We start from the raw sequence: 72,089 nt of genomic DNA on the forward strand, positions 1-72,089 counted from the left end.
GGGTACAGTATCCTGACACCTCAGATATGGGTGCAATTATGGCGTGTAAGATGCAAGAGGACGATGATACCCTTGCTTACATTCAAAATATCCAGGAACGGTGATCCCTTGAAACACGGGAACCATGGGGAAAGACAGTGGCAGTATTTTACCACATTTTATGTTAGGAATTGCCAGAGCAAGTACAAAGACAGCTCAAAAAATGTATGGGAATGGAAGCAAAACCTAGGGCGGAGATACAGCCGACCATAGTGCATTACTGTTGGCTATTGCCAGGTGGCTTTTAGAATATGCAGAATGCTAATCAAAATATTAAAGGAGGATTTAATGAAGGAGGACAAGTTAGAAGAGCTCTTCTTATATGTTGGACATGTGGAATAACAGGGACCATTGCATGCATGTGTGGGAGCCAAGGCTATGTACAGAATGGGCAATTCTCATGAGGGAGCCAGCTTATCGTCTAGAACATAGCCCACATGGTATGAATGGGTTTTTCAAACATCAGACGGTGTATCAAGTACAAGCACAGCAAATGCAACAGGGACAGCAGCCACATCAAGCATCATTGAATCCACTGCAAGGGCAGTCACAGAATGCACCCAGGTAGATACAGAAGAATGCAAACACAGGACAGTTATTGACACCTAGAATAGGGTCTGTAACTGTGGTGGGAGGAAGTCCTTTCACAAGTATGTGCATGAGCATATATCCACAATAGGACAGTTCAAAGGGCGACTTGATGTGTTCAGTGCTATCAGTAACGCCAGATCCCCAAGAGGAACCAAGGGTTGATGTAACGATAGGAGGCAAATCTTTTTCTTTTTTAGTAGACACTGGGGCTACTCCTTCATGTATACGAGAGAGAAACTATCCTATGACAGGAAATGCCATGAATGTGGAAGGTTTATCTGGAGCTACAAGTAGAGCTCCTTTTACTGACGAATTACCAGTCTCTGTAGGAGAGTGTGATATGTCTGTTCCATTATTATATTCACGGTAGACAGCAGTTAATATTCTGAGGCGAGAGTTATTGATGAATCTTAATATGACGATTTCTTTCACTGATGAAGACATAGAGCCTCATTCCGAGTGCAGCGGTAAGGGGTTAACGGCACCGGTAAGGATGCCGGTGCCGTTAACCCTCTACCGCCGCATTCCAAGGTCCCTTAGCAGGTCCTACTAGGGCTGGCTGGTTTCACCAGCCGCCCTTAGTGGGAGCCGCTAAGGGACCAAGGAGCTAATACCGGGCCCACTATTTGTGGGCCCGTTATTACCACCTTCCCCATTCCCATTGAGACCTATGTGGGCTCCAATGGGAATGGGGAATTGTTTTCGGAATGGGGACTTACCGGGTCTGCAAAGGTCGGAATGCCCTGGTAAGTCCCCATTCCGACACCACGGACCCGGACACGGGTTTGGAGGCAGCTCCAAACTCGTAATGACCCCCATAGTGTGTTCTACGCCAGGGATACATTATATGAACATGGGTGAATTTATATTGGCATTTACAGGACACAAGCCCCTATGAGTGGTACTGGTGCAGCCTGAATTTTTCCTTTATGGGATAAGAATTCTGTTAACGTGGCTACCAGGCTTAGTGGGAAATAGTATGAGAATAACTGATGAGTGCTTGTTCAGGCCACAGATACCTATGGATGAAGAGAGAGGTAGACTATTCTCTTAGGGTTGGATGCAGCCATAGTACGAGGAGAAATGGCCATGCTTGAAGGTACTGATGATGAGGGAAGGCTATGGAGAACAGTGATTCCTATTGGGGAAGGGTGTAGATTGACTGACGTCACTGACAATGACATGTTTAGAGATGACCTGGCAGATGATGAACTGATATTTGAAACGAGTTTTACATATTGGATCAGAATAGAAAAAATAGAGATCCCACAGTGAATGATGATAATGCGGCAGTGTCCAGCATTTTTTGAAGAAGAATTAGAAAAAGTGCCAACCTCTTTATAGACCACAGGCCCCTATGAGGCCTATTGAAGGGGTTAAGAGAAGTTAGTATTAAACTGAAGCCAGGTGCAATTGCACCTCGAACAAGACAGTATCCCATGTCTCAAGAGGCAGATGAGGGTATTTTTAAGACTATTTCAACACTAATGAAACAGGGTATCTTAGTGACATCATGCAGACTAATTCAGGACATGAGACCAACTAACCAGATTGTAGAGGCAGAGTTTCCTTTAGTTCCAAATCCGGCGACTATACTATGTAGTATCCCTGCAGAGGCACGATATTTCACTTGATTGACTTGAAAACTGTTTTTTCTCAATCCCAGTGCATAAGAACGCCCGAGTCTTGACATCATTTAGGTTTTATGAAACTAAGCTGAAGAGCACTTGTTTGCCCCAAGAGTACTGAAATCTTCATCGATCTTTAAAAGGGTCCTGCAGATGGACAGAAGCAATATTGATTTGAAGAGTTTTGTGATACAGTACGTAGATGACATTTTGATTTGTAGCACAACAAAGGATGAGTGCAGACAAGTCTCGATTCAGTTGATGACTATCCTAGCAGACATGGGATATAAAGTAGGCAAAGAGAAGTTATAGTATTGTCAAGAATAGGTGTTGCACATAAGCCAGTTGATCTCACATGAGGGAAAAAAATTCACACCTGAAAGAGCTGAGGCGATTATGAAAACAGCAAAACCACACATGATTAAGCAAATGCAGCAATTTCTGGGATTATGCAACTATGTTAGATCGTGGGTGTTTGATTATAGTTCATACACAAGACCCCTTTTGCAGGCTCTATCGAAGGTGCAAGTGAATAAGGATACAATTGAATGGACTGAGAAAATGGAGGAAGGGTTTGAATAATTGAAGAAACCAGTTTGTACAGCTCCAGTTTTAGGCATTCCCAATTATTTTCGCACAAAAATGGGAGAGTCATGACTGCAGTGCTTACACAGAGGACTATAGTAGGGTACAAACCTCTGGCATATTATAGTGGGATTTTAGATTCAGTTATGAGCAGACACTTTCCTTGTGAACAATCGCTGGCAGCAGCCACGTTCGCAATTGAGAAGTCTGCCAGCATTGTGATGGGGTGTTCTATGATGTTGTTTGCTGAACATGCTTTGTTTGCTATTTTGGAAAAACCTAAGGGTACATTGACATCTCAGAGAGCATCTGCATATGAAGTAGCATATCGAACCCAGCAATTAAGATAGTCAGGTGTAAAATAGTGAACCCTGCCACATTTGTAGGATGAGACTGTGCATGACTGCTCTAGCTATGAGGAGTTTTATGATCACGTACCGCGTGTAAAGGAAAACGCCTTGTCAGGAGGGAAAATTCTCTTTATTGACGGGTCATTCAAAATGTATCAAATTAATGGGGAATGGCATTCTGGTTCAGTTGCAGTGAGAGATAGAGAACATGGCAAGTTTGAAGTTGTGCCAAGCATAAGTCTGCCATTGCATTTTTTGGCACAAGCAGCAGAATTAGTGGCGCTGATTGTCACGCTTGAGAAATTTGAAGGGCAGGATGTGACGTGTACAGTGACTCAACTGTGCACGCAGGGCTAATACGTTGGAAAAGGAGGGCCTACATCAAAGCAGATGGCTCTACAGTGCTTCATGCAGCATAATTGGACAGGCTTATTAAGGAATGGCATCTCCCAGCAGCCTTTTTAATAGTTAAATATGCAGCACATACTAAGAGAACTGACTTTATTTCATGCAGAAACAAAGTTGCGGATGAAGAGGCCAAATGGGTTGCAAATTCTTCAGCTATCTCGAGTTTTAATACTCCTAGCATAAGAAAGGGGGTGACTATGACTATGGTAATGCGAGAAGGGTCTAATCATTTACCAAAAATACAGTTAATGGAAATTCAAGGCAGTGCACCACAGGAAGAGCAAGAATTATAGAAGCAAAGGGGGTGTTCTTTTCCCTCTCTGAAGGATTATTTTGACAAGACAGCACTGGAAAACTGGTGAGCAGTATTAAGGGTAGCACTTGAACAGCTGCACTACTGAGCACATTTAACTAGGGGAAGCATCACAGCAGCCATTGCAGAGGACTGGTTCATAACAAACCTGTTAGAACAAGTTGCATTTTATGTAATAATTTGCATCGTGTGTCAAATGTTTACCACTGGGCACACACTGCAAAAAATCAGAGGAGTGATTCCTTTACCGAAAGGTCCTTTTCAGCATTTACATATTGACTATGTTGATATGTTGCAAGTATGTAGTGGATATAGGTATATGATAGTGGTGGTGTGTCCCTTTTCAATATAGATCAATGCAGGTCCATGTAGACACCCTGATGCCATCTGCGCCATGAAGTTTCTGGTACGAGAACACTTTCCAAGATGGGGAGTATGTGAGGTGCTGAGATCCGACAATGGCCCCCATTTTGTTAATGAAGTATTTGAACAGATTAGTTTATTATTGAACATTATGCACAAGTTTTCTTCTGCAATTCAACTGCAAGCCAACGGCATATGTGAGAGACTCAATGGTCTTCTCTAAGAGAAAATTGATAAACTTAAATTGTCACTGAGGAAGGGATGGATTTATTGCCTGCCCTTAGCATTATATGCATTAAGGAATCTGCCTGGGTCAGACCACCACCTCACACCCCATGAGCTAGTGACAGGGAGGCGAATGAGAATGCCCTTGTCTCCTCCATCGAGGAGCAGAAGTGATGCCCAGAATACTGCAGAAATGTAAGGAAATTAGTTACATACTTCTTTGACATGTATGACCGCTAGTATCTCTGTCATTTCAGATCAACTGAAGCGCAAGGGGGGGTCGGTCTCAGGACACATATGAAGACCATTCAGCAACCAGACTTCAAAAACTATGGGCCTCATTACACGGAAGGCGGTGAGCCATGGCGCTATTAGGTATTGGTGTATGATATATGCATGCACAGCATTCATCATTGTTTTCCTTATTCTTTTGCTACACACTGTTTACCTTATTGGTCCAAAGAAGGCAGAAGTCATATTGATTCTCCCCATCCCAGTGGCTCTTGCAGAAGTGCCTGTTACAGGAAGACCAAGGACATTTGTGAATTTCCCTATGCCAGCAGTTTGTGTAGGGTTGCCTATTCCTAAGACAAATGTCCCTATGATTTCCCCTGTAGGAGGGACCACTACTGATATCCTTCTTGAGCATTTTGCAAGCACACACTAGATGAAAGGGAGACCCGTGTGAAGGACAAAGGAAGATGATTATGAGTTAAATAATTATCTAGACAGTACAGCACATGTGGTGAATAACATGTGGTATCAACACATGAAAAAGGTACGAAAGAAAGATATTCATAGATTTAGAAGCAGCAGCCCAGAAAGCTCACTTCCTGATGCACCTTGTACTCTGCCAAACAAGAGGTCAATTCAAGGGTCGGACAGTATCCTTGGTATGGGTAACCGAGTGGACAGCTCGAGAAGAGGATGATTATGTGCAAGATTTGAAGATAAGAGTGAGTGCACACACCAGAGATCACTTGATAAAATAAGAATAGGCTGGAATGAAGGGAGTAGGAATCAGATGGGAAATAAACAAAAAGCTCAATTGTCAAGGAAAACATGATGAAGAAATACAAAGATGCACGTAGAGAGGGCAGCTGCAAATCAAGGGAATGGTACTTTCTTCAGATGGATGGGAGGATGGCCTGGTAGTTTGTAGTCCATTAGCACTTACAGGATATTATGAGAAAGTCATAAATACTGCAGAAAATGAATGCAAGCAGCAGTGGACGAAGATTGCAAAGTTGTTGACATGGGTTGATGATAAAAGAGGACCTTTGCAGACAGTGCCTCTGGCCAGTACAGAGATGTTTTCCTGAAACAATGGCAAGAGAACACTCGGAATGAATCACATTTTTGATGTACCAGGCATGAAGGATGGGACAGTAGTGATAATGGACCACTACTGGGCTTGAGGATCCAGAGCTTATATGAAGTTGGCCAAGGCCTGGGAAGGGCTGTGTTCTATAGTGATCATTCATGTTCCGGCGTTGATGATTCCAAAAAAAGACTTGAACGTTGACGAGTTTCCAAAAGCAGATACTCATATGAGGAAGAGGAGATCACTTGGATTTCACAATCAAACAAAGAGGAAGAATTAATTTTCAGCTCAATAAATAGAAGCCTTTAATTCTATTCCATATGAACATAGGTTGTTCATTTAGAGTTCAGCAATATTCACGAATATGTTCATGCAGGGATCCAGATGATGGCGAATGCAAAGTGGTTACACATCACTTGCTGGGAGCTCCTGCAGACGATCAACGCTACCATAAAGGGATTCAATGCTATCAAATCAGAGCTGAGAGCCATAAGACTGATGACTCTCCAGAATAGATATCTACTGGACATGATCAGAGCAATGGATGTTGGTGCTTGTGCCAAGATTGGAGAATCATGTTGCACATTCATACCTTCTCATAATGATGAGAATGGGACCTTGATAGAGGCCATAACGTTGCTGACCAACTTACACATCAAGATGGAAGATGAAGTAGAAGATATTGCAAATGACAGCTGGTTTGCATCACTCTTCCCATGAATTCCACAATGGATGGCAAATATCTTCAAGTTCCTTGGAGCATTACTGGTGATGATCATGTTTGGATAATCATGTTGGATTCTGTGTGATAAGGATAATAATCACACAGTGCAAGAGGACAGCAAAGAAAGGAGTAGGAATGAAGATCATGATCAATGTCCAATATCAAATCTGGATTTGGATCCAAGGAGTTTACAAATGAAGAAATCAAAAATGTATAGAAGCCAGCATCCATGCACCTGAAGGAATGAAGTTCCTGTATCCAAGAAACCACAAGAAGAATATGGGAAGATGGATCTACTGCAGCCTGAATGAACAATCTAGCCACATGACCTAGAGTGTTGATGACCATGTAAAATCAGCAGGGTTATTGAAAGTTGTGGTGAAAACATGGACTCCAAAGAAGAGCTTCAAGAAAGGAGGTATAGATGTGAAGACTGATGAGAGAGTGGCTGATGAATCAACCAGAGGGGAGAGTGTAGAGGAGGAGCCAAAATGCCTCTACAGGAAGTCCTGCCTCTATCTTGCCTATATGTTGGGAACCGGAAATAGTTACACGCATGACACCTGTAATGATGCCCACAACACAAACAGCCTTTGAAACAAGGTTTCCATTGATAAAACCATTCTTTATGTATCCACAATGAGTGGATGGCCTTTTGGGAGGAATCCCTGAAGAGCATGTAAAGACGGATGGAAGAGGGGACTGGTGATGTCACATGAACCAAAGTGACACGCGAAGAAGAGATGCTAAGAGAGGTGAAGAAAAGGCCATGTAGAATCTGATCGTGAAGTAAAGAATTAAGTTACCGTTTACGTGGAATGAAGATTGCACGTGTAAAGAGCATGGAAGAAAATGCAAGCCATTTTATAATTGTACAGATGAAGTAACACAAGGACACTAAGTATTCAATAAGGCTGGCGATACGTAGTGAATAGAATGCAGGCGTTGCCGCCAATATATGTACTTGGGGTATAGAATCTGGATGTTCCACATTGTATTTTAGCAAACTGGGATCCCGTGAGTAAGAAGGGCTGAAAGTGTGGCACAGTAGAATAAAAATGGTTGACAATAGAGGAATGAACGATAAGCCTTGTCTGGCCCAGTGTCAAAGGGTTGTGACAGCCAAGTAACTGGTTATCTATCATGGACAGATACAATGAACGTGGGAGCTGAGACGAGCTACTATTAATGTGCTATGGAAAGACAATGAGTGCCAAGTTTTATTCACTTTAATAGTATTAAATGCGAAGAAGGAGCTCAAAACATGGTCTCCTGACACATGGTCTAGATGGAAATAGACTTTGGGCAAACTACGCTGAGACTTGAAGATAAGGGAATGCTCACACTCCCTTCTATTGCCAGGAGCAGTGATACATGCAAGGAGTTCAAAGCCTATTCAGATGGCAGGCAGCTTGAGCGATGATGGATGATGGGCTAATTGGCTGGGGAGGCATGGTCAAGCCCACACACCAAGCGTCTGGGGTACCAGCTTGCGGGCTGCTAGCGAGTGGAATATTCCATAAGGGTACACACATGCCAACCAATTGTAGAGGGCCATGTATCAAAGAGCCCTTTAGTTTGAGACCCAATGAAATGTTGTGTAATGTTTGACACTGATGAGGACTTCAACTAAGGGTGAGCTTAGTTGTCCGTGGGCTTAGTTGTCCACCTGACTGTAGAGACCCAATCACAATTCCATCCCCCATAGAAAGTATACCTAGATGTTCCCCTTAAATCAACCACAATACCACTTAGGTTTTCTTACTTTGACACATAGTATGACATCAGTGATGATGGGTTTTTACTATATAATCATGTTTTTTTAATGAAAATTGCTGAGACTTATTCTGTGAGACTTCTGTTGATGTCCGTTGTACTCCCTGTTTTAGATCATTGTAAATAAAACGATTTGCCAACTTCCTGAGTCAGTCTTTTCATTGATGTTTGTGTAACTTCTGCATCCCCATCCATCCCATCGAGTGCTACCTCGTTTAAAAGTTCCTACGGGTTCAAAGCATTTAGAGTAGAATATGCATCCATTTCGGACTATGTATTTTGCTTTTCGCATGTTGCAGATAAAGCATGTTTTTTCCGCCATTGTCTTTGTTACGATCATCACAAGACATTCCATCTCGGTGTCCTCGTTCCCTTGACAAAAAACGTGTGTACAGTGCAGAAATGTTTAACCATAGCACATCATGTGGCTCTTTATTTCATTGTGCTACAATTAATGCTCTGATGTAATGTCTTTATCTTTCCCATCTCCCTGGCATGCTGGTTAGGACGTGTGCTGGCATGTATGAAGTAACGAGTGCCCAGAGAACGGGATGTTGTGCGTGTGTGCTGCTTTTCATATTTTGCCAACCTCTGAAGCATAAAAAGTAGATCCATGCAGGCTTGACATGTTCCCAAATTTGCACCAGACCTGCAAATGAACTGGCCTGCTATTAAATCTCAGGTACCAGTTTAATGTGATCCACTACAGAGTGTAATTTGCCCTTTGTCTTCGAGAACATTCAGACATGTAATTGCTCATTTTGTTATTGCCGGTAAGATAGATATAGCCGGTAAGATTGCTCAGTGGGTTGAGCACTCACTGTTGCAATGGGTGTGATCTGCATGTTGCAGGTTTGAATCCCAGCAAGGCAAACTCAGCCTTTCATCCTTATGAGGTCGATAAATAAGTACCAGCACAGGACGGACGATATTGTATGTATATTTGTTGCATATAAAGCGCTTAAGAGTCAGTGCTGTATAACAACACATCATTATCATTTGGCCTTCTGCTTGCATCACAATAATTTGGTAATATGGGCCTAAACAACTGATATTAATGATACATATGTTGATCCATTCTTGTATGAAATGTATATTACATTAGTGATATCATAATCATATTGTTCGTAGTGTACTTAGGAACAGTGCTATGTGATGCCACTTCCTGTGTTGTCAAGGGGTGAAGGGTTGTGTTCCATTGCTTTCCGTTACATCACTTTAGGGTGGGGTGAAATGACATCACTTCCTCTGATGTCAACAGAGATCATGTGTCGTGTGATGTCACTTCATCTACCCCTGGTATGTTGGTGCAATGACATACCTGACACTAGGTCAAAAATATAATTCTGCTGTAATACCACGAGACGTTTAAAGGCTATGTTTTGTTATGTTGTGTTATACCGTGCACCACTACCACCCATGGGTGGTGTCCAGATGCTCGTGTGGCTCTGCGAGAAAAGAGGGCAGGGTGTGTTAGTGAGGATAGGATGATAGGACACGTTCAGAGCCAGGAGAAACTCTTGGCTGTGAGTTTGTCTTGCGTGCAAGTTGGTTGTGTGACCGAGCTTTTTGTAACCATAAGTGTAACACTCAGTGCCTTGGTTGTGTACTATTGTTTATGTTGGATCTGTGGATCATGTGCAGTTAGGGTAGAAGTATAATCATGTGAACTGGTTTGTTGTATCGCTAAGGGAGAGTTCAGTGTCGTGGTTGTTTGTTGTATGCATGGTTTGTCTGATTTTATATGGATTGTGTGCACTGGCATGTTGCATCTGATGGTAAGTCCAATGTCTTTGAAATTGGTTTAGTGCAAATGTTAGTTAGTGCTTGGTGTGTGTATATGTATTTTGGTCAGCCCATAGTCATGTATGGTGTGAATGGTTGTGAATGATGTTGGTGGAGAAGGAGTAGGGTGGATTAGTCGGTACATGGGTTACTCCCAACTGTACCTACAAGTATGTCTTCTGTGCTCATCCAGTTGTTGCTCAGTGGTACCCTCCAACACTTCCAGCTGAGGTCCGCTGGCCATCCTCAACCCCTCTCCAAGATCTGAGGGTTACCTTTCCCCCATGGTTCCTCTGAGTGCAACAGAATGGCTGCTCTCAGCTGGTCTAGATATGTACAGCAAGAATTAGTTGGTATTGTTGTGCTTGAGCGTGTTGTCAGATTGGCAGTTACAGTGACGCATGACTGTTTTTCACAAACTTTCAGGAAGTGATGCATGACTGATGCGTGAGATGTTGTTAATCTGAATTCTGGTGGTAGCCCCGTTGAGCATGGTGCCGTGAGTGGCCAGAGCTCCCCACCTTAGCAACCATACGTAGTGAGCTGTTAAGGGTGGAGGTTGCACCACAGGAAGATTTGGGAGGAACTCACCTGTGCCTTGTCCCCCTATTAGATAAAGGGTGCTCAGTTCATTCCCAGAGTCTATGTTGCTACATTCGGCTACCAACACACCTCTGACTGGGTAGATAACCTATGCTGACCTTGCGCATAAGGCACAGAATAGTGTACATCTTCTAAGAATCACAGAGAGACACAGTAGCTTGGCCACAAGAACACCTCTGTGAGTCTCATATCTGTGGTCTCCATTTCCCAGAATTCACCACAAGAGAGTGAATTTAGAAATAAGGAATGGGGTTCTCAGCTACCATGAACTCCAGTGCCCTTAATGTGGGAGACACTTCACCCAGCAGTAGAGATACAAGAAACTTCACCATGCTGTTATTCAGAAGTATCACAGAACACTGTGGAGCCACTGAGATGCAGCAAGGAATTTCCAAAATGGCACTGCATGCATAATATGCATTGGAAAACTCACAGTTGCAAGCCATTATGAATGAAATCAATGCAGCTATTGGGTACCACTGAGGACCAATCTCCTGATATTACCTTACCCTTCCGCAACCTTTCTGACTCTTTCTCCCTCACCATTCTTCCATCTGATCCGACTCACTCAGCCAGGCACACCTCTTTCTTTGTCTGATCATTCTCTTCTCTCCTCTCATCTGGAGCTCCTGGGGTCCCCAACTAAGCCTCTGCTTGCCTCCTTCTCCATCATTCGACTGATGCGAGTGACAGTAGCCGTCTTTGCTGCCTCTTTTATTCACCCGTCCACCCCAGCTATTGACTCTCACTCTGACTCAGTCCTTGCTAACCTTCACCTCTCCATCTCCAATACCCTTGACCTCCTTGCCCCTGTGATGAGGATCTGTATGAAGCCTGCCTCCAAGTGCAACAGTCGGTATAATTCCAAGCTAGCCGCACTGAAAAACAAGTGCAGAGTTGTGGAATGGAAGTGGTTTGTTTCTCTCACATCCTCTGACAAACTGGCCTGGCGCTGCTCCAAATGCATTACACATTCTCAATCTGGTTCACAAACCGGACACATATTCAAGTCTGCATCACTGGGGCCTATGTTAATACGGCAGAACATTTCAAAATCTGTAAGGAATTTGCCAATCCTACTGCTGTCCCTACTTCTCCTCTTCCTTCCCAGGCCCCCTGGATGGCTTTGGCCTCCCACTTAACAACTAAAACCCATGACATTCCATCCTCACTCTCCTCTCCTCCCCTCCCTCCTCCACCTGCACTTAGGCCTCCCTTTTCTCCTCTCTCTCCATAAGATTGCCAAGACTATTTGCTCAAAGAAAGTCTCATCCAAAGAGGTGCTTCCCTGCTCCTACAGAACTATCAAGGGAAATATGTATGCCCTTGTTCCCTCTTTGGCTAAGTTCTGTAATCACTCTTTTGCAACTGGCTCCTTCCCATCACCTCTCAAGCACTCCCTTGTTATGTTATGTTATTTCAATTTATAAAATGCACGGTCGCCCAAAGGCATCATGGCGCTAGAGAGGAAGACTGCTAGGTCAGGGAGAAGCTAGTGAAGGTGCCAGGGACTAGAATAGATTTGTTTTCAAAGCTCTTCTGAAGCTCAAATGGTTAGAAGTGGCTCTAAGTATCAGAGGGAGATTGTTCCAAAACTTGGGCCGCGGCAATGGAGAAGGCTCTGCCACCAACCCTTTCCCGGCTGAATCTTGGAACGGTGAGTAGATTAGTGGTGGCAGAACGGAGATCCCAAACCGGCGTGTATCAGGAAAACTTAGACTGTAGAAATTCAGCTCCTTGGCCGTGGATCGCCTGATGGATGATACACAGAGACTTAAAGTGAATTCGCTGAGCCACCGGAAGCCAGTGAAGTCGGCGAAGCACTGGACGAAATGTGGGCACCAGAGGGAGAGCCAGTGGCTAACCTAGCTGCAGGTTTTGCATGCGCTGGAGTCGATGTATAAAAACGATCGGTTGCGACAAATACAGAGAGTTACAATAGTCCAACCGTGGGAGAACTAGCGCAGCCACCACAGGAGGGTGGGTGGCTTCCGGGATCATAGGCAGGACCCTCTTAAGGACCCTGATCTGATGATGAGCGGACTGGCAAACAGCCATCACCTGGTTAGACATAGATAAGGAGGCAGAAAGAATAACCCCAAGGTTCTTCACTTTGCTAACTGGATCAGGTAACGGACCGAGGGAGGAGGGCCAGAAGGCGGGAGTCCACAGTAGGGGGTTGGGGGGACAACCCACCAACAGTACCTCTGTCTTATCACCATTTAACTTTAACCAATTCTGGTCCATCCAGATCTCGACTGCCTCTAGGCAGTCATGGAGGCAGGCTGAAACCTCAGTTCAGGATTTGCGTATCATCCACATAAGAGTAACAATTAAGCCCATAAGAGCGGATGAGACAGACCAAATCCCAAATGTAAATATTAAACAAAATCGGCGAAAGAGAGGATCCCTGAGGGACACCACAAGTGAGGGGACAGGAGGGAGGAAGAAAGAAAAGGTGACATAGCAAGGGTCTGTGAATCCCCTCCTAAAAAGGCTGTCTCTGGATCCTTCCTGCCTGACTAACTAACACCCTAGCTCCACTACCCCCTTCTCAGGTAACCCTCTGGAGAAATTTGCGATCACAATGAATCTGTTGGCTGTTTCTATGACCACCAGTCTGGCTTCAGAGCAGCCGGGAAAAAAGAAAAAACAGCAAGGTTTGTCCCCACAGGAAGTGGTTTAAGGGTAATGTGGTGTGTGAATTACCTACACCCCCACCATTTTGTCTGAATGCAAAAACCACAATGAATGAAAGATCAAGGATCACTGCTCTCTGGATGTGCTAATGAAATTTACCAGATAGTGTCCTAATGTTCTCTGTATATTCAAAGTAACATCATGAATGTGAAAAATCCAACAATGTGTACCTTACTCTGAGTCTTTTCAATCAGTTTCTTTTGGGAGAAACACGAAAAAGGGACCTCCACTGAACATAGAATTTAACAATAAACTCCAAAGTGCTTTTCATGATTCATTACAAAGCTTATATCAATTTTTTGTAAAACTCACAGAATTTTACAAAACATGTAAAAATATTGTTTAAAACAAACTCAAATTTAAACATGCTAAAGAAAGGAAAAAGCAACAAATAATCTAAGATTCAGAGCAGCCAGGAGCATCGAAACAGATCTCCTGAACACCTGTGAATACCTGCTCTCAAACCTCGACTCCAACTCACCATCTGTTCTCATCCTCCTTGATCTCTCCTCTGCCTTTGACACTGTCAAACATGCTATCCTCTTAAATCGACTCCATGATACTCTGAGCATCACAGACTGGGCCCTGGATTAGCTGACCTCTTTCCTCTCAAATCGCCCCTCCCAAGTTCAAATGGGCCCTTTTCTCTCCTCTACCTCACTTTCTACATGCAGCTTCCCTCTGGGCTTTATCCTCTCACTGTGGCTTTTTAACATTTACCTTTCCCCTTTAGCCCACCTGATCTCCACCTTCTCTCCTCACTTCCAGTGTTATGCGGATGACACTCAGCTCTTCTTTAAGCTTCCCTCCTCTACCTTCACTCCTCCCTCTCTCATTCCTGATTGATCAAAAGAAAACATCACTACAAATAATGATAGATTTCCTGATAATGAATATGAATGAATTGATAAAAAAAAGATACACGTTATGGATCAGAGTAGTTATCCAAAAGTTACATTTATGGCATGTAAAGAAACAGGCAGTGAAAGACAGAAATGAGAGAGAGGGAGCAGACATGAAATTTGACTCAGAGGAGTTTGGGCACAGAGACAAGGGAGTGTGAAAGTGAGCAAAATGAATGTGTAGTTTGGTAGAAAGAGATCAGGGAACAGTAGCAGGGCTGAGAGAGGCTATGGTACACATAAAGACAATACCTAAGAAGTGGAAAAGTAAAGAGTGAAAGGTGCACAAACAAAGTGAGAGAAGAAATGTAGTGATACAATTGATAGAGATGCCAGGAGGGAGAACAACAAGAAGATAGTGTTGAAGACAAAATGAAGAGTGGAAAGATAAGAAACAACAAATCCAAAAAAAAGAACAGAGTAAATGTCGAGACTGAAGAGAATATGAAATGTGAAGCTTAGTGGCATTTAGGAAAGGAAAAGTGTGATGTTTACTTATATTGCAGTGATGAAAAAGACAAGTATGGGCAGTGTTGGAGATGTTGAGAGAGAAGGAAAGAGCATGTAAGTGATTTGAACCCAGCACTCCACATAAGTCAATGTCTAGCGTGTGATGCACGGCTGGAACCCTTAATGATATATTTGTGTCTTTTATTTCTGAATGATGTACCCTTACATCACGCCCCTCTCTTTGACCCCCCCCCCCCGGTCTCACTGAACCAAGAAGAAGGTTGTTTTGCCAAGTTAAAAGATTTATTTTATGGATTTGAACAAGATATATGTCATCCTTTTATGAATTTCAACAACATCTAGATATCACACTATTAATATGTATACAATGATCAGCATTGGGTGATATCACAACAATCAACAATCTCTTTAATCAGAATGAGAATGGATAAGAAAAATAATGCAGCATGGGATAATACTTGAAATGGATAGGAAAACAACGCAGAATGGAATAATACTTGATGTGGGTTCAATCAATCAAATGCAATGTCACTCTTTCCCCCTGATACTACTCAATCCCCCCTAATATGCAATATAGAGATGGAAGAAGAGAAAACAGGTTTCAGGAATATACAATCTCAACCAATACAGTTTCAATCCCAATTCCCCCCCCCCCCCAGCAAGCAGAGAGAAACCAGAATGATTTCAAAACAGGTCAAATGCTTTTGAATGTGGCTTGTAATGAATGGGAAAACACGGAAACATGTCTTTCATTCTCTAAATTGAATTCAAAACTAGTGGGAGCCGCTTTGTATAGTTTCAGGTAAAGACTAGCAATGATAATTAAAAAACTAGCAGATTGAAAACGGAATTCTGAGGTCAGATGCAAAGAATAGCTGTTGTACACGTGATGAAAATGAGCCAAATGCAAATTTGCAGCAATCTTTTCAGCGCACGAGAAACGTGATTACAGAAACAAGGAGTTGGTATGCTGTGGAGGTTAGCTTCAATTTGACACTTAAATTTCATTTCTAGCATGCACGGTTCAGAATTTATGAAGGTTTTAGTAGAGGTTGTTTTTTTCAGAAAGAGTCAAAATCTGCAAATGAAAGATGCGCTTTTGAAATTATAAACAGATATTTTCTTTACACTAGGGAGGCTATGAAGATGCAAGATACCCAACGGACAGCCACCAGAACAGCGGCGCCTATGCTCTGACTTTTGCCCGCCAAGACACTTGTCTTTCTTCAGCAAATATATAAGAGCAAAGATGAATTTATCACTACAATTAACAAAGGACCATATGGATGAGGGAAAGATTCAGAAAACAAAAGAGATTCTACAATGCAGTTCTGGATATGATAGAATGGTTTTGAATTGGATTACTTAAGGATAAGAGATTGGCTATGGACAATTCCATGCTATAGATAATCACTGTTATGGTTTGGAATAGGACCGTCAAAGTTCTGGTCAAAATTTTTGGATTTGAATTCTGCTAGCCCACCGGACAGGATTCAGGCACCCGGTTCTGCAATCAGCATGGCACTCTGGTCTCTGAACGGCCTCTGGTCTGGATCTGACGGGTTGGTTCTGGGTTACAGCTATCTGGTTACAGCTCTGATCTACTGGTTTGGATCTCTGGATTCTAGCAAGAGTTCTTGGCAAGAAATCAGAAACAGCACAGCCAGGCTGTTCAGTTGTTGGTGTGCCCCTTGGAAGTCTGGGGTTAAAATCAGGTTTCAAGATTTTAAAGGCCAGCTGAGAAGGGTTCAGCTTTGGAATTGGGCCTTCTGCTTTCAGAGTTCTGGAGTTTTGGATCTGGGTTCTCCTGCAGAGTTGATGGGTGAATGTGTCTTTCTCTAGGGCCTAAACTGTCCCTATTTATGTATTTCCCAAAGGGGTGGGTAGGCTGATTTATACTAAGCCCACCCTCTAGGAATCCGATTGGTCAGAGTATTTCCCCTCTCCTGATTTGAGAAGGAAATCTAGTGTCATAAAGATGCTGCATTTTACAATCCAGGGAGTACCTCCCCTTTGTTTACGTACAGTAAACCTATTTTTCACATAAATCATATTTACAATATCACCAACTTGCTAATAATACATATTCATATCACAGATTTAGTAGGGCACGTATCCATCCGAGTCTTATTTTAGTGCAAGCTTCAGTTCAAAATTGACAGTTGTTCGTGCTTTTGGTGGGGTAACCAGTGTCAGATTTGTCCACATTTTTCTCCATACATCTGGGCATAATCCTGTGAAGTTTCATATTTCTAGCATTATTACAATTGCTACAACATCAACATTTTGGTAGTCCTGTCTCTGAATATCACACAGAGTCCAGAATAGTTTCAAACAGTGAGCAGCATTTTCATATTAACAACCTCTAATTTACAGATTTTTACAAATGTTTCACAGTTTTCTATGAGTGTTTTCCAAAAATATATTCTCTTGTAATCTAAGATACACAAATCTGTCTGGTCCCGCATCCATGGTTTGCTGGGCCCAGAGCAGTCCCAGGTTCATTTCCTGCCGGCAGTTGTTTTCTGTTGACAGTTGAATCTGCATATCTTTTCAATCAAGGGAGTCTTTTGTCTCTCCTCAGAGCAACAGGCCAAAATCTCCTCCCACCTCCATTAACAACTCAATGACAATTCCTGAGTAGAGAGCAGGGGGAAGATGCCTTTGTTTGGGGCAAACTGTGGAATGTGCCTTTGAAGTACTGTGGCTAACATTAGTTCACTTTTTGTTTCAAATTGTCTTTTCTTAATAAACTTACATTTTCAACAAATATATACACAGATCTCATAATTCCAGTCTTTTTCAAAAATAGAGATTGAATTGTGGCAACCTATATTGCTTTTGATGGCAAGTCCCTTCTTTTGCACAATTTGATCTTAATGTACAAGTTTAACTAATAGTATAAGTAAATGACAGCTCTGACACAGGCGAGCAGCGGTACTGCGCCCATATCTGACAGATTTTTCCAGTCAAGCACCTTTTTGAATGTGGATTTTCTTATGATGAAATGTGCTTCTTGTGCTTATGGGGATTCCTTAAATAAAGTGATGTTTAACACCCAACAATGATGTTGGATCTTTTCTGATGTTTGGGAACCATGATTTTTCACTTTCAACAGCCAAGGAAAAACGGATTTTAAAGCACTTGCAGCTTGCACTTGCAATGCAGCCCTGCCTTTTCAGGTAATTCCATTTCACTCTGTATGCAGCCCAATGACAGGTTTTGGTAGTGTGGTCTCCGGTTCCACCACTGACCTAGGCAAAATGGATTGGCGGCCTATTTTTCCGGTTACCCTGCGCACTTCTCAGAGATTTTTAGCGCATAGAGCTTTTTGGTGGCCATCCTGTTGTTTCTGATGAAAGCAGCACACAATGATGTTGCAGGGCAGAGCCTAGTGGGTCAGAAGATCCAACAAGCAGGATGAAAGGTGATGCCCAAATTGCTTTCAGACTAAGAGAGCTAGTGTAGAGAGAGACTAGGAGAGGACCAAGAGCAGAACCCTGATCATTGTCAAGGTAAAGAAGACACATAGAGAGAGAGAGAAAGACCAGCCCAGGAAACAGAGAGTAACTTTGGTTATGAAGATAGGAGCAAATCCACAGGAGAACAGTGCCAGGAAGATCAGGTGAGAAAAAAAAGAAGAGTGGCGTGATGCACAGTGTTGAAGACAGAAGACAGGTTAAGTAAGAATTATAGGTTGCAGTGAAAGACAAAAAGCAGTGAACTAGTCAAATGGAAACGAGCAAGTTCGGTAGAGTGAAAGGACGAAATCCAGACTAATACGGGGAAACAAAGAATGCAGGAAAAGGTGATACTTGAGCGAAGACCACAGGTTCATGCACTTTAGAGAGAAAGAAAAGAGAGAAATAGAGTAGGAATTAGCTGAAATAGTGTGGCTATTGTAGGTTGATTTTAGACTGGTGAGAAAAATAGCATGCTTAAAAGCCAAGGCAAAAGATGCAGAAGAGAGAGAAAGAATGCCTAGGCATGTCAAGAAAGGAAGAAAAAAAGGAAAGACTCAAAGGATGAAAGAAACAAACAGGCAGCAGGATGAGTGTGAGTTAGAAAAGTAGAACTATCAGAATCAGAGAGAAGAGGAAATGAGGAAACAGAGTGTGGTAAGCAGAGGAAGGAAATGACAGGAGATAAGAGGGAAGGCATACATGAAGTTCATGTGAGGGTGATGTATGAGGAACTATAGATTCCAAAAGCAAAAGAAGAAAGAGCAGAAATTAGGAGGAGAGCAGGTGTGGAAGAGTAAGAATGTGGTTACGAGTTTGAAACAGATTCTTAGGGTCAGAAGAGAATGAGGTCAAACAAATAGCACATTTCAGCTGCACAACAGGCGGATTCCTAGGAGGAATGGAGAGAAGAAAGAGTATCAAGGTCAGTGTTAGAGCATGTCAATTTCCATCACTTCTCCACACATCAAAATAAAGTACAGAGTGCAAGAAAGGCATGGGATGGACAAGTGTATGTAGGCTTGCTGGAGTTAGTGAAGGAGCGGGTGGCATTGGTTAATTAGTTAAGAATTGAAGAGAGATATGGAATGGAATGTGGAGGTAATTTGGTCAGGTGAATGAAGGGAGAAGTCCATGAGAGATTATGAGTCACTGAAACAGAAGAGACAAAGGTAGGTGTCAAAAAGATGCAAATGATAATGTAAGAAGGTAGAAAGGTAGGAATAGTAGGAGGGAGAGTGGGAGAAGAAGGACATATATGGGAGAATGAGAGCAACACAATTATTAGAGGGATAGATAAGAACGCGAAATAGTAGCATGAGAGGGCAAGGAAGAAAATATACTATCAATAGAGGAACATGAAATTCGAGAAGGAGTAGTGGGACATTGAAAGAGATCATAGGTGTTGAGAGAGAGGGAAAGTAAGAGTGGGTAGAATTGAGATGAAAATTAAAGTCAGCAAGAGGAAAGATGGGGCAGTTTGGAGAGGAAAAAGGAAAGACCTTGATTCCTGGTCTTCACAGAATGAGGAAAGGGGTCCAAATGGTCTGTATATAATAACAGCATGGAAAGGGAGAAGCCATGCAGAAAGGGACAAAGTTAAATTAAAAAATAGCAAAGGAAGTTTAAGGGAGGAGTGAGAAGAGACCCGAGAAATGAATGCAGAAAAAATACCCTTCTGTCTTTGCCAGAAAGTAATTCAGGGTTATGAGAGAAGCTAATAAAAGTGGACGAGAGGAAGGAAGCAGTGATAGATGTCAAAGCAGTAATCCAATTCCCTGAAATTCATAGTAAATAAAAAATTAGGTGTCAAAAGAGGCAAAGAATTGCAGATGGAACAGTGCTCCACAAACAGATAGAGAGATGGGGAGTCCTCAGAAGAGAGGGCAGGATAAGAGAGAATGAGTGAATTATGATAAAGAGAACAAAATAAAGGAGATCAGGAAGGGGGATGAACCAAGATAGTGGTTAATGTAGGGAAAAATGTATAGAATTAAACAGAGAGGGGACCATAAAGAAGAGAAAAGAGGTAAAATGGCAAAGTGGAGAACAGGTAATGCACCAAAAGTGAGTGGAATAATCAGTACACAAAGCTATTCATGAGGTTAGCAGGTGCTGTCAAGGGGAGTAATGTGAACTAAAGGAAAACACAGCCATGATATGTCAGAGAGGAAGACAATTACTGCTTCTTTGAAAATGCATGAGGACAAAATATAATTTGAACCAGCTCAATACATGGAAACAATAGACAACAGGATGGAAAACAGCCCTTAACATGTTCACCATTTAATTCAGATGCCTAGGGGTAAGGGAGGTTGAATATAAACTGGTGGGGCAGGATTAAAGACATAAGCAGTCACACAGGGCATGCTGTTGATACAAATGTGATGAAGCCAGTGGGATTTAGCAGGGGAAAGCCCCATAGCAACAACATCATTGGACTGCTGGATGGAGAAGTCATCTTGGGCAGCTCACCTCTGATTGCATAACAGTCACTGACAACAATGTCCGATCCTTGTGAACCTACAGACCAACACAATGTCACTTGACCAGAAATATGTGACACGCTGTGAGTACAGACTTAGTGAGCCAAGTTGGAGGTACAAGGGGAGAGCCCTGTAGAATTAGCACCCAGAAAACTGGATGGGGAAAACTGGATGGGGATTCGGTTGCCTCTGGCAGATCACCTCGGATGAAACAATTGACACTGGCAGCAGTGTCCAATCATGATCGAGGAAGCTAGAAATACTGATCAACACAATGGGCCTCATCACGAGTTGGGCTGTATTCCCGGCTGTAATACTGCTGACTGTAATAGCTCTAGCACCGACCGGCCTGGTGGTATTACCACCGGATCAAAGGTTGTGCCTTAACTGTAAATCCCCATTCCTGATTGGGTTCATTGGATCCAACGGGGAATTCTCGGTGCTAATACTGCAGGCTAATACAGCCAGCTGTAATACCACCAAAAACAGGGATTTTCACCTCCAGAAAAAATCTGGAGGTAAAACAGCCGATTTAGCGCCCAACTGATAGTGCCAGCCCTTAAATGCGGCGGTTATACCGTTACCACGGCATTTAAGGGCTACAGCCCAACTCATGATGAGGCCCAATGTCATGGGACCATACACGCAGCGTGTGATTTCAGCATGAATGGGGCATGCCCGGTGGTATGGGGTAGGGAACAGACCCATACTGTTGACAGGAACTGGACTACTGGATGAAGGAGGGGTTTTCTCATGGAGTCAACTGTGATGGAACAACAGTCTCTAGGAGCAGTACCTAATCGTGATTAAGGAAGCTGGAAATACTGCCAACAGCAGTTATGTGGGGGTATGCTGTCAGCATGGATTTAGCAAGGTGGGTGGGAGGTAGATGGGAAATCCCCTATAACATCAGCAGGGGACAGACCACTGGATGGAGAATGGGTTATCTCTGGTATCTCACCTCTGATGGAACAACAGTCACGACCAGCATTGTCTAATCCTGAAGGGGTGCAGTGTAGAATGAAGGGCAATGCAAAACTTAAATGGTCCTTTCTACTTATGGTACAAACTTCCATTATTGATATATTGAAAGTCAGAGATGAGTTCAATGAGAGCAGGGGGAAGAATTGGGGACAAACCTAGTAGGGGACATATCAGTACTCACAGTTCTTAGGGTTGGGAATATAAGGAGTCAGCATGCCTAGTTCCTGCAATATGATTTATAAAATGTCCCCATATCTCTAGGAATGTGAATTCTGCATCTTTTAGCCAGTAAGTTACACATTTGTAAGAGGATATGTTAGTCATCTGTTGTATCTATTCACCCCTAGTTGGTAAACGCAAGTCTAACAAATATCACATAAGAACCAAAGGTGGGGAACCCCTACTTCATGGACATCTGGGGTTAGAATCAGCATACACTAAACAATGATGTGTAATTGTGGACTAACAGTAGGATCTAGAAATTAGAAAGCGGTAAGCCATTGATGCTGAATTGTGGTTTACTAGTAGGAGCAATATTGATCACAGCAGTGTCATTATAAATAATTAATTCAGTTAGTATAAGCAGATGCTTGATATAGGCTCTCTTTTGCAGAAATAATGCTCTTTTTTGCACAAATAATGTGTGTTTTGCACAAAAAATGGTTATTGATGATGAAATGAAATGATGTGTGTTTAATTTTTTAAATTGTATGATTGAAAATGTGTTATCAAGGATTTTTATGAAATTACAATAAAATAGAAGGACTTCTTAAAAGTAGAGTCCTGGTCTCCTTACCTTATCATACCATTTTTGAAGCATAACATTGATGTTTCATTTCCATAGGGCATCACATGTGTTTAGAACAAATATCACACAACACAGCAACCATTCATACTTTTAATAGCCTCCATGACCAATGCATGGACATGGGGCTGATTATAGGTTTGCAGGTATCGACAAGGTACTGGGAAACATACCTATTGTTTCCACTGCCTGATATCCCAGTTGTACTAGGATATTACAGGTGGCAGAAAGGGTAGTAAATCCCCATACCCCCCAATATGTCTCCATGGGGGGATTTGCTGCTTGTATTTTCAGTACCAGCAATACCAGTCCTAAAAATACTGGCTGTTTCATGCCAGTGGGTGCCTGAGTTACCTCCAGGTCATGGCTCAAGGTAAGACTGGTTACACCCAAAGGCATGCTTGTACTCTGCTGGTCTGGTAAAGTTCTGGTATGCACAAATATCGGCACTTTATTACTGGACTGGCAGGGTTATAATGAGGCCCAACTGTTTGTAGATTCAACAAATCATTCTGCAGAATAAGCAGTGTCAACTGCAAGATATCTGCTAGAGTATGTCATAATTCAGCAAAAATGTCTACCGCATATGATTAATTTCTCAGACGGGTTGTAAGCCCATTGACCCTAGTCATTCCTTGTTTCCAGCATCTGCTACATTCACCTGAAACAAGCATTCCAGCGTTGTGAAGCTCAACAGGGGACCAACGGAAAATACATAGAACCTTGCATTGTGTAACCTCGGGTATAAGTCACAGATGATCTCACTATTTCTATTAAGGATTCTAGCTTAATGCCCCTTTTTAACTGTGCATTGTAATTCATTCTTTCAATTTCCTTTCAAGTATAAGGACCAATGCACTTTTAATGTCCTGTAATGAGTGCTGCAAAGAAGTTGGATGCTATACCATTGTTTTCTTTGCAAAGATGTTGGATGCTATTCCATTGTTTTCTTTCCTTTGGATAGTACCTTGTTCAATGTGTGTGGACTGTGTGTGAGTGGGGTGTGAGTTGGAGAGCTGAGTGGAGGGCTGTCCTGATGTTGTGCATTTTGGAGTTAAAGTAGTTCATGCAGGATTTGGATACTGCAGTGGATGGGGGTGTGGAAGGTGTGGATGGTGGTTTAGTGGAGGGCTTAATGATGTTGAATAGTTTCTGGGTATGATTGGTTGTAGATTGGTGTTGTTGGAGGTAATGGGTGGCTTTGCCATTGCATATGGCAGTTTTATATTTGTTGCAGCAGTGTTCTGGTTGAGGGGCATGGGTTGGTTTGCCAGCCTCGTTCTAGGCATCTGGCTCCCTGCTTGATAGAGAGGAGGGAACAGTTGAACCATGGTTTGTTGTGGTTGTTGTGAGGTTTTTGTAATTTGAGGGGTGCATTTTTGTTGAGTGCCTGTGTGATGATGTTGCTTTATTGTTGGATTAGGATTGACAGATGTGTGTGTGGGGAGGGGGGAGTGGTATGGGGGTACCATGGCTATGTCTGTAATATGGTTGGTTTGTCTGGTTGGGGCAATGGGTATGTGTGGCAGGTGGTGGGATTTTGTGTTGTAGTGTAAACTTGATGCGTAGAGCAAAGTGGTTAGACCACAATAGCCAGATTAACCACAGAGACATGATTTACGCTTGTAATCAAAAGGTCCAGGGTGTTTCCAGCAAAGTGTGTGGGATATATGATGAGTAGTGTGAGGTCATAAGGGGTGAGTGGAGCATGGATTGTGTTTAGTATGTGATTGGTGACCAGAAGGGAACTACTGGGGTTGAAGTTGTCAATGTAGATGTTGTTGCAGGGGGAAGTGTGGTTGTTAGTAATGGAGTCAGTCAAATCAGTGTGGAATTTGGTATTGTGTGTAGGAGGGCGATAACGATAAATGAGGTGGAGCAAGGTGCGATGTTGGCGGGATGGAGGGGAGTAAGTAAGATAGAAAGTTTTAAAGGATGTGTATGGGGGTGTGTGGGATACCTGAGTGTGATTGTCACTTTATATATGACTAGTGTAAGGAACTCATTGTGACAACAGTAAAGACAGACACAAGTGATCACAGTTCAAGGGTGTTTATTAAACTTTAAATGCAGGGTGGGAAAACAACTAACGTAAACTTAATTCTAAGATGGGACTAAGCGACGACCATCAAATGGAAAATAAGGCTGTCCTTGTGGCATTGTGTCAAAGTAAAAATGCCTATACTAAAAACAAAAAAAGATTGCCAAATCCTTACAACTAATTATAGAAAGTGGGATAGGGCTTCCAATAAAGAAAGAAGTGTTTACAAATAATAAGTCAGGATGTGATTGCCAGGGGTCTCTCTTCTCCAAGTTTTCAGCACGGGACAAGGTGGATCTCCTGAGCACAGCACACACTGAAGCTTTCACAGCACGAGTTGACAGTTCTGCCTCAGCTATCAGGTTCTCCCATGGTTAAGTCACTTTTCAATAAAAGGTCTCTGGCCTTTGAGGGCCTGACAATTTAAACAAACAAACAAAAAGTTCTGATTCCCATGTAGCTTCGAGTGATGACTTCACCCCTGGGTCCCCCTCTTCTGGGCGCAAACCCCAAATGCAAAGTTCCTTTCTCAACAATCTGTGGGTGGTGACTTTCCACTCAAGATCTCCCTTCTTTGAGCTCGGACCCCTTTTCATTCATCAGCCTCCCTCCTTCGTGTTCACAATGGCTCAATTAAACAGTCCTTTCAATAGTTCTTTTACACATATCACTGTGGACATCCCTCTGCCAGGTACACTACTGTCAAAACAATGTTCATTGGACTTCAGATTTTGTCCCCTCTGGTTAGCATCCCTCCGCTGGGTTCACTCTTGCAATCTTCACAACGCACCATTCATGCACTCTTTTTATCATGCAGGATTTGTTCCCTCTTTGTTTCCCAATCATCTGTTGGTCAAAGACTTTCAACTGCACAGAGGATTTAAAACGACCCTCGAATGACGTTACTGTAGTTCAATTCCAAGGTAATCACCTATCGTTTCTCAAGTGAACACCCACGTGGGGTTTGATTCTGTTATGATGGCTTTCCCCTTTCCTTGTATCAAAAGTTCTTTGATTATTCAAAGTGCAATTAGCCTCTTGCTACTTTCATTCAACACAGTTTAGTTTATTTATTGGCTCTCCCCTCGAAATCACTGGCTGTGATGAATTGCTTTACTTTCTTGTCTTGTAGAGTCAAGGCTGGTTCCATTGGGCCATGCGTCTCTGCCAGGCTTGGCTGTCCCTGGGACTAGACAAGGAGACACCTTCAGGTTTCTCACACTAGCAAAAATGTACCCATCCTCTGAACGGGTTTGGTGGACAGACATGCCAACACTCTCATCAATTGTTGAAAGTCGATGATCCTGTAGGTCGCTGTTCTGATTCGCTTATCGCTTGCTGTATTGTGTACTCTAAATTAAACTGCAATCAGAATGGTTGTGTGGGGCTGGCTGATATACCCCAGAGCAGGCGTTGGTGGGAGACGAGAGTTAGTGTGCTGCCGCATACTGGGACCTACTATATTCTCTCCCTACCTGCTGCCTCACCCTGGTGCGGTGCAGTTTGCTGCAGTGCATTGAAGTGTAAATGTCTCAGCAACCATGCATTCTTGGACCCGTCCTTTTACGACCACATTGATGTTTTGCCAAATTCAGGCAACCGTCTCATGTGTGAAGAAGCTGAAGTCTGGGAAAAGGGGTGGGGTTTACAAATGCTATGTAGCGAGTAATGTCCGGAGGGTCCTAACAGGTAACTATGCAAATGTTCGTGCAGATTGGTGAAACAGTGTGGAATTGTATAAGGAACTACGCTTCGCCAAGCCACAAACCCACAAATTGAGAGTTTTGCTGAAATCCGGGAAAGGGAGGGATGTCTAAATGTCATATAGCCAGTAATGGCGGGTTCTCACAGATAACTATGCAAAATATGATGCAAATTGGTGAAACAGTGTTGAATTATATAAGGAACAATGATTTGCCAAGCCACAAACCCACAAACAAATTTAGAGTTTTGCTGAAATCCGGGGAAAGGTGAGGGGTGTCTAAATGTCATATAACCAGTAATGTCTGGCAAGTTCTCACAGATAACTATGCAAAATATGATGCAAATTGGTGAAACAGTGTTGAATTGAATAAGGAACAATGATTTGTCAAGCTACAAACCCAGCCACAAACCCTCAAGTGTTCACTTTTATTTGTTTTTTTTTATTTTATTTAAAGTCAGTTAACAATCAACATTCAACTTCTCACATTTCCCATGGAAAAATTAAAACATAGCATTTGATACATACAACAACACATTCTAAAGATATGCATATAACGAGAAAAAAAAATATGTAAAGGGGCAGCATTTGGAAGAGATCATTGAACCCAATCCAAATCCTTTCATAAAGAGACAATTTCTGTTTCATTTTGAAGATCATTTTCTCAACTCTTGAGTGTTTATGCATCTCATTTGTCCAGTCCTCCAACGATGGGGAAACCCTGCTTTTCCAACCCCGGAGAATCAGACGTTTTGCAACAATTGCTCCCCTAAAAACAATTTTTTTATCAGCAGCACAAAGATCGTCAAGTTCGGAATCATCTCCCAGTATCATAGTCTTGAAATCCAAATTTGGATCCCCCCCAGAAACCTGAATACAAGCAGTACATACCTCAGTCCCACAACATGTGTGCTAAGGATCCAACAGCATTCATACATCCCCAACATGCATCACTATCAATCATCCCCCTCCGGAGTAACCTCTCCGGGGTCCAGTAAACATGGTTCACGATTTTGAGCTGTCTTGCCCGTTCACCTAAGTTCAAAGAACATAATGAGACATTCCTACAAATGCTACTCCAACAATCAGATGTGATCTCCAAACCAATTCTCTCACTCCAACTATTCCGTAGCGTCTCAATACTGCAATAATTCGACACTATCAACCTGTACACCCTACTCGCTAAGCCACCAGACTTGTTCTCAGAAGCAGCCAGAAAAATATCCAAATTTACAACATCCGTCCAATCAATGGTTCCCACACATCTTTTCAAACGCCTGTATGCCGAATCCGTCAAATCCCAAAAATCCCACTTCTCCCTCAATTCATTGGCAGTCATCCAGCGGTTATTCCTCACCAAATCACCCATTTGTTTAATGCCAACAAGAAACCAATCTGGCCAAAAAATTGTTTTCGTATTGTCTTTAATCTTTGGATTCAGCCAGATGGATGACTTTGAGCACCTGAACGCATCTACACCTAGAAGTGACAATAAATCGGTCCAAGCAGTGCGCAGAGATGTCGTAACCAGTGAACTGCAACCATGATCTTTAGTATTAGTCGACAACAAAGCCTCCCGTCCCAGAGGACCAAAAGCGTTTGACTCCGCTAGAGCCCATTGATCAGGTTCAGGACCCAAAAAGGGGACGAAAGCATGAGAAAAAAAAGCCAAGTGATATGCCTTGAAATTTGGAACTCCTAATCCACCCTCACAAACCGGAAGTTGTAGTTTTCAAATGGCAATCGGGGGGTTGGGGGGTTTATCCCACAAAAACATCTGAACATGGCGGTCCAAATCCTTCCAGTATCTATTACTAATCCTCAAAGGAAGCATACTTGTTACAAAGTTTACCTTAGGAGACAAATTCATCTTAAGGGCATTGACCTTACCCCACAAAGAGAGGTTAAGATGCGTCCACCTATCCAGACTCATCTTACAGTCGCGAATAATCGCACGCATATTCTCATCGACCACATCCACAATCGAGAGCGTTAACCAAATGCATAGATACCGCAAGCGCACATCACACCACTTGAAACCCATTCCAGTTAACAAAGTTTTATCACAACGGAAAGTAAGAGGCAAAACTTCCGATTTTAGCCAGTTAACTTTGTACCCGGAGGGCGTGCGAAATTTCATCAAAATTTGCATCAGACACGGGAGAGATTCATCCAGGTTTTTGAGGACCAATAAAAGATCATCGGTATAGAGCCACACCTTCTGTGTAACACCCAAGCAACCCACACCATCCAGCTCAGGGGCATCTTTCAGTGCAATGGCCAACAGCTCAACTGCCAGAATAAACAAAAGCGGGGAAAATGGGCATCCCTGACGGGTGCCTTTTTTCTTTCAAAATTAAAGCCTTCCGATCTAATACCATGCGTGTTAACATCGGCTGAAAGGTCTAGAGTACAAAAGTCTAACCCAACTTATAAACTCATCCCCAAGATTAATTTCCTTCAAGACTGAAAATAAGTAGTCCCAATTAAGCCTACCGAACGCTTTCTCAGCATCAAGGGACAACACGGCCGCATCACAATCTAACTCATTAGCTTTCTCGATAGTCTGAAACAATTGCCGAACATTACTGGACGTACGTCTGTTCTTCATAAAACCTGATTGTTCCTTACCCATCAAATTTGGAAGATACGATTCCAATCTTAGAGCTAGAACTTTAGCCAGGATCTTGTTATCACAGTTGACGAGACTGATAGGACGGTAGTTAGCCTGGAAGTTGCCATCCTTTCCCTTCTTCAAGAACACAGAGATAGAAGCGTGTCTGGTACTATTTGGCAATATCCCTACTGATTTACTATCAACCAACATATCTCTCAAGAGTTTTAGAGCGGAGTCAGGGAGAATTCTATAAAATTCACATGGAAGTCCATCTGGACCGGGTGATTTGCCAATATTCAATATAGAAATTGCATTCTTTACCTCATCAACCGTAAGGTCAGCCGCAAGCAATTGACACTCAGCATCGGAAATTTTGGGAATTTGGAGTTCCCCAAAAAAATCAACACCAGAGCCAGAAACATCCCTCTCATTACGATATAAATCCACATAGTAATCACGAAAAAGCTGATTAATCTTTTGCGGGTCAAACGTAACTCTTCCTTCTGTGTCAATGAGTGAAGCTATAGCAGCCTCTGATGTTTTCTGTTTCAGTCTGTATGCGAGCCATCTATCGCATTTCTTACCTTTTTCAAAGTAAGTGGATCGCGAAAAAAATAAACTACGTTCTGCATTGGAATTTAAAATATCACTCATTTCCTTTTTAAGCTTTTTTAATAGTGTCAGTTTCACAGAGTCTGACGGATCAATCATCAAATCCTGTGACAGCTCACTAATCTTTTGACCAAGGGCCAATCTAGATCTCTCTTCCGATTTCTTTTTACTACTTGACAGCCCAATACATACACCACGCATACAACACTTGAAAGCCTCCCACGTGTAACATATACTAACATCATCAGAGCGGTTCTCCGCAACAAATAAATCTGCCTCAGATTTAACTTTCGGCACTATTTCATCATCCAGTAGAATTGAAACATTCAGTTTCCATGAAAAGGACCTGTGACACTGAAATTTGAATGACAAGCGCATCAACACAGGGCCGTGATCACTCACCGAGATATTCCCTATGTCACTGAAAACATGACTCTCGGTAACCATCCCACCCGTCAGTAACACATCCAAATGAGAGTACACATTAAGGGCACTCGAGAAATAGCTATATACACGTCCATCCGGGTTAACAAGGCGCCAATTGTCTTTCAGATTATGCTCGTCCATTAGCGATAACAGAGCTGGATGATGAAAATCACTCCGATACCCACCTCTGACGTTACTCCTATCCAGCAACAGGTCAATTACAGTATTGAAATCTCCCCCAAGAAGAATGTTGGGAGAGTTCAAATCGAGAAGGGTCTGGGCAACCATTCTGAAAAAGGAACCATCGTCAACCGTCGGTGCATATACATTCCAAAGAATCATTGACTCCCCCTGAATTTCAACCAACAACGCAATCATTCTCCCTTCCTTGTCCGCACATTCTCTCAAGACCTTAACAGGACATTTTTTGTGAATCAGAATGGCCACTCCCCTCGATCGAGTCGTAAAAGAAGAGCCATATGCCACACCCACCCACTCTTTCGCTAGATTTGGGATCTCGTCAGACAAAATATGAGTCTCTTGGAGGAGGCAAATGTCAACCTTCATATCATTCAGTACAGTGAACACCTTTTTTCTTTTTAGGGGGTTGTTAACACCATTAACATTCCATGATACAACACTAAAGTCAGCGTTGCCCGTTTTAACCAGGGCGGAGGCCATCGCGCCCGTAACAAAAATAAAAATGGAAATTAAAAATAAAAATTCAACAAAAAGCCAAAAAGTCAAACCAATAACAGAATGACCAAGACCATGAATAAAATTCAGCCTAGAAAAAATAAGAAAGGACATCAAGGAGGAAATCTCTAGGACCCCTCCCAAATCTTAGTTGAACTCCTAACAAAAACAGTGCATTTTAAACCTCATCTAACTGAAGAAATAGAAAAAATGAAACCTCAAAAACATCCACTAATAGCAAAGGTCACCCCCCTACAGACCGCATAATGAAATTAATTGTAGAACAGGCAATGAAACACACCAAACAGAAGTAATAATACATGGAAATAAAGAGCCCTGTACAGACTATACCCATAGCTCACAGAAGGTGATATAAACAAAAAACAGGATAGATGGTACAGTAAAGAACAAAAAGACGGGAAAGATACGAAAGATATAAAAAAATCAAGAGAAAAAAAGAAGATAAGGTAAAGGATATCACGCAGCTTTAGTTTTTTAGTAGAAAAACAACAAAAGTGTTGAAAACACCATTTCCCAGCGCATAAATCAAAACATAAACTTGGAGCGTATCAAATAGATTTAGGTCTTAACCCATCAGACCATACACTAGGACCCATCACCAAAGAGTTAGTAAAACCAATTAGCTAGCCAGCAACGGTGAGATTCACACAGTTAGAGAAGCACATAACCTTCAAAACATACAAAAGCTAGTGGTGAGCACATCTTGACTGCATATAAATGGTATAAATGGCGTAACAATATTTATACCAAAACAAAAGAGAAGATAGTGTAAGATATGCAATATAAAGTACCAGCCAGCAGTGTATGTAGCGCAAGGCTGCCGGGTCACAATCAGGTGAATTCCATATAGTGTACAAGCCACCACACCAATGCAAGCAGCATGAGCCTGCCGAGTCACAATGAAGTGGGATACATAGCAAAAATCACATATGTTACAGGCAAATTTGAGGCAAATTCGCCGCTGCCGAAAAGGCAGATTAGGGTAAGTTCGTGTACCAGGCAAGGCTAGTAAGACGAGGTCAGGTAATGGTAATTGCAAGCGGATTCAACATGGAACTGAGTATTATGTCAGCGGTGAAGATACACAATAGGTGGTGGTGGGCTTTAAACTACTGATATTCAGTAAGTTCGGTTCAATTGCCTGGGAAGGTAGGCAGAGACCTAGTATGAGGAATACCAAGGCAGTGTGGCATCGACCAGGTTAAGGAAAACCAAACATTTAGCAACTAATACTTAAAACAACTGAGAACGCTTAACGCGATGAAAAACAGTCACGTAAACTGAAGCCATGAGTAGTGAGCCGTATCCATGAAACAGTTTACATGCCTTGCGATCTCCAAGCTTGTAAGTCGATCTGCCACTAACCTCGTAGACACGCTGATCAATAAATGGAATTGCATCCATTTCGGCCTCCGGTGACAAATGTGTGAACAGCAGACTGGAGTTTACGGCAGACATGGACTCACATAGGCAGCAACACCAAACCAAGCGCGAAGCACGTCGCAGTCTCACCGGTGTATTTGAATGGCGTAGACCCACACAGCGTGATGCCAGGCTGCCTCGGGACATGACTATCCAGCGTTGCAGCGTAAGACGGAGGCAGGTCAGCTGATCGCAAGTCTCATGGTGCTTTACTCCAAAGGCACGCCGAAGGAAGCGAGCCGAATGATATGAAAGCGTGACATCAACAGAGGAAATCCATCCAGAGTTCTCAGAAGTAAGATGAAGTGGTGGCATTCCAATGCAAATTTGAAAAATAAACTGATAAGTCTCATCAGCGCCATTTTGAGACATTAAGATATAGTAATGAAAAAGAAACAAAAATGAATGCCTGAAAAATTATAAGTTCAGCGGACTATAGGGAGATGAACCAGGAAATTACTGGTCGGCAGACATAGAATCCTTCTTGCATTGCTCCAACCACTGAAGGGCAAGCGTAGGATCAGTAGTGCTCTTTTCACCATTTGGCAGCACAATAGTAAAAACATTATTTTTGTTTAAAAAGGCTTTCAGGTGCAATTGTCTAGCCATATCCTTAACACCCTGAAATGACTTCCGTACCAATAAAACCTCCCTGGGGTAATCAGGAAATATAGAAACTGGTTTACCTCTAAAAGATGCAGACCCTCTTTGTCTGGCAGCAGAAATCAAGCGTTCCTATGTTCTTTGGTTTTGAAAAGTCACTAGAATGTGTCTTGATTTTGGTCCTGCTTCCTTACCAATCCTGTAGGTGGTATCAATGTCATTGAGGGAAACCAAATCACAAACAAAGCTTTCCTTGAAAACCTCCAAGGCCAAAACCACAGAATCTTCCTTACCAGTGGAGTCCTCCATACCAACCAATCTGATATTTTTGGCCCTTAGCCTCATTTCCAATCCCAGGCGTAAGTCTTTCTCCTTTTGCAGCTCTGATTTCAAATTATTATACGCTTGAAAACTGCCAGCAATTTCAGTACTCAGAGATGTTGAAGATTGCTCCAAAGCAGTAACTCTGCCATCCAACTGCCCAATCTTAGAATTGAGATCAGCCAGAGTAAGTTTGACTTCACCCGCATCCTGTGCTACCTGCAGAAGGATTTTATAAAGATCATGAATACTGGGGATATCATCCATGTCTCCAACCTGCTTGGATTTCTGAGAAGCAGGATTTTCCGCCTCAGCAATCTTCTTTTTTGAGTTCATAATGTCTTGAAAATGTCTTTCAGGGAGAGGTCCAGGAGCAGTTGATGAGATAATGTGGTGGAAGCATGTCAGGGATAAAAGGTGAGTGGTGGGGTTTGAGCCATGTTTCTTTAAGAAAGACAAAATCTGGTGAATGTATGCTAATTAGTTCATTAATCTCATGTTTGTGAGCTGGTGCAGAAGGGCAGTTGAGAAGTACGCTGGTTTATGCAATTAACTGTTTTAACGAAGTGTTATGTCCTAGTTTGAGTTGAATGTTGTTTGTGTGTTGTATGCAAGGCTTTTTTTGTGGAAACCTGTGGCATAGAGGGTTAACAAGTAACACAGAATGAAATAGAGAAGGATATAGTAGCAACCATTAACTCTGTCTTTACTTTGCGCTGGACACTCAGGTTAATGGATGCCCAAAGTAGGGTGCTTATATACCCAAAGTAACCCAGATGTAACTTTGTCAGTGGACATAGGCGCAGTCCCTCGATCAATTCTGGATGCTTCTTGTGGGTCCTCTGACCTCTGCAGGCAGCCTCGGCAGGTGGAAAGAGTGCGTTTTGTGGTGTTGGGGTGATCTCTGTGTTTCACCTAGCCCAGTTGAAGCCCGTCTTGGTTTGGGAAAGACCTTTCAAAGATGGCGATTTGTTTGTCTGAGGGCACATGGGCAGTCCCTTGATCGATCCATATCCCTGTTCACAGTATATCTTGTCTTTACAGACTATTATATTACATATTCAGATAATGCAGATATCTATGCATCAGTTTGCTGTATATTTGAAGTTTGCAAACAGGGAACCAACAGTTTATGTACCATCTGAACTCCGACATCCTGCTTTAACATAGTCCCATCGGTATTAAGAAATGTTTTCATGGTGGGTTTCCATTCTAGTAAAAGAGATCGTGTCGGCCTACTTTGATTGGGTGCTTCTGCTGACGAATGTTGATGACACTGCAGGATGGGGAGTTTATTTTTGGGCATTGGGAAACTGCAAGACATCTATGGATGATCCAAATTCTGTTCTTTTCAGGAGGATATATGGCAAATTTTCAGAGACACTACATACTGCCTATATACATATCACAAATCATTTTTCATGACTAGGCAGCTGCTTGTTTATAAAAAATGGATCTACAATGTTGGTGCCTCATTTCAAGAGTGGTCCCATATCCTTACATGACTTCACATGATCCATCACTGGTTGGCATGGTCTGTTTGTCTGGGGGTCATGACAGAGGTATCTGCTGTGCTTGGGTCAGGACCTGATCTTAGCCTCTGTGATGTTATCCCTTATCAGCACAACACGATACAAATCTAAAATGTTCTGCCTTTGAGTACTAACAAAGTTTAGTGAAAGGGACCTCTCATGAATGCCACTTCCTTTACTGCGAGGAGACAACACAACAAAGTATGTCAGTAGGGCCTGATGTGTAGACAATAATTAGTACTTGTACCTGGCAGATATCGGAGGAGGAGAGCAGCCTAAAAGGAGGAAATATACTGTGTTGAGGTAAAGGATGTAGACAATCTGGCATTTAATGGCCCCTGGAATAAGGTGATAAGAAGGGCTCTCAAGATGTTGGGTGAGTTCACCCAACAACATGAATATGCGAAGAGGTCTCCACGATGACATGAGGATTACTCTAGTACCCCAGTAATATGAAGACACAGGTGGCTTCCCCAATGACATAAGTGCACAGGTAGGTCACCCAGATGGCACAGGGATGCATGCACGTTCAGTCATTTGAAGAGTAATGGCAGATTGAGATATGGCATTCAGAGGTGAATGGACTTGTGGGGTGGAGAGGGGACGGGTGAAATGCAGATTTGAGAAATGATGTGCCAAAACGTCCAACAGAACTAAAGAAAAAAAAGCTAGGTAGGAAAGTTTCCTAAGCAATCAAAGAAAAAAATCTAGCTGGCAAGTATGAAAAAAGCTGAAGCTTGATTGGTTTAAAAGGAATGCAGCCCAGGACTAGCCAAAAGTAGATTGCGGAGGCGAGCCAAATTCACTTTTCAATATTCCGAGTTTTAAGGAAATGTAGGACCACTAGGGGGAAGGTGGAAACATTTCCAATTGTCAAGGCGAGGGCACTTCCCAGTGATCTGAGATTGACACGTACACATTACCAATACTGATAAGACAAAAGGCATTCAAATAGGCAAGCAAAGTTCATCACCAAAAACATTGATAACATCAAGGATAGCTAACTAAATGTAGAGCACCACCTTTATGCTGCTTCTGTATATATTGCATCTGAGGGCCAATGCAGGCATGGGTAGCGACCTCTCTTTACATACAGAGTACCAATGGAGAATACTTTGGAACGTAGCGTAGCTGCTAAGCATTGTACTGTAATGGACGTCTCATTTCTGTGTTGTGCTAAATGTCTGCATGTAAGTTGCCACTCTGGTCTGCTATATAGAGTTAGATGAGGGGTTGTTACACTGTCCCGGCTACCGTACTGGTTCTTCCCGGGAATATGTTTGACATGAAGCACACAGCTTGCTGAGGATACTCCAGTAGTCTCATCTTGGGAGAGATGGCTAAATTCCTGCAAGTTCGATTAGATCTTTGACATCCAATAATTTTCCAGCATATCTTTTCATGGGAATCTGAGCCTCTTCCTTGCAGCTTTAGAGAGCTCTTCCGATTCCAGAACAGCTATTCAATAATGGAAACTACCTCCACTATGTCAGTTGAAATGGGGTAATATGGGACTGTTGGCCCCACTAAGAGGTGTTAATTCATCCAAAAGCACAGAATGACATCCTATCAGGCCACACATCGTCTTCCAAGCATTTCAGGTATTCATTTAGCTTTTTATGCTCACACACGTTATATAAATTTGAGTGAATGCTAGATATTTTGCTTTGGGAAGATCAATGTCAGTTTTGGAACAGGAAGAGATAATACATGGGCATGCTTGGGCAGATTTATATCCTCACATATTACCGCCGCAGTATTGATGTGGTGTAGACAGAAAGAACAAAGCTCTAAAGCAGCAAGACGTTCCTATATTATTCCAGATAAAATATAAAAGTCTGTTCAACATCCCTGAAGCATTAATAGATAACCAATAAAAGTTCAAATTAATCGAAGTAATGAAAAATGCTAAATTTCACAAATATGGAACAAGGCAACTGGCAAGTAGAGTCTACCAACAGCAAATTATTCAGGAGACATTCTGTGGCGAGACCACAGCTGTCAGATAATTCAGCATGCCAGTGCATGTGCCAATGACCTCCTAACGTATGGTGAGTACAGCTCCGACTCCTATCAATCTACCCAGGTGGGCACTAGGGTGTTGCCATTAAAACAATGTAGACATCGTTGGCTGCATGCTGGTGGGAGTGTCAGCACTGTCTTTGGACAGGCCTTTTACTCTCTGCCTTGGCTTAGGCACTTGAAGGGATTTGGCCAGTCTATTTGGTAAAATGCATTACTAAAAAGACAAGGCGATTTTAATGTAATTTGCTTCTAAAAAAGTAACCTCAATGATTTGGATGTAATGAATATCTAAAAAACAAATACAAGAGGCTGATAATTGCTTCTTTTTTTGTCTTTTGCTATGCTCTGCTAAATCTTGCAAAATAATCATTAAGGATGTGCTTTTTAGATGTTCCCAACTAGTCCTTTGTCAAACAATTATCCAAAGCGTCCTGCAAATGATTGTGGAAAAGAAATCACTATAATCAATACATTTCACTTTTTTGACCACCTGGGAAACAAATATTGCATTTCCTTCGGGTTATGTCATCAACACAAAATGCATTAAAGTGAATAGTACGCTTGATTCTTAATCTCTTGGGTCAAATATGAGCTCAGAATCAATACCTCAAAGATCAAATCCACTTTATAAATACTTGAGAAGCATCTTCCTTATTCAGCTGTGATCAGACAATTGTAAGGCAATATTGGCCAATTATAAAAAGGAATGACATTGTAAAACCTCTGCATGTAAGTTTCATTTGCCATTATGCAGAATGGTGTGTACATAGTCGTGTTAGAAACATGACTTCTGCGAATGCAACCTCTCAACACAGAATACAAATGCATACAATCATACAGATAATTCTTCTGGAGTTGCACCAAATCTTGGAGTGTGTCCTATCACAACTAAAAACAGTATACATGATGCAAACAAATACAGTTTCCAGATTCCAGCACTCGTATGATATGATAGGTTATTTATAACATTCTTAATAGCCAGAGGTTTCTAAACGCGGACCCGGGGATAGAACCTGTGTTGTTCTGTGTCATCGTTCTTCCATGGCGAGTATGTTGCCACTGAGCTATCCTCCCGATACGTTGAACTCCCTTGTTAACGCTTAATGAAGATGCAATGCAATGTCTTACCTAGGGATTTCAGTACACATATTCAAGTGAAAAACATAGCCGTGGGCGTTCACAAGTGTGAATGATGTATTTTGTTGTACGCATCTTAAGATTATAAAGGAAATGTATGGATATCGTATTGATTATTTGTTCAGTGTCAACTGTAAAATAGAGTGCCCTAAGAAATTGGGGGTAGAGGCTGATCATTCGTTGGTCTCTGTACATCCAGATAAGTGTGAGAGCAACTAGACAGTGGGCAAAGGGGCAAGTGCTAAAAAGGGCATGTGAGGAAGGGATGAGCTAAAGAAAATCTTTGCAATAGCATTGCAGAGGAGCAAAAGGGTAGCAGGTCCAGCCAAACCAAGAAATGTGCAGCCGTGAGAAAGCCTGGAAAACAAGAAACCATAGTTATTGCACATCTGGTGGCGGTGGGATCCCAGGCAGGTGTCTCCTACACTGTGAGAGCATTGATTCAGGTGTTTTTCTGTTCACAGCTGCGGGATTCTGGTGAAAGTAAATGAACGTTCCCCAAGAGTAAAGGCAAACAAATATCTGCTATCCGGGTGTATGGGTATGCAAAAAAATGATTTTTTTCAAATCTATTACCAAACAAATGGTAGTCTGTGCCGGGATCATTGTTAGAATGTTAGTGATGTCAGGAACAATGGGAAACAGTGGTGAAACCATCTTATTAATAGCTCTCAAGTCAATAACAAAATGATAAGTTCACCTTTCTTGTAAATAGGTAAAATTGAGCTATTACATATCGTACCAGAAATGTTCTCTATCACACCTTGAGGTCAGAGACAATTTTTTTAAGTGCTTGCTCTCCATCAATTAAAAATGTATATTGGGGGATGCAAGGCAATGTGGCACTTGTCCTTAAAACTATGCGCACTGGTTCAACATCTAAAATTCCAACATCATTGTCATCGATTGCCCACAGATGTGTAGGTACTTGGTGCAGCTCACTGAGTAAAGGCAAAGCCATGAATTGAGGGATGGAATTCCGCTGGGGGGATATTGTCAAGTAAACTCCATCCGGAGGACAGTCATTTACTGCGTGTAACTTTTTAAATAAGTTCAGCCCCCACAGATTTTCACCATAGTTGGTTGTTAACAAAAAGGGACACAAGGCAGTGAAAGGCCCCAGGGACATGGCCACCGGTTGGGAGACCGGGCTTACCATTGTTGTACCAGAGAACCCTACTGATACATTTTGTTGCCCTGGTAGGGGATGTCTGGAACCTTTAAGTGGTCAATGGAGCATTTTTGAGCTCCTGTGTCCTCTAGAAAAGTGTGCGCTATACCAACTTTAAATTTTACACAGGGTCCTTTCTGGTCTATGGGGGTAGGGGTGCTTTCCAGATCCTTCTGCAGGCTTTCCTAGTGAAACAGTATATCGTTGGATGTGTAATACTTGGGAAAGTAAGTGTGGGTAGTTTTGTCAAAAATGTTCACGCCACATTCTGTTGCCCCTCTTGATTCCCTGCATTATTGTCATATTGCTGGTTCTGGGAGAACTGACTTCTGTTTGGCCTCTACATGCCATTGTTATGTGCTTTTGGCCTTCCTCTGGACATTCCATTTGCTTTCTGCTGGAGGATCGGACACTGTGCCCTCAAATGGCCTTCTTGTTTACAATAGGTGCACTGGTTCGCATTCACAGTTCCCATTTGTGGGGTGAACTGTCCTCTGGGTTGGGTATCCCTTCTCTAGGTCCCCTTACAATTTGCTGCAAAAGCGCCCTTGTCATTAAATCAACATTTTTCTTTTCAATTGTATTTATTAATTTATTTGCATTTTTAAAGAGCACAGCGGCCCTTGGGCGCAATCTTTTCCTTCTCACTAACTCTATTCTCATAATACTGGGCCGTACATAGAATTTCAGAGGGTGTCTTAGTTGGCCAGGTACTCTCTGAAGCTGTTATTTGACACTAATGTCGGGCAAAAGTCCACATACAAATTTATCAACAAACAATTTCTTCCCTTATTCAGTGCTCATGTCCTGGCCACTGTAGTCAGCGAATACTTGTTCAAATTTGTTAAAATATTGTGTTGCCTCTTATGTCCTCCCCTGCACGCAGGCAGTCAGTTTATCCCAGACAATCCTGATACTAGGGTTTTTAGTTTGTTAATGATATGGTTGGGTAATGTTAATATCAGTTGGGGCGGTTTGCCCACCTTTCGGTCAGTGTCTGCTTTCACTAGGGCGACCCATGTATAGCCAAAGGTTGTTTCATCATGGACAGACCTAATCTGTTTCCATAAATCTGGTGGTAGTACAACAACAGACCTATGTCCCCCAGGGCGAACACACCAGAATTTAAAAATGATTGTTTTTCTGTCTAAAACCCAACGGGGGTTTTCTTAATATCAGTGATGGTTTGCTTGAGAGTATTTGCCTCTATCCTAGAAAAGGGGACATAGACAAATTGTGCAAGATGATGAGCATCTGTAATTCTGTAATGGGTGCATTTGTCTGGATGGGGTTAACTTTTAAGGGGCACTAATATTGGGGTACTTCTCTCATGGGCAATTGCGAGGTGGGATCCTTGAATTGTTTATTTAACAGTAATGATAAGTCAAGGTACAGTGAAGGTGTTGAAGTGTCCTCAACAAATGTGTGTTTTTATATCTGCATAACATCTGCTGAACAACAGAATTTTCTTTTAAACATTTGTCTTGTAAGAATTCAGCCATAACTTGCAATACTTTTTTCTGAATGGACGAGGAATATCGGGTGAAAGTGCCATGAATCACCATAGGAGAGAAAGAGGCACCTAAAATCCATCTGCGAGCATCTCTAGTGATGATGCGTATTTCCTCAGTGTCTGTAATGCGTATGGGTAAAGTGCTTTTTTGGACATAGAATGCAAGTCAAGCCATACCAGCGTCTTTATCTAGCTTGGATTATTGTAGCTGATCCATTTTTTGCTTAACAGAAAATAGCTTCAACATGTGTCTGTGTACTTCGAGTGGTCTAACTTGGGTACAGGCTAGGAAATTCAAATCTTGCAAATCTTGTGGGACAGCGGTGTCGGTAAGAACGGCCCAAATTTGGACCACGTTTTTCCCATCTGTTCTAGTAACACTTTCTGTTGAGGGATGCTCTAACGATCATTAAGAGAGCTGGAAGTGGCTGCTTTGTACTCCTCCTTTATATATTGGTCTGCACATTCTTTCAATATTTGTTTTTGCTCAGTAGATACTGTACTACGAGTTAAAGCTCTCTGGTTACTGACAGAACTGTTGTATTCAAGGAGTGGAGTGATGGACGTGGCAGTGGATGTTGGCTTTGAAGTCTCAGGTGATTCATGTAGGGAAGAGGGTGGGGATGGGAGCTTGTACCTGTTGCTAGGCTGCCAGAGGCAGTGGTGGTACATAGGGAGGGGGTGGTGGTGCTGAAGGAGGTGCTTGCCTCTCACTCAGCAGTTTGTTCATTAACTCATCAGAAGTGTGCAAGTCTTTTGATGGGTATATTTTATGTACATCTAATTGGATGTTCCTGTCAATGGCTCTAGTAACCTCATCCTGTTTCTGCTCGTCATGCGCTGAAGCCATTTCTGCTTGGGTAATATGTCTGCAAGTGATTTTTTCTCTACTTTTAAGGTACGGGACGGCTTCTTTGTGCCAATCCTGAACTGCATCAAAAGCAGCGGGTCTAGCCTTTTTTGAAATAGCACTGATTCTAAGTGCTGTATTTTAGTGAGTTCAAAAGAACCATTTTCTGGCCACTGAAGGCCTACTAGATGTCTGGTCTGGAAGTGCCAAATATTCTTAAAAACTATTAGTCCTAACCCAAATTGTATGTACATCTCATAGGCTGGGGAACCCTAAAATGGGCCTGGCTGACCTTATTCTAACCCATTGGACTGTTTTCTATTGCAGCACAGTGCTGCCCAACATGTGCGCATCTTATTAAAAGCATGAATTTTTTAAGTAGAAAACAGTTAAACCTGGGAAATATTTTGAAAAATATTTTTTTGTCTACAAACAGTTTGAAGCAAACTCACCTGATTCAAAATTAAAAGCAATCCCCCATCAAATGAACTCTGTGACTGGTGTTCTTAATAAAAAAGTGAAACTCAGCCCTAGTTTATGGTTCAGAACCCTCGCCGGGATGACCACTTTCCGAAAAGACAGATGTGAAATCACGAGTAGCAGCTGTGAGAAACTCATTCTCAGATTAGCTGGTGCCATCGGTTCTCGCTGGTCCCAGCAAACGTTTACTCCATCCTCGAAGAGCGATGGATCACCCTCAGAAGAACCCCATGTCTCATGTGCCAATTTGTGAAACCAAAATCTGGTTCTTCAAACAAGGTAAGAGAAAGACCGACAGTCACAAGTCAGAAGTCATATATTAACAACAATTTCTTTGTTTGAAGCGGACCCAGGTTCATCTATGACTGAGCATAGCCATAGAGAAGTAAGCAATTTACATAATGGTTTGTTTGCTTTAAATACACTTTTGATTTGCTGAGGTTGTCAACTTCCAGAAAGTTTATGGATTCCTTCAACGTATACATTTTCTACGAAAAAAACACAATTCTCATCAATATCGTGCTTGCACAAGTTAACCTTTACCAAGTTCAAACTGTTCCCAGTGCAAGGAGACGTTCCAGTGCACCTAATCTATGTTTAGCACTACCTAAGGTCGCTGTACATCTGTAGCTCTGCAGTTTGTTTAGGATACCCCCTTACTGGAATGTACAAAACATCTCCTGCGTTTGTTAATCATTGGTGCATATATTTTCAGGCCCACACAATTAGCTTTGGGAGACAGGAGACGTGAAGACATGTATTATCTCTTATCTTACTTGGGATCTCATATGTTCTAACATTCTGTAACCTCTGCTTTTTACAGGTAAACAGTCACCAGTGAGCATATCATTCTGGCCCCATGGGGTCAAGCCTGGTGAAAGTGAAAACAGGGAGGCAAACTGATTTAACATAACTTTGCACTCCTCCTGTTGTTCAGATGTCAGTTGAGAAGAGAGATTGACTCCTTCTATTTTCTCATCCAAAGGTTGGCCTCTGAGGAGGGCAGGTAGAGGTTCACTCTCATCTTCCGCTTGAGCCGAAGCTAGAAGTAAAGCTCCCAATTCTGGTCTTGAGACATATGCCTTTAAATGGTTGGTGTGGAAGACTCTGGGAGCCTCCTTAGGTATGCCTAAGTCCACCAAATAGTTAAGCTCTCCAGGTTTGCCCACAAGCTTGAAGGGTCCTATCCATATGTCCTGGAAGGCCCACTGCCTTGTAGGCACCATGACTTATACAAACTGGTCTTGAGTAAACTCAACCATGCTGGCCTTCTGATCATGCCAATGTTTGACCAGAGCCTGACCTGCTTTTAAGATATCATTAGCTTCTGCCATTATGTGTGACATTCTCCTCTCGAGGCCTATCACATAGTCAGTCACTCTGACTGGCTTGGGGGAAGGAGCACTCTCCAACCCCTCTTTAATCAGGGCCAATGGACCTCTGACTGGATGGCCATAGAGAAGTTCAAAGGCACTGTATCCAACTCCCTCCTGAGGGACTTCTTTATAAGAAAAGAGAAGGCATGGCAGTAGAAGGTTCCACTTTCTTTTAAGGGGTTCCTCTAAAGCACCTACCATGCTCTTCATAGTATGATTAAGCCTCTCTACCAGTCCATTTGTCTGTGGATGGTGGGCTGTAGAGAACTAGTAAGTGACACCACAGTTTCTCCACATGGCTTCATGCAGTGGGACATAAAATTGGATCCCCTGTCAGATATCACTTCCTTAGGAAACCCTACTATGGTAAAAATACCAAGTAGAGCCTTACCACAGCCTGAGCCGTAACAGTTCTCATAGGTATGGCTTCTGGGTATCTTGTAGCATGATCCACTACAACCAGGATAAACCTGTTCACTGAAGATGTGGAAGGGTCGAGGGGACCAACAATGTTGATGCCCACCCTCTCAAAATGAACTCCCACCACTGGGAGAGGCACCAGGGGTGCCACATTCTTGGCTCCACTCTAGCCAGAGGTTTGGCAAGTGTGACAGCTCCTACAGAATTTGTCAACTTCTGAACCCATCTTAGAACAGTAGAAGTATAAGGAGAGCCTTTCCTTGGTCTTTTTGAAACTTAAATGACCAGTCAAAGGTATCCCATGGGCCTACTATAGAAACTGGAGTCTGTTGTCAAGGGGCAATGCAATTATTTTGTAGTCCCCAGGGATAAACAAAGTTGGTTCACTGTAGAAGAGGGTATCTTCCCAGCTTAACCTGTGCTTTCCACCTTCTTGCCCCCCAAGAAGGTTATCAGCCTGTTGTCAAAGACCTTCAAAAGTAAGACACTCTCTTTGTCCTCTGCTGAAGTCTACCCTGTTGGATCCACCTTCTGCCAGTAATGACAGCAGCTCAGGATGGTCAACAGGGTCAAGATCTCCAACCAAAACAGTGTCTTCTTCCAGATCTGATTCTTCAGAAACTGGCTCAACCACACAGGGTTGGACCTCACACTCTGCCTCAGCAGGTGGAGGGATCACAGGTGTGATCTTGGACAATCTGGTGGATGTGCATGTTTTAGCACAGGGGTGCTGTCTGACTGTTTCCTGGAGGCCTTGGGTTTCCCCTTTGCCCCTGTCTTTTTAGAAATGGCAGTGAACAACCCCTGTGGAGTGGAGTGATAGTTTTCTCTATTAGCTCTTCTGGAGAGCCCCTCATGGTCCTTTCCCTTGTAGGCCTAGTGAGCTCCTGTCTCCTTTTACTGGGAGGCCTGGGGTTACCTGACACAACTCCAGAGTTTTCAGGTCATTAGCAAACAGAACTCTCCCAGGCACTTCACTCTGCACACTAACAGGTATTTTGACAGTCATATCATTACACTGGATGAGAAATGGTAACTGGGGAATCATTTGCCCTGGGGCTCCAGGTAACTTGGTGAGTGTTTGGGTGCCATAGCAACATCCTCCACCTTGATAAATGATTCATCTACCACAGTTATGCTGACTCCAGTGTCTCTGATGGCAGGAGCCTCCTGACCATTCACAAGAACACTATCTTTATAATACTCTTTAGTATTATCTGGGATGGAATTGTAGACATCTAAATTATGTTGTTCCCACACGCCAAGTGACACTAGATAAACAATAGCTGAGACTCTCATGGGTTCATCAGCCAGTAGGTGAAAGTTTCCACTTGCCATAGGTACTTCTTCGTCTGGGGAGAAGGCTAAGGAGAGTGTGGATCCCTGAAGGTTTACCCTTGCATCTGGGATCCCCTTTCACATGGTCAGTTGACCCAAAAACATAACATTCCCCAAATGTCTTGATGAATGGGGGTTTGTTCGGACCTCCATTTGGTTTGGGTCCAGATGGTGCACTAGCCTGATTCAGCTTTCCCTCTGGTTTACTCTTATGTTGCTGTTTGTGGCCCTCCTTTGGATTGGAGGTATTAGAAACCTCTTTGTTATCTTTCTTTGGCTGCTTTCCCTCATCCATCTTCTGAGTTTCCCCAGAATCCTTGTGAGGAGCCATGTTGGCAACCCACAAGTCAGCATCCTTAGATAACTTCTTTGGATCTATCTCCTTAGAATCAGCCAAGTGCTGTCTGAGCTCAGGAGAGCAGGCAACATAAATTGACTCCAACATAACAAGATTTCTCATACCTTCATAAGTGTTCACTCTGTAACCCTTAACCCAACCATCTAAGTTTTTCAAACATTCACATACCCAGGTAGCCCAAGGGGTACCATTATGCTTTTTGAAGGTCCTAAACTTCTTAAGGTACTGGGAAGGAGGCTTCCCAAATCTAGCAATTAAAGCTAGCTTCACAAACTCATAATCCATCATATCCACCTCCCCTAACTCCATCACATCAGATGCAACAGTGTGTACCCTAGAGAAGAGCCTGGGAAGCAACTGATTCCCTGTAAGACCTTGAATACCATGGTTATATTCAAACATTGCCAACCAATCCAAAATATCAAACTTAACCTCATACATACCCACAATATCTTTAGGCATATGGGGTCTCTTAGGACTGGGAGACCTAGAAGACTCTGAGAGAGAAGCATTTTCAAGAGATAACCTTTTCATTTCGAGTTTATGATTCAATTCCATTTCTCTGAGCTTAAGTTCTTGCTGTTTTTGTTCAGTTTGAGCATTTAAATGTTTGAATTCCAGTTCAAGCCTCATCCTTCCTAGAGCAATTAATTCAGGACTGAGTGTAGAACCTGGTGGGGTCCCAGTGGACAAAGGTTGAGGTTGCTGAGCAGACACAGGAGCAGTGAGGCCTACATTAGGAGACACAACTTCTTCCTCTAACTCATCAATAATAGACAATTATCATCCTCATTATTTTCCACATTTGCTGAGGGGTCAGGTATCTCAGACTCACCCTCAGACTTTGTTTCTCTAACAATCTTTCAATCAATTCAGATGTTTTGCCTTTAACAGGGAGATTCCCTTCTCTACACAGGTTCTTTAAATAATCCACAGTGTAACTAAGGAGTTTCTCCTGACTGTAGCTTTCCATATCAGACATGATTAACATTGCTTTTTAGTGAAATTAGCCTTGTGGTTAATTGATCCAAGGTAATAGCAGCACTCTAAGTGTAATTACTATACTTGATCCTCACCGCTGTACACCAGTGTTAGGCAGAATTATATGCAGTACCCTTTGGGAACACCACACACAGTTAAGACTACAAGTGACAGTACAAATTCACCTTTGATACAAGCCTGTACTACACAGAAAAAGTGGTAGTGATGGCTGGGCGGTCAGACCTATCTCAAGAGTGAGCATCAAATAGTTACACAAGGGACAGCAAATACTATGATTCAAACAAACACTGACTCAAGGTTTCAAGTAAAAGAATGTACATTTATTTATACATCAGTTGTATAACATTTCACTAAAGTAAAGCAGTTGAAAAATCACGTTACCAATACACCACACCACTTCCAATAATTCCCAGACAAGTTAAGCTCACAAAATGAAGTGGGAGCAAAATGGCACTCTATTAATTTTAAAAGGGAGGGAAAAACAAAGTTAGGCTAAAATTGAGTAGCACCAACAGGTAAGTAAGCAGCGCAATCTAAAAAGAGGAATTAGAGTGATGGAACCAAATCAAATAGGCTTAGGGCCAAAATTAATAGGACAACATTCTTTTGCTCAGTTAAGTCTTTGCCAAGAGTTCTGGACGAAGTTGGTCAGCAGAAAAGTTAGTTTAATGAGAAGAGAAGGACAACCCCTCAAATTAGCGAAAGGTTTCACACACCTTCACCGTAGCTGAACGAAACGCATAACCGGATTTGCGCAGTACGTTTAAATGGAGAAGAAGCTGTAGCTGAGGCAGACATTCCTGGTAGTTCCTGCAGGCTCACCATTCCTGAAACGACTGTTGGACTGACATAAAGTAGGAAGACTGGAGGGTCCTGCACTACTCAGGGAAGAAACCAGCAGCAGAGCAAAGCAACAAATAAAAGGTGCGCTCCTTAAAACCCAAGCAGGGTCTGACCTTCCTGGCCATCTGGCCCACATTAGCTCTGTACAGCAAATTCAACCAGAGGTGGGAGTCCTGGCTTGCAGTTTGGGCAAACTGGTTGGTCCCACTAGCTATGGGGAAGAAGATTTCTGGAGGACCTTCTCTGTCATTTCAGTTCTAGGATTCAGACCTGCAGCAGGGCTTCACCGGGCAGTTCAGTCATGGTAGGGGTCCTCTTCCATCACCTCGTCAGTTCTTTCATTCCAGTGGCGACTCTGACTTTCCACACCCAGAGACCTGCTTTTTATGCAGTTTTCCCACATTCACACAGCCTGGCTGTAAATCACATAGCTGGGTGGCTCTCCCGCCGGGACAGTAACCACAGCCAATCATTTCAGACCCATGTCAGAGTTGACATGGGTCTCCAAGGAGACCCTGTGCAGGGAGCCCTAAACCCCTTCCTCACATCCTGCCCCCACCAGACATACAGGCGACTAAGGAGGGCTTCTGCGTAGAAGCCTGCAAAAAGACGGTGAACAAAGGAATCAAACCGGTTTGGCGCGCAGTGTAAAACATGAGAAAGATTTTTACAAAAGAAATGGCGAATAAACCCAGCCGGAACCATAATAAAACATGTATGGTCTAGCGGATTTAAGTTTGAGGCTACCAAGGTAGCCTAAACAATACCAAGGTTATTTAAGATAACCGTGGTAGGAAGAATACGGTAGTTATCACTGCCACCAGCCAAGTCTTGATGAAAAGGGAGCGAAACAATGCTCCAAGAGAAACAGACAAAAAGGGATAAGTATTAACCCTTTCCAGTACTGCATGTAAGATGGTTTGTACTGGGTCTGTGGTTTTACAGAGGCTAATAAAGTTAATGGGAACTTTATGTGTTCTGGGAGACAGTAGTCAGTCCCAGAAACATGTAGTCTGAGTGGGGACCCTGTGTCACTGCACTGAAGGTGCTGTGTAACACACAGTAAAAAGATGATGCCTGTGGAGTAGGTCATGCTCCACAGGCTATAAACACAAAAATGTTAAACACACATAACAAAAACACATGCAAGAGTGGGAAAAAAAGGCTCAAACTCTTACCAGGTGAAAATGTGAATCCTAGAAATCCAGCAAAGCTGCTGAGGGACTCAGTAAGTAAGGGAAATAAGCCATTCTGGAAAATTCTCCCTAACAATCATCTGGGGGTTCAAAGTGAAGGTGGCATAGCACCCACCATGCACTGAATTTTAGGGTGTTTGTTGCAATAAGACAGGACCTTAATGTCACTTTAATTAGCTTTTTGTCACTGAATTTCAAGGGGTTTTATGCAATACTTTCCACCTGTAAATCAATTCCAGTTTATTTTAACAACACTACTTATTTCATTTAATTTGTTACCAATGTGTGTTCTTACGTCATGCAACATGTGGGAATTTGCCCTATTCTCAGATCACCATGGTGGCCAACATTGCTGGTAGTAGCTGGTGCATCATGTCATCAATGAAAGTTCAAAGACCTCCCCTCAATGGTTTCACTTCTTAGCTTCTTCAAAAAGTACTTCCTGTGACCTACAACATTCTTTGCACAGAACAGAGAACATACAAATGATAATAGGATCAGTAAGAAAAGATAACTTGTAACAAATGTAAACATAAATGTGTTTCTGTTTGTGCCCATTCCACTAGTACTAAAACAAATAAATATGTGTTTCGTGTACCCATCAAGTATATCGAACAAGAGAGTGCAGGGTGGGAAGGCTATATGTGTACCCCTGGTAATATAAATTCTATCAACACTTAAACTCATAAGCCATGAGACCAGGAGCTCCATGATCGACAGATACGTTTAGATCAAAAGACCCCTGGAGATTGACCTTGAGCATATGTTAAGAAACTGCACGTAAGACAGCGTCATTTCTGATGCATGTTTACGCTAGCTCTCCCACAAAATAGAACAAAGGGAGAGATAACAATGATGCATGCTTAACTCACTGTTAAGCGAATAATGACAATTATGAGACTGATTAAGGAGAAAAAATAGTCAGTCTATGATTAGGTTATACACATGGTGGAATTTAAGCACTGTGGTGATTGCCCTTATTAAGAAAGGAAGCAATCAAAGAATTTGAAGCATGCTAACATTGAAATAGCATGGTGAGATTACTACAAGAAATATTCTATGTCAGATGTATTGTATGAAATATGTTTGAAAATTCTGTCAGTTGGATAAACAGTCAAGTAACACAACATATGTGTGTTGTGTGATTACAGATGCATTCATTGAAATATCCTAAGCAACAAAACAGGGAAAGACAAGAACGCCAAAGAGTACATGCATGCAATGTCAGTCAAGCAGTATTCGTAACAAGTATCAAACCAGAATTGCAGCCTCTGTTTAGAAACCCACAGTAAAGAATGTATTGAACTACAATATTGGCACACACCCGATTATTTTGACAGATAAATTAGCCACTGAAGAAGTTGCACAGATTAAGTTGAAAGCCAAAAAGGAACAAAACGTCTTGGACAGCCTGTTTTTTGTAATGATGTCATAGGAAGATGTTTGCGTTTTCACAAATGTAATTGATGTTGAATAATTAGCACATTTGCACTTTAAGTATGAATGGGTATGAATGAAGGAATGACACAGAGCCAACTAATGAAGTAATGTGTGTTTCTGAATAATCTGTAGAATAGGGTGTTTGCACATGTTTTTAGACAAGTTAGAAAATAAGCAACATATCTCTATGCCAATGGAAGTACACAAACATTACGTTGTGATTTGAGTGATATCATTGAAATAGAATATGTTTTGATACTTTGATTAAGAGAATGAAAGATTGGAATACTAACTACAGTAGTGGATTCCTAGTCTCTTGGTTTATGAGTTTAAGTGTTGATAGAAGTTTCTTGTACCCAACCATATAGCGTTGTGTCATATAAGCATATGGGCATTGGAGGAAAAAAATGAACTAATTCGAGAGTAAAATACTTCAAGACAAAAATGTAAATCTCTTTTTATTGTACCACTATGCAAATAACTTGAAGATACATCAATTTCTAAGTTAAATGCAATATTAATATTTATTATAACTTTGTTGGCAGAGCCCAATTCTTAAAACAGCATATACAATAACAAACTAAACATATGGCATATTAAATGACATTGAATTTGCATATTGCCTACATATATGTGAACCGTTCATATCACAAATTTCAATCTCAAGACCACTAAAACCATGTATACTTGATAAGCACTTAGAGTTTTCATAAATAACTTTTCCCCTAGTTGTTGTTTATTAGTGATATACACATACATTAATATTGTTACTAATTCATAATATTGTCATTATTAATTCAATATAACTGTTGCAATAATAAACAGTTAATATTTCTGGAAATATTAATATGGCCTTTTAATTACTATTCTATTCACTATAAAAGCCAATATAAAAATGATAAACTCAAACATCAACTTAAAAAATAACAACATTCCTGAAAATGTTTTCAGAACTGGAGCATTTGCATTGTTTTATCCTTATATATCTCTTTCAAAGGAAACCGTCAAACTTAATTTAATTCGGTCATAAGATGTATGGACTATTCGAGAGCCATCTGTATGTGCTACATTTATTTCTGACACTATTTCTTCCTTGCTATTACATACTACTTTAGCAAAGAATAATATACAAAGCAAAACGTGCACAGTGCATACGCACAAACAATAGTACTTCTTCTAAAAGCATAACATTTTACAGTTTTTTTCTAAGCTAAAAATATCTCCATGGACAAATGATGTGCACCACTACAAATTGTTTTTCAAGATCAAAAAATGAGCTTGAATCAAAACACTTTTCTACACAAAAGTGGAATGAAAAATAGCTTAACAACCACTAATTTAAAGGTGTGTGAATGGATAATTGGAAATAATGTAGTGTGGATATAAATATACAACCTTAATATCAAGAGGAAACATTACCCAGCTATTTAATATGTGTACCATATTTTACATGAAAAAAAGGAAACACAAGATTCCAAAATCCTTCTGCTGTATACAATAATTTAATTAATATTCAATACAGATTTTTAACTGTACGCTAATTACATTATATTTCTAATTAGGGTATCCACAATTTGAACATATTTACAATAGAAAATCCATATTTGCATTGTAAGACACGAGTATTATGAAAAGAACCCAAATTATAGTTCTTTCTTTTAATTTTACCTTTTAAATGAGCTTCTTATGATGACTGGGCAATATTGTCAAGAAATAAGGAACCATTATAGAAAATCCAGTTTGTTTCTCGCAAAGCCAACTTCTTCATTGGCCTCTGTGAATACTCACTCCTTCATGTAATATAATTCCAATAATTTTTAAATATTTTGTGATATAGAAATCTTACTAGTTTGATACTGATATTTGAACTATCAGCTCTGTATGTTGCAACATGAGTATCAAATCCTTTTGGCAGTATACATGTCTTATTGTTGTAGAATTGAAGTAAGAACCACAATGTGTGTGCACCATGTCCTAGTAAGCATTGGTAAGCAGGTCGGAAAAATGCTCACTGTCTTGGTCAGGTACCAAAAGTAGCACACATATGACCACTCATAAAACAGTCCAATAAAATAATCCACAGGAACCTGATATTTTTCTAATACCTCAAAGATTGACTTAAGAAATTCATGTCAATCTTATGGAGAGGATTCAGAAAAATAAGGACATCCAGATTCAACAGCAACCATATAACGAACTGAGGATGGACGATGCACTTAAGCAGGGGCTCTGTTAACTACTCTTCGCAAAGTGGTTAGTCCTCTACAGATAGTATGCTCTGAAAGGGATTTTACTGGTCTCACAATACATTACCTGCATGTAGGACCCTCAACATTGATATTACATTGTCAGTAGATGCAAAGTTATTTTTGGAGCATAAACTACATTTTATATTTCCATAAAGTTCTTGCCACTTTTCACGCATCTGCTGTTGATGTGACGGCATCTTGAGTGGTCAATCTAAAAAAATAAAAGAATTGAAACACAGAGAAAGAAAACAAATACATAATCTAAGACTAAATAGCTGTACCACTAGCACACCTATCCCTCAGCAACATATCACACATAGCTCTCTTTCATTTGTTAATTATTTTAATATGCATCATGTAATATTGCAATAATAATAGAATGGCAATACACCCATAATAGTTGCACAACATGAACTATAAATAGAAGCTTCCTCCACCTTTGTACTGCCTCTTCAAGTATCATCCTTGAGGTTGCAGATTTAAAACATGTAACTACAACCCATCAATAAATGGCACTGAGAACACCATTACCAAATATCCACTCAGTACCACTGGCTTAAATAAGTCAGCTTGTGTACTTGCTCACGAAAGCAGACACATTTTGTAGTACTTAACAAAAAATGTACACTAATGAACACGTAAACACTTTGGCTATGTCATGTAAATTGTATTCACTTGGGCTATCATCAATGTTCAGTCTCAGAAAGCGAGACCATCTCATAGACATAATAACTCCCTCTCGTTGCAGCTGATCTTATATTGCAAAACAAGTCACTTAGCCAAATGAGAATGAATTACATGTTGCTAATTATTAAACTTAATACCTCAGATGCTGTTCAAATAGAACAACAATTTTCACCCAAATATGAACTATTTTTAACATTGCCTCACCTGTTGTATGAAACACTTCTCTCATCACAGTGCACCTTTCAGTGATATACCCACTTGAACACAACCTGGGCAACATGAGAAAGATGTGTCCATTGTAAAGAGACGTCTATGTGACAAAGATGTTGACAGTATTAGTATAAATACAAGGTTTAAACCTGTTAAAGTGATATGATAAGATATGATATGTTATTTGTATAGCGCCTATACACAACGTGTTTCAAAATGCTTCAAGGCAGGGAAGAGAGCAAGGGAAGATACAATGACATTCTTCAAGGCCTTGAGACATTATGAATTGGCAAATTAAACTATTGTAGTAGGCATGACAACATTTCAGATAGTACAAGAGCAATGATCACAGGGGGGGATACAAAAGGGGAGGGGGGACAAGCTATAGACTATTGTACTGGCCTGACCACATTTTTGATAGTGCAAGAGTAATGAACACAAGGATAAGGGGAGTTAGGGTGGTGGGTGGTCGGTTGAGGAACAGACATGGATTGTTGTACTAGGCCACACAACAATTCTAATAGTGGAAGAGCATTTACTAAGGTGGGGGAGGGTGCCGGTGAGCTTGAGGGCACCTTTGTTTCGGGACCAGCAACAAATGTTCACCTAATAATTCTTCTTCTTTTTGCCAAGGTTTAAAACATTGTACTAGGCCCATGTAATAAAGTTCTCTATGTTGCAGATATTTAAATAATAACTGTATATGATGAATTAGGCTGGGGTTAGTAAGTTTTACTAGGCTTCCTTCCAAGGTTGAGACATGTTTAAAATATTAGAACCTGATTTTAATGTGTGTGCAACTCCATAACATAGAGTTGCCAATTCATTTTCAAACAGGAGGTGGAACATGTATTCTACATTTTGTCTGAATTTGGGGTCTTCAGAATACATTAGTAAAGAGCAATATTCTGATGCAGTAATTTGTGTGAATCTTTCATCAAATATTCCTCCTTTTCCTGTAGGAAAGAGTAGAGCAAAAGAGTGTGCTTCGACACTTTTTCTCATATGCTCACTGGCGATCCTTTGGCTTGACTCCTTTGATATGTTTCTAATGCATTGTCTATGGTGACTTTGGATTGTAGTGGTGGAATTGTATACTGGTCTAAAAAGTTGGCTGCAGTAACAGGATCTACATGTTCAAATTGGCCAGTTTGTGGTAAATCTTCAATTATTCGGGTGGTTTCTCTTATGTTTTCCTCTATGTTTATTTCTTTGTAGCATTCATTCTTTTCTTTGAGATAGTCTAGGGCTTGTCTAACATTGCTTAAATCGACTAGTTGTTGCCACATGTTTTTGTCTTTTGTTGGTACACCATTAACTAGTACATTCAGAGATTGGTCTATTGACCATTGTACTCCTAGAGTTCTTCATGTTCTTTTAGATAGAATGCCAAATATCGTACATTGCCACAAATGCCTTTTAGTAACTCAGATCGAGGCAATTTGGCAGTTTTTGGTTGAAGGTGTATTATAGCTTGACATGAGTGTACTGTTTGGATTATAATGCTCCCATCCAAGTTAAGTTGTTGGAGAGCCTTTGGAAGTGTGAATATTTCTAAGTTATTAGTGATATTGAGCAGTCAGTTATTGTGCATTTTCTGTTGTTAGATGTAAAGCTAATTAGAACCATTTGGATTTCTCATTGTATTGTGTATGGCATATCTACTATTTGTGTGCTCTTTCTATAAAAGGTTCTGCGACAACAGACACAAACTTGGTATTTCAGCATATGTGTTTTGAAACATAGCTATTTCCTTTTTGTGTGTGTTTGTTAGGAGGTTAGTGTTTGTGAGGTTTTCGCTAATGTTTTCTGAAGTTAATGAATTTATTAAGTTTTGTAATTAAGGTGACTTACTTGCAAATGGCAATCAAGTGGCCTGCATTGTCGACGTGTCAGGCGGAAGTCTCTTCTTTCTCTTACCCATAGGTGATCTATCTGCAACCAGAACTGTTGAGGACTATAAAGAGACACCACAAGCACGTAGCACTGCGTGTGAGCAGCACGTTTCAATCAAGGTCTGCAGTGGTCCATAGGGGGCAGCATGATGACACATGGGTAAGTCTATTTGTGCAGAGCATCAAGTACTTTTCTATTTGTCTTCTGTGGGTGGTACTGTTGTATGACCTTGACAAGAAAAGTGGTGTGTAAGTCTAGAATTACAATTTGCACAAGTCCAAACCATATGTGAAAGCCAATGGTTGCAGGAGAGATAAACTCCTGAGTCTAGCCCCACAAGTCCCCAAGACAGTGAAATCTCCCACGATGCAACCTCTCAGGCGGTACCCCCAACATTTTCCTCTGCAGGAAAAATCACTGCCTACTTCATATCTGATTCAAACACCACCGGCTCACACAGTATAGGTGTGAGCGTCCCTGCAGCAGTGACTGCAAACTTTGGGGATGTGCAGACATCAGTTTTGGAGCCAAACGTTTCTTTGGCGGACATTGACAACAATTCTCTTCTCAAACTTTGTTATTTTCTTTGTAGCACTGCCCCCTTATGGTTGAATAATGAGATCCAACAAAGTGCAAGTTCCCAAGAACCTGCAGGTGGGGCAAATATGTTTCCCCACTCTACTTTTAGGGAGGAAGACCTGCATTGTTTCTCCGCTTTGCCAAATTTGCTCCCTGTTTCACTCTTGAAATTAGGTGTCGGAAAACACCTGAACGCACTCAAAGTCGGGTCATAAAAGGACAGTTCAAATAACTAGGAGCACTCAGGAGTTTCTCTTCTACCTCAAGTGACGTGTTGCATTTTGCTGTCAAAATCCTACTAAAATTGTGAGGCTGTATACACTCTGATGTACAAAGACAAGGGGCCTCATTACAACCTTGGTGCTAAGTGCACCAACTTTACCACCATGGTGTAAACTCCGTTTACACCATGGTGGATGGCGGATTTACCGCCCCATTCCAAGGTGAGTGGGGCGGTAAATCCCCATTTCCCATTTTCCCTTCCCCATTCCCATTTTTGCCCCATAGGGCATAATGGGAGTGGGGAAGGCGCTAATTACGCCGCCGTAAATTACGGCGGCGTAATTAGCACCATGGCAGGTTAGCGCCATGGATTTTAACGCCTGCTAAAAGCAGGCGTTAAAATCAGAATCAGGCGTTAAGGGTTAACGGTGGCGTTAACCCTTAACGCCTGAGTTGTAATGAGGCCCAAGGTGTATCAATTTATTTACTCTGTACCTCCTTAAAGTCAATGGACGTGAAGGCTGTGGGCAACCCAAGCTTTAAGTTGCAACCAGAGCAGGCTGTTAATAACACACCAATTATAAATGAATTGCAGGAAAATGATGGTGTAAGATACCAACGTGAGTCACCCACTACCTCTCCACCCAGCTATCCAACCCGTAAACTGAAATGTTGGATAAACTGGCAGCTAAAGACTGCAACAGCAGAAACAAGAAAAGAGCCAACTCTGACAAGAAAGGCTTCAAACCAGCCTTTGAATTCAACTGTTGTCCCAGTTGTCCCACAACGAATCAAAATTAAGAGAGCAACATAAACAGAAAGAGAAAACTCCATCAACAAAGTGCTTTTACATTAACTAGTTGGCTCTTAAAAGACAACAATACAAGTGTCATCGAACTGGACCAAGCTGCAAGGAACCAGGGTGTTCTATTAGGCCAGGAGCCCATAGCTAACACCAATCTGGAGCACAGTCTGCAAAATCTGCCTCCCTCTACTGTTGCAGTTCCCGTAACAGAAGCAGATGTACTGATCACTGCAAAGGTTACAGCAGGCATCTCTTTCTTGAATGCTTGCATATTAACAATAAAGGAAAATTCGACTACAAGCAGTCTCCTGAGGCTATTTGTGAAAATTCTGTCTTTGCGTATTTGAATTCCTCAGACATTGAGTTTATTGAACCGCTGACGTTAGGTTTTGGTAGTATGTCATGTGCTGATTGCTTTCTGCCTGTGACAGCCACATTAATTAGAGGTCATCAGGAATCACTTGGTTATTTGTGCTATGAGTTAGATAAAGAGGTTCCATCTCAGTTTGTAACCACTTGCTGTGAACATTGTAAGATGTCAGATAAAAATGTCTATGTTGTAACACCCAAAGAGAGAACGACTGCAGCAAGCATTTTCCACAATGTTAAAGGATCAAACTGGTTAAAGAGTTTATTACTGTGTAGAGGGAGCTCAAAAGTGAACATGTGAGTTGGCTTCCTGGAATATGAGGGGCCACTAACATTTCCTAACGAAGGGGCCCTCTCAATACAGTTTACTCAAGTTTCAAGATTTTATGTTGCAAAAAACTTGGCTGACTACCAAGTTCTACTTTGGTGGATACGTAATTTATAAAGTAATAGTCAAAAAACGCAATAAATGACAACGCGCTGGCGGGCTAATTATAGGTGTTAAACAAGAGTTAAGTTTCTCCCAGATGCTACCACTTGATTCAAGTTAAAGAATGGAGTCACCTCATATTCTGCGCTCACAGAGACTTAAGGAATGTTGGACCAATTTAGTTAGTATGTGCCAAACGGCTTGATTTAATGGAAAAAAATATATATGCATATACTATCTTCACATACTCTGAATGGAGGAATTACAATTTTTGTTGGTGTTCTCTTTAACACTGAAATTGGTGTTCTCTTAAACATTGAAAATATTATTGCATCAAAGCATACCAAAACGTATTGCATACTTGTGTACAAGATACAAAGGGCCTCATTACGACTCAGGCGGTAAGGGGTTTACGGCGGCGTAAACAGCGCTGGCGCTAAGGGACCTCGGAATCAGGCGGTAAGGGTCGGCGCTGTTTACGCCGCCGTAAACCCCTTACCGCCTGAGTCGTAATGAGGCCCTTTGTATCTTGTACACAAGTATGCAATACGTTTTGGTATGCTTTGATGCAATATTATTTTCAGTGTTTAAGAGAACACCAATTTCAGTGTTAAAGAGAACACCAACAAAAATTGTAATTCCTCCATTCAGAGTATGTGAAGATAGTATGCATATATATTTTTTTCCATTAAATCAAGCTGTTTGGCACATACTAACTAAATTGGTCCAACATTCCTTAAGTCTCTGTGAGCGCAGAATATGAGGTGACTCCATTCTTTAACTTGAATCAAGTGGTAGCGTAATTAACGCCTTCCCCACTCCCATTATGCCCTATGGGGCAAAAATGGGAATGGGGAAGGGTAAATGGGGATTGGGGACTTACCGCCCCGCCAACCTCGGAATGGGGCGGTAAGTCCGCCAACCACCATGGCGTAAACTACGTTTACGCCATGGTGGTAAAGGTACGACCCAGGCGGTAACTTACCGCCTGGGTCGTAATGAGGCCCAAAGACACTTTGTTAATCAAATCCTCATAATATTCAAAAACCATAGAATAACAAAGACATGCCTACACATGTTTCAACCCTCTAGGGTCCTCATCATGGCGTAAAGTTTGATACTGTTAGCACTATAACATTTCATTTCTGAACCTTTAGAAAAGAAACATTGTCAAAAAAGGAGTGACATTTGTATACATGAAGGGAACATAATAAACCGATAACCATGTTAAAAACAGGACTAAACAAAAATCCAAAGGAATTATAAAAAAGAGACAAGCCCAAAGGGGAAGAGGGCAAGGGGAACAAAAAGACCAATGGAAGGAGAGAAAAGAGGAGAGAGGAGACAGTTAATAAAATAAATAAAATTGTTAATCATAATGCATATATGGTGCTGTCCTGATAATTCAGAATCTCATAGTAATGTATAGATGAATGTTAAAACTCCCATTGTTAAAATCTGTGGAACATAGCCTTGTCGTATTTAAGTAGTATGCATATATAAAAAGTAAAGGCAGATTCTAGACAAAAAAACATGTTTGACATTTTTCACCCAGATCTTCACGATTTATTTAACCACTTGCACAGATTTAGCAGAAATATCTGTGGTAAGATCATTGTGTTCATAGAGGTATAACATTTATACTATAAATAGTTGAAATGGAACATACATTTCTTATATTATTTACTTTTTACCTGCCTCATGATTCAGCGATGCCAGAACAAATGATGCTCGTGAATATAGAGATATAGATATAGATCCACGTTTGTGGTTCACACGTTCCGTTTGTTCAGTCAGTATTTCAACCGTTTCTACCAAATAAATAAAAGATGGAATGTTGTTGTGTTTGAGTCAAGATAAAGCCTCTACAGGGCATAACATTTCTCTTATTCACATTATTTGCAAGTTTGAGTAATTTACCTTGCTATTGGCAAGATGCGCGAAAATGGCATGTTCTGATTGTTCTCATAAACAGTTTATGCGCTGTAGAATTTGAATGAATGCCTCTGCATTGAATATAAATGATACATGCATTCGGTGTACGGCAAGTCTAGTAAGGCACTGAGTTTAAACGCTAAGAATGCCATATTGTTTTGCAGCTGCCGCTCGCACATGAAAGCATTACTCACCATATTGTTGATGCTGCTTGAATGCAGTGTTCCAACGCCATTCAGCTTGTGCTCTTGCCCGTGCCTGATGTGCAGGACCTCTTGCTGGTCACGTGAAATAGTCACGTGATGGGCGCCTGTCAACATGGCAACCCAAGCCTAAAACTTCACGGCGATTCTGAGAGAACGTCTATTATTAGAAAAACAGATCCAGTTTTAACTATTGTTGGCGGTCTCCGGATGCCGCCGTCCGTGAGCCCCTCACCCCCCGTGACACAGAGACACGGAGACAGCGGTGTTGCCAGTGTGGGCTCCCCGGTGACTGTGTCATCACGGGGAACGCCCCGTTTATTTAACTGCACACGCGACGGAGTGAACGTCACCCCGTCGCGTGCGTGCCCTTAAAGGGCCAACGCCACACTCCTCCTTTTCCATAACAACAAATTGGAAACAGGAGGGACTAACTATCACACATTTATAAAGCACACAACTCTGTCAACTCCAAAAACCCCCATTTATTCACAGCCACCCTGGATCCCCCGCGGGTACCTGTCACGGCCTGACCATTACCCCCGGTCAGCCTCCCCATCATAGTCCGTCACATAGTCTGTTAGACGGGCAGGTTTCCCACGCCCTGTTCTCAGGGGGTACCTCCTGCCAATGTCCCTGGCCGGTGTCTCTTGACCTGGTCTGCCTCGAGCCGGAGAGTCCACGGCGGGGCTTTCACCCCCACCTTCATCCAAGGCACCCTCACCCTCTCGGTTGTCTGGGCTGTCCACTCTCGGGTCGCCGATCCTCCTGAAGAATGAAGCATTCCTTGTTACAGACGACGTCCCGTCAGAGGCTGTCACCATAGAGCCCTTGACCGCCACGACATCTATAGGAGCGGGTTCATACTTGAGGGACAACTTTCCTTGTGGGTGGCAATTTCTCACCAAAACCTCATCTCCCGGCGCGATGTGCGGGGGTCTCAGGCCCCTCCGGATGTTTTCCACCTGCGTCCTGATTCGTCTGTCCTCTTCGACCTGTTCATTGTCAATGACGGCAGGGTCCCTGTCCCCCACCTCCGGTATGACGTCTCTCGGGCATCTCTGGAAGAGAGCCTCTGCCGGGGCCACCCCCGTTGAGGAGTGAGGTGTGGTCCGATATCCCCGCAGGAAGACGTACAGGGCCCTCTGCAAGCACTCGCCCTTTCCATGGGCGATCCTGAACACTTTGTTGAGGGTGTGCATCATGCGCTCCGCCTCCCCGTTGGCCCGGGGCCACAGTGGGGTTACCCGCCGGTGTTGAATGCCATACTCCCTCATGAGCTCGGCAAAACTCTCGCCTTGGAATGGTGCCCCGTTGTCAGAGCACAGCACAGAGGGTAGGCCATGAGTGGCGAAAATCTTCTCCAGCGCCACCACCACGTTCTCAAATGCGACGGACTCTATGAACTCGACCTCCGGGTATCGAGACCACTCGTCCACCACAACTAGGAAGTGAGTGCCTCTCGACGTGGACCCGGAGTCTGCGTGCACCACTTCCCATGGTCTGGTCCCTCTGGGCATTGCTTCAATGGATGGTTCCCGCTGGGCCGGTGCCGCTGCCTGGCACCATACGCACGTCGCCACAAATGCTTCCACCTTCCGCTCGAGTTCCGGAAACCACACCTTCTGGCGGAGGCGAGCTTTGGTTTTGGGCACCCCTTGATGACCCTGGTGCACCAAGGTGATGACCTGTGCAATTTTGGCCTGGGGCACCACGATCCTCTCACCCCTCAGTAGCAGCCCCGACTCCGAGAATGTTAGTTCTTCTCTCACTCTCCATAACTGCTCGAGGGCCACTCTGGCTTCACATGTCCTGCGTTCCACGGCCTCCAGTACCGTCTTCCAGGTACCCCTCTGCATGGCTTCCCTCAGGATGGCGAAACATTTGTCGCCTTTTGATGCAACCTCGAGCTCTTCCACCTGCATGGAGTTTGGGGTGGCCGTCTCCACAACCAGGCGGACATGTTCGTCGGCCTCCTCCGCTGATGCAGACTCCTGCGAGTCCCCTCTTGGGTGTCGAGAGAGGTAGTCTGCCGCGTTGTTAGCCCCTGGACGATAGGTCAACGACACTCCATACTCGAGCAGGGCGAGCATCCAGCGCTCTATTCTCACTGGTGGACGGGATTATGAGCCCGCCATGATCGGCAACAATGGCTTGTGGTCCGTGACCACAGTCACGGGACGCCCCAGAATGTAGAGGCGAAAGTGTCTGCAACCCCACAGCACCGCCAGGGCTTCCCTCTCAATCTGGGAGTACCTTTGCTCGGTGTCGGAGAGCGCCTTACTGGCGTATGCTATGGGTCGAATCTCCTGGTCATTCCCCACTTGTGTAAGTACTGCCCCCAGTCCATATGGGCTGGCGTCCACAACGATCTCTGTCTGCAGACTCGGATCGAAGAACGCCATGGTGTCGTCCGCCGCCAAGGCACCTCTGATGTCATCGAATGCCGCCTGCTCAAGGGGGCCCCACTGCCAGGTGGTGTCCTTCTTTGTGAGCGATCTCACCGGGACGCCAGATTCCTGATGAAACGGCCACAGTAAGTAACCATCCCCAAGAAGCTCCTCACCTCCGCAACATTCTCTGGCGGACGCGCCTCCTTTATGTCCCTCACTTTGCGGGGGTCCGGCGTCACCCCATCCGCCTTGAACACGAACCCAAAGAATTCGATCGTTGTTTTCAGAAATTCACGCTTGTCCTTGTGCAGGGTGAGTCCCAGCGAGCGCAGGCGTTCAAAGGTCTTGGCCAGGCGTGCCAGATGCTCCGTCTCCGACCTGGCATACACCAAAATGTCGTCGCTAATATTAAGGACTCCATCCAAATCCGCTAGTGCCCCTCTTATGATGTTTTGGAAGACCTCTGCCGTGGAAGACACCCCAAAACTCAACCTCTTGTATCGGTAAAGACCTCGATGAGTGGTAAAGGTTGTGATGTAGCGGGACTCGGGGTGCAGGACCACCTGATGATAGCCTGCTCTCAGGTCCAGTTTGGAAAAGAACCTCGCCCCTTGCAGTTCTGCTATGATGTCATCGATGGTAGGGGTCAAGTGTCGCTCCCTCTTTATGGCCTTATTGGGGAGTCGCATGTCCACACAGATCCTCACCGCATCCGGCTGTTTGGGATTGCACGCAATGACAATGGGAGACACCCACGGGGTGGGGCCCTCAACTTTTCCAATAATGTCCAGCCCCACCAGATTGTCCAGTTCTCGATCCACCAGATCCCTGAGATGAAACGGAACTCGCCGGTGCTTCAGCACCACTGGTTGGACTGACTCATCGATGTGGAGCCGGACCGGCTCACCCACCAGCTGTCCAATGCCTTCAAACAGGGAGCTGTGTTTGGCCAGGAGTACCTGAATGTCGTCTAAGTACACTGAATATGCAAATGTGACAATTCCCAGCGCTTCAGCCGCAGCACAGCAAAGCAAGGTGTTCTGGCCCGGATGTGTGAGTCCCCATATTGAACATCAGCCACGAATACGCCGTCCAGAGGGAGGGGCTGATCGCCGCCGAAGGCGAATATGCATGCTCTCGGTGCGGTCAGCGTGGGCGGGGCCTGCATGGTATCATAGTGCTTCCTGGCCATCACATTCACGGACACACCGGTGTCCACTAGCATTGGTACAGAGTCACCATTGACGAGCACGTTGCACCTGGGCTGTCTCTTGGAGCGGGATTTCAGCATGCTCACACTGCACACGAAGAAAACGTTTTCCTCGTCCTCTTCCTCCTCCTCCTCTTCCTGAGACGCCCCTTCGTCACCCTGGTCCACCTGAGCGACGTTGGACGTCCTTTGGGGTCGGAAGAAACCAGCTCGAACAGGCCCCCTAGGCACTATCTTGGGAGCTGCAGATCTGCACATCCTGGCGAAGTGGTCCGCGCCTCCGCACCTACCGCACTTAACCCCAGTCGCAGGGCATTCAGCTGGGTGTGGGAGATCGTACCCACACTTTGGGCACAAGGAAGTGGTCCCAAGCGGGCGCGGGCTCTGAGTGTTCATGGGGCGCCTCGCTCCACGACCTCTTCCGACCGCGCAGACCTCCTCCACCTTGCCTGGGCGGGCACCAGCTTCCATTCTGGTCGCCCGCAATTCCGACACCTCGTGGCACCTTCCCAGTTCTAGGATGCGAGGAAGGGTGATGCCAGGCTCGCGCAATATCTGGCGCCTCAGTTTCCCAGAGACACACCCCTGAATGAGTTGGTTGCGAATCATGACTTCAGGGTCGTTCCACGCACATGGCGCGGCCAGTCTCCGCAGCCGCCCATAGAACACATCCAGGGTCTCGTCATCCTTCTGTCGAGCCGTTCCCATGAGAAAAAGTTCATAATCTGCGTTGGCCATTGGCAGAAAATGATTATGGAGTGCATCCTTTGCCGCCGCAAACGACCCATCCACCGGCTGCAGGGACAGAAATATCTCATGCACTGCTGGGCCAGCAGAGTACAGGAGAGTGGCCAGCTTGCTGTCGTCGCTTGTCTCCATCGTGGCCCTGAAGTACATCTCAAGCCTATCCATCCACATCTTCCACCTCTGTCCCAGGCTTGATGGAGCACCCGAGGTATCAAACTCAGGCATTGGCTGTAGGGACCCAGGTGGTTTCAGCGGGGGAGCAGGCGGAGGCGCAGCAGCAGCGGCAGCAGCAGCAGCTTGGCTCATGGTGGATAGCGCACAGGCACCCCAGAAGATATAATTGATGGGGCCGCAACTCACCACCAGCAGTCAGCCTCCAGAGATGGATTGAATTCTGCCTCTCACCAGGCGCGCTCCTCGCAGATGTATCACTCAAGCCAGCAGACAGACGATGAAGTGTTCAAAAATTGAGCAGGGGGGAAAACCCCTAGTGCATTCAGCAGGCTTCCCAAAGAGTCTCACCCATCTACTCGGTGAAAAACAGTGAAAATGTCAATGAATCATTCTGAAATTGACACGTGCTGTTTCCAGCGACTGTCCGCCGCTGAAATATCCAAAAATTATGTCTGGATGGCTCACCGACACTTCGCTATGAAGCCGTGAGTCTCCGAGGCCTATTCATCAAAATGGCCGCCGGCCGCGTGTGTCGCTTCCTTCTCCGCGGTCAGAATTCGCTGGAGCGTTCACGTAGGAACATCTACGCTCCCAGCAAATGTCTCCGCCTGTTCCAGGAAGTGATCCCGGCACTCGTCGCCACAGTTGGCGGTCTCCGGATGCCGCCGTCCGTGAGCCCCCCACCCCCCGTGACAGAGACAGCGGTGTTGCCAGTGTGGGCTCCCCGGTGACTGTGTCGTCACGGGGAACGCCCCGTTTATTTAACTGCGCACGCGACGGAGTGAACGCCACCCCGTCGCGTGCATGCCCTTAAAGGGCCAACGCCACAACTATGTTTTGGTTAAACCGCCATATTCGCTATTTGATATATTAGACTACTAAGTTATGTTTAAGACCCGGGCGCCATATTTTCCTAAATCATTTGAGTCTGGGTGAGAATGTTTTTTTTCTTTTTAAAAACCTGTTTTAGGTTTCAGAATCGTGATTTACTAATCTGGGTGTTACTGACCTAAAAAATATTATTCTATCTATTTTGACTGGTCTGACCACTTGATTAAGATAGAAGGTCATGGCTTCAGGGGGCTGCACATTTGAATGCTGATATAGTATGATTAAAGTGCACCTGCTTCTGTTGTAGATTTGTAATTTGTCAATCAAGCTGTTCATGACATAATCTTATTTTTGTTAGTCTGTCCACAGTGTTAAAATGAGAGGACATGGCTTCACCAGATTGCACATGTTTTAGTGCCAATATAAATCGACTGGAAATCCTAAAAAAGGGGGGGGGATTGTCTACGCTCCAAATCACATGTGCAACTATATCCTATTTAATATTGTGTCTGTTGACTGAACTCATTTGTCATAAAACTAGAGGTGGTGGTATGTATGAATATACAGGGTGAGTCCCAGAAGGTTCTAATAGAGAAATGAAAGACAAATAATAATTTTAAATCAGGAGAAAGTGAGAGACAGGTGATAGGTGCTTAGAAATTATAAAAAATACATTGAGCTCATGTTGTTGGTTAAGTCCCAGTTTCAAATAATGCAATTTGTATATTGTGCATGTCTCTTGTTGTCTTAACATTAGTTGGCTGTCACCTCCCCTGGCATGTTGCTTGATTTGTTGCAATCCAATAAATGTGATGTCCTTGCAATGGTCTGATTGATGCTGTGCTTGCCAATGGGTGGCAAATGGAAGTTTTGGGTCCTGGCTGTTCAAGTTTGAAAGATGTTCACAAATTCTGATGCGCAGCTCCCGGATTGTGCTGCCTATGTAAATCTTTTTGCAAACACATTGAATTGCATAAATAATAAATTCAGAACGGAGATTGATAAAGTCCGAAATCTTGACTTGTAAGCCCCCATGGCATGTAAAAACCTTAGTCGGGGACAGTGCGAATTGCCAAAAGTTACATGTACCACATTTGTAAAATCCAATTGGTTGGGTGAAGGGAGATATCCAGTTAAGTTGCCTGATGGGTTCCGATTTCAAGAAAGAGGGACTGACGAGATTCCTCAGACTGGGTGATTTGGTAAAGATGTGTGAACTATCTATTTTCTCTATGCTTTTAAGTGCTTTTTTCACAGTATGCATTTGGTGCTTCAGTACTTGATTCAAGTAGCAATGTACTAGCAGTAAAGATACTGTTTAAGGGAACCGCTTGAATGAAGCATTTAATTTTGATTAATCTATACGACCCGCGAGATGGCCATGGTACAATTGACATATTGATTGCATGGACACTATTATAACGTCATGAAGTAGTGATATGCACAATAATATAATTCTGGTGAGGGGCGACTTCAACACTCAGTGTGGCGAATCTACCATTAAAACAAAAACAGGAAAATTGCATCTGATACTACACTGATGCTAAAAAATCAAACCCTAGTGACCGAAAATGGTTGCAATTTTTTCGGGATTGGGAATTGGTAAATCTTCATGGGAGGACCCATACTGATATTTCAGGGAAACCCACATTGAATTCAGGCACTAAATAGACTATTTTGGATTATTTGTGTGGTAACGATGCACTGCTGTAAAGCGTGAAAGATTTTTAAAGTATGTCGAATTCACTAGTGACCATGCCCTACTTACAGGGTAATTCATAGAATTTTGCACAATAGTGGCGCTCGCGGCTGGCGCACACTGTCCCCGTACGATACACTGCGCCATCCGCGTGCGAAAAAATCCATTTCATCGCACAGTGTATTCATGGATTTTAGCCTCCAAAACCAGCCGTGGCGCAGAGTGGCGCAGCGACCCTGCAGCAGCGCCAGTTACGCCCCAAGAACGCCCTCGCGCAAGGAAAAGCCATCAAAATTCCCAATTCATCGCAAATGTCTGCGCTAACCCTGGACTAGTCCACAGGGCTGCCAAACAGCAAACGGCAAGCGGGGAACGTTTATTTCAGAGGTTCGCGGGAAGTTTCACACGCGAATGTCCTGGGTACGTGTACATCAGGGGTGCGCGTGAAGTAATACATGCGAATCCATCAGGGCACGTGTATTCCAGGGGTGCGCGGTAAGTATCACACGCAAATTCAGAAGGGTACGTGTATTTACGGGGTGCACAGGAAGTATCACGCGCAATTCAATCAGGGCACGTGTATTTCAGGGGTGCGCGGGGAGTACTACACGTGAATTGTACGTGTGGGTCCTCCCAGGTGTTCCCTCTACACCCTCCATGGCCCTTGCAGGCAGCCCACACCACAAGGGACTACCCTGCACCCCTGCTCATTTCCCGCAGGCAGCCCATCCACCATGGGCATGCCCCCCAGCCAACCCACAAGTCACCTTGCACCACTGATCAACAATGCATGTGTCCCCGCACCCTCACCCCCCAGCACTGTGGGGCACCCTCCACCAGGCCCCCACTCATGTCTCCCAGCACCCCCCCCCCCGCAGTGCAGGGCACCCTCCACCAGGCCCCACTCATGTCCAACTCATGTCCCCCTGCGCCCCCACCCCCCCAGCATCCAGGGGCATCCTCCACCAGGCCCCCACTCCTGTCTCCCTGCACCCCACCCCCAGCATCCAGGGGCACCCTCCAACAGGCCCCCACTCATGTCTACCACCCCCTCACCCCCCAGCAGTGTTATTCGCCAGGGTATGAGTATTTCAGGGGTGCGCGTGTAGTCTGACACGCAAATTCATCAGGGTACGTGTATTATGGTTCCGCGTGAACTTCCACACGCGATATCAGCAGGGTACGTGCATTACGGGGTTCGCATTAAGTTCCACACGCGATTGCCATAGGTACATGTATTCCGGGGTGCGTGGGAAGTTCCACACGCGATTGCCCTGGTTACGTGTATTTCAGGATGCGTGGGAAGTTCCACACGCGATTGCCCTGGTTACGTGGATTTCGGGGTGCGTGGGAAGTTCCACACGCGATTGCCCTGTGTACATGTATTTCGGGATGCGCGGGAAGTTCCACACGCGATTTCAGCAGGGTACGTGTATTCCAAGGTGCGCGGGAAATTCCACACGCGATTGTCCGCGGTGCGTGTATTTCTGGTTGCGCGTGAAGTTTCACACGCAATTTAAGCAGGGTACGTGTATTCCAAGGTGCGCGGGAAATTCCACACGCAAATCCAGCAGCCTACGTGTATTCCGGGGGTGCCGTGGAGTCCTACACGTGAATCGGCCGTGTGGGTCCTCTCAGCTGTTCACTCTACACCCTCCATGGCCCCTGCAGGTGGCCCACACCACAGGGGACTACCCTGCACATGGCCCGTAGGCAGCCCATCCACCATGGCCATGCCCCCCAGCCAACCCACATGTCACCTTGCACCACTGCCCACCAACGCAAGTCTCCCAGCACCCCCAACCCCTAGCACTGTGGGGCACCCTCCACCAAGCCCCCACTCCTGTCTCCCTGCACCCCCACCCCCCACCAGTCAGGGGCACCTGCCAGCAGGCCCCCACTCAGGTCCAACTCATGTCTCCCTGCACCCCACCCCCAGCAGTGCAGGGCACCCTCCACCAGGCCCCACTCATGTCCAACTCATGTCCCCCTGCACCCCCGCCCCCCAGCACTGTGGGGCACCCTTCACCAGGCCCCCACTCATGTCCAACTCATGTTTCCCAGCACCCCCACTACCCACCAGTCAGGGGCACTTGCCAGCAGGCCCCCACTCAGGTCCAATTCCTGTCTCCCTGCACCCCCACCCCCCACCAGTCAGGGGCACCTGCCAGCAGGCCCCCACTGAGGTCCAACTCATGTCTCCCTGCACCCCCAACCCCAACCAGTGCAGGGCACCCTCCACCAGGCCCCACTCAGGTCCAACTCATGTCCCCCTGCACCCCCACCTCCCAGCACTGTGGGGCCCCCTCCACCAGTCCCCCACTCATGTCCAACTCATGTCCCCCTGCGCCCCCACCCCCAAGCACTGTGGGGCACCCTCCACCAGGCCCCCACTCCTGTCCCCCTGCACCCCCCACCCCCCTGCATCCAGGGGCACCCTCCACCAGGCCCCCACTCCTGTCTCCCTGCACCCCCACCCCCCAGCAGTCAGGGGTACCTGCCAGCAGGCCCCCACTCCTGTCTCCCTGCACCCCCACCCCCACCCCCCAGCAGTGCAGAGCACCCTCCACCAGGCCCCCACTCCTGTCTCCCTGTTAGGGAGAATTCTCTGTTTAGGCTGAATTTCCTAACCTAGTGAGTCCCCCAGCAGCTTTGCTGGATTTCTGGAGTTTGTTTTTTCCATCCTGCCAAGAGTGAGACTCTTTTTCTCCCACTCTTGGACGTGAATGTGTGTAATTCCTTTGAATGTCAATGTGTTCTATGGGCTATGGGGTCTTTTACTCCATAGGGTCTCATGTGTTTTTCTATGTGTGTTACACCGCACCCTACGTGCCGTAACACTGGGGCGTCCTAGCGGACCTCCGTCATAGACTCCATACCCGGGGACTGACTACCGTCTCCCCGGGCATGTAAAGTCGCCATTGGCTTTAGTAGACCTAAATTTACTAACAGAACTAGTACAAACCATCTTATTGTGGACGTACTAGTAGGGGTAATTCGATTACTCCTAGATCTGTTATTCGATGGGGCACTGTCCCGTCCCCCCTCTTCGAGTTTTGGCTGGTGGCAGTGGAAACTACTTGTTATGTTCGACCCCGGACATAACCCTATGGGATTTGTCCCATTGTTGGAGATTGATACTTTTTCTCGTTAATCTCTAACGTACCTCCGGTCTACTTATCTTAAATAAGTTTATCGGGTGGTACTTTCTGCCAGAACTCGGTTTGTAAAATGGTGTCTGTGTTCGTCTCTGTGACTCCTAAACCAAAGGTCGAACCCTTTGTTCCACTTTTGGCGGGCTCTGTACAGAAGCCCTCCAAAGTGGTGCCATTCTGTCTGGGTTACCACAGAGGTGTGGGAGGGGGTTTAGACACCCTGGACCGAGTTGCCTTGCCAACTCCGGTTGCACTCTGGAGTGATTGGCCCAAGTGGTGAGCCTCCCCGCTCACCACTTAGAATGTGTTGATTGACAGCTAGGCTGAATGAATGGGGGTTTTCTGCATAAAAGCAGGGCTTTTAGGACTGGATATTCAGAAGTCGCCACAGGACCTAAGAATCCGATGAGGGTAACGCTGAGCCGACCTGCACGACGACACCTCCAGTGGAGCCCTGCGGAACCAACTCACCACTTCCCGACGACAGAGGAGATCTCCCTGCCGGAGAGTCTCTTCCCCTGGCTGGTGGGAACAACCAGTCCCCTTTGCTTTTTATTCGCCTCAGGACGCAGTGGTCGAATTGCCAATGCAGAGCACCTCGGCAACCGGATAGCCACTACCCCTGTACCACGACCAAAAGGTGGTGCCTTGTGACGGAGCACTCCGCGGCTGGTCTCTTTCCTGGTGGTGCACCGGAGTTCACTTTTCTTCGACGACGAGATCATCTCTACTCTTGGCAAAGACCCGACGTGCATCCACCACCAGGAACAACTACCCCCGCCGGAGCTGCCCTCCACAACAAGGTACCGTGTCCGCCTGGCTTCCCTTTCGATCGGTTCGAGAGAGGTGTCTTAATCCTCCCCGTTCCGTTGGGTCGCCTCCAAGCTTTCTCACGTATTTTTCTGAACTAGTTCAATCTGCCGATAAAAATTTGCTACAAAGACTTGAATGCATTTCCACTAAGAGACTTTTGGGACATCTCGCCTTGCCTCTCTCCGAGTGGGCATGGCCTCTGAACTTTATGATCTATTGTGGTTCTTGTCTTCTTGCCTTGCATTTTTCCCGTACCGTATTGAACTGCGTTGACTTCGTAACCTGCCTATTTTTCTCTCCCGTCCTAAACTAATATTAGAGTGCCATCTAGGTTGAGGCATACACCTCTGTCTGTAAATAAGTGGTGCCGGAATAACCTAGACTTGTCGACATATTGTTAGGGGGATTGATTGTTTCTTCTTTGTAGAGTAATTGTGATTGATTTGTTTGCTGTGTAGTGCCATAGTGTTTTCGATAGATGTTTCGTTATAATTAAATACCTTAATATCTTTACACTGAGTCTCGTTGCGTGTTTGCTTGTCTTACTGTGAAGAATTGTCCTATCTTGTATACTCCACGTACTGCTTAACTCTTCTTGAGGGAAGTCTGACTGCTCAGCCACAGCTACCAACAGTGAATCTGTGTGGTGGAGACTGCTACCAAGTGGGTTTACTGCCAAACACCTGTAGTCCTAAATCTTTTGCAGTGGTCCCAGAGGGAACTGCACAGGTTTCCGCCTAACACTGGTGTACAGCGGTGGGATTTGTATCGAGTATACAGTTTAGAATGCTTTTCGACACTTTAGGATAACTAACCACAAAACTTAGCACTAGAAAGCAACTTTCAGAAACATGTCTACGATGGGAACTTACAGTCAAGAATCCTTGTCAGGTGAAAATACTGAGAGTTTGCGAGCTCTCTGTAGACAAGAGAATCTTCCCGTAAGAGGCAAGAAGTTAGAACTAATAGAGAGATTGCTGGCGAACCAAAGTCTGGGTACTGGTTCAGAGGAACCAATCTCTCCAGCAAATGTAGATAACAGCGATGGTGTTGATCTAAGTCATAATTCTGACGATAGCGATGAAGAGGCTGACGAGGACGGAGAGGCTAACGAAACTGTCTCCCCTGCTCCTCTACCTGCCTTACCAGCTGTACCTACGGGGCCCATACCAGGTCCCACCAGTAACCCTGCTTATTTTGAACTTGAAAAAATGAAGCTCGAATTAGAATACAAACGGTTCTTGGCTCAATCTGAACGAAACCAAGAGCTCGAGTTCAGACGGATGAATGCCCAGACTGAGCAGAAGCAAGCTGAGTTAAGACTCAGGGAAATAGAACTTAATCACAAGTTAGAGATGAAAAAGATGTCTATAGAAAATGCTTCTCTCTCCTCTGGTTCCTCTAGGAGCTCCAGTCCCAAAAGACCCTGGATGCCGAAGGAATTAGTGGGTATGTATGAACCGAGATTGGATGTGTTGGATTGGTTGAAACTGTTTGAGTACAATCATGGGCTCCAGGACATCACCGGGAATGCTTTGCTTCCCTGGTTGTTCTCTAGGCTCCCTCCTGTTGCGACTGATGTGGTAATGGAATTAGGGGAGGCGGATAAGATGGATTACGAAAGTGTGAAACTAGCTTTGATAGCTAGATTCGGGAAGACCCCTTCCCAGTATCTTAAGAGGTTTAGAACCCTCAAAAAGCATGATGGTACCCCTTGGGCTACCTGGGTGAGTGAAGGGTTGAAAAACTTAGAGGGATGGATTAAGGGTTACAAAGTGAACACTTATGAGGGTATGAGGAATCTTTTTATGTTGGAG

This window comes from Ambystoma mexicanum, chromosome 7q (assembly GCF_040938575.1).
Source record: "Ambystoma mexicanum isolate Mex_15411 chromosome 7q, UKY_AmexF1_1, whole genome shotgun sequence".
Taxonomy (NCBI): Eukaryota; Metazoa; Chordata; class Amphibia; order Caudata; family Ambystomatidae; genus Ambystoma; species Ambystoma mexicanum.